This window comes from Chelonia mydas, chromosome 1 (genome assembly GCF_015237465.2).
Source record: "Chelonia mydas isolate rCheMyd1 chromosome 1, rCheMyd1.pri.v2, whole genome shotgun sequence".
In the NCBI taxonomy this organism is placed as follows: domain Eukaryota; kingdom Metazoa; phylum Chordata; order Testudines; family Cheloniidae; genus Chelonia; species Chelonia mydas.
Genome location: NC_057849.1, coordinates 166,385,239 through 166,457,327, shown reverse-complemented (window position 1 = coordinate 166,457,327; position 72,089 = coordinate 166,385,239). Strand labels below are relative to the sequence as shown.

The 72,089-nt window shown below is 42.2% G+C and overlaps 1 protein-coding gene and 1 long non-coding RNA gene across 3 annotated transcripts; both read right to left on the bottom strand.

Annotated features, from left to right (window-relative positions):
• Positions 1-18,857: 18,857 nt before the first annotated feature.
• Positions 18,858-22,245, bottom strand: LOC122464099. The gene is made up of 3 exons (XR_006287975.1): positions 21,442-22,245; positions 20,199-20,272; positions 18,858-19,438 (listed from the first exon to the last, which is right to left on the bottom strand). It is a non-coding gene; the product is annotated as an uncharacterized LOC122464099 (long non-coding RNA).
• A 20,616-nt stretch (positions 22,246-42,861) lies between these two features.
• Positions 42,862-71,656, bottom strand: MRPL39 (mitochondrial ribosomal protein L39). 2 transcript variants are annotated; one of them, XM_043538328.1, is made up of 11 exons: positions 71,649-71,656; positions 69,284-69,349; positions 66,755-66,961; positions 66,259-66,398; positions 63,957-64,056; positions 62,198-62,265; positions 60,009-60,121; positions 57,719-57,784; positions 53,464-53,617; positions 48,942-48,989; positions 42,862-42,977 (listed from the first exon to the last, which is right to left on the bottom strand). In XM_043538328.1, the coding sequence occupies exons 2-11, from the start codon at positions 69,327-69,329 to the stop codon at positions 42,912-42,914; spliced, it is 1,008 nt and encodes a 335-aa protein (XP_043394263.1). In that variant the 5' UTR covers positions 69,330-69,349; positions 71,649-71,656; the 3' UTR covers positions 42,862-42,911. The 2 variants fall into 2 exon arrangements, with proteins under 2 accessions (XP_043394263.1, XP_037761614.1); XM_037905686.2 differs by lacking the exon at positions 71,649-71,656 and having other exon boundaries at positions 69,284-69,550.
• Between the last annotated feature and the right edge of the window lie 433 nt (positions 71,657-72,089).

Below are 72,089 nucleotides of genomic sequence, written 5' to 3'. Positions count from 1 at the left end.
GACCTTTTTTCACCCTGTACTTTTACTGAGACTTGGATATAACCTGTAATTGTGTATTATCCATTGGCAGGGAGCCATATGTACATTTTGACAGAGAAGGATATTTGAAATATTTGAAAATAAAGTTGCATAACTCTTGAACCTATTTAATAGCTTTAAGATATATATTAAAAGATTTAAGATGTTTGCCATAAAGCAGATTTAAGATCTTAAATGAAGTCTTGATGTAGTGTTCAGATCCTTGTGACAGTAAATGTTAAACAGACATCTGTAATACCTCATTAAAGATAAACCAAGGAGAAAATTTGACACTACAGTTTTGTAAAATAATTACATACCTGAAATGCTTAAAGACAGCTTTACAATATTGTGCAATTGTGTTAGTGCATCTACGGAGGGACTCACTCCTCCACAGTCTGCACTGGGAAAGATGCAGTAGTGGTGAGCTTCAGCACATAATAACAGATGTGTCTGTCTCATCATTCTTTGACTTGACTTGTGAACTGTGGGTCCAATCACGCCCCTATTCAAGTCAAAACAGGGGAGAGGTTATAGTCACTTGAATTAGAGCAGGATCAATGGTGCCATTGAAAACAATAGAAAGACTCCAATAAGCATAGGATCAGGACCTTAATTAGTGGCACAATATGCAGAGGCACAGGATACACAAGTTTTTATGAAGTCTTTTTAGATCTCTATTTTGTGTATTTTTTTTAAATGTAAGATGCCCAAGGGTTAAAGTGCCAGGTACCATTTACAAAACTGTAAGTAAATAAACTGTTATACATATCCAGGAAGAAAATAAAGACTAAATCAAAAATAAGCCATGTAAACTTATGAACAACTGAACATACAGAAAACCAAGCGCACACAGATCTATCTTGCATTGTATGAATCATTCTTGACATATGATTATAACGGCAGCCTTCTTAAGAAAGGGGAACAATAAAAAGTTCTAAGAAACTGGACGGGAATGCTTCCTAACGTTCAGTGGTTTGGCGTTATTTGTTAACAAAAGTGAAGGAAGCATATACGCATTCAGTCATGTGAGGCAAATGAGTCCATTTAGAAATTTTCAGTTTTCTTTACAAAACTCATCACCCACTTGCAAAAGAAGGTCAAATATGAATGTGGTGGCATCAGAAAGTACCTTTCTTACTGGCATGCCTGGACTCTGTTCTATGCATAATCACCTTTAAAAAGGACCAAATTTTGAGAGGAGGCAACATTAGCCTTAAAGGTGTTAATTCTAATTCAGAGTGGAGGTACTTCCTCAGTCCCTAAAATTACAACTTTGTGCGTATATGCACACCACCCCCAAAGCCTATCTCTCCCCCTCCATCCCCCTCCCCGCAAAAGGAATAAGCTATTGAGTGATGTCCCTGTACAGAAGGTCCTCAAGGATGCTTGATCCTACTTACATCCAACTTACTTGTTTCAGGACACGCATCCTTCCGAGTTGTAAACCCTGCATAGGGTTTTTCAGATGTCATGCTGTCCCCATTCTCCCCTGTCATCTCATCAGCATAGTTCCCTCCAGCAAACTTTTCAGCTATCTGATTCCTCTGAAGCTACTAGTGCACTTTGACATGACATGGGCGAGCTGAAAGGATCCTTCATCACAGAAAGTAAGTTTACTGTTTCAGGATTCCCTAAGACAAGAAAGGAAATAATGCATTTTCCATTTCTCCTTCTTGGCTACTTCTCATTCCAGCAAGCTAGTTTCCCCAGTGCCCTAGTGAGGTAACTATTTCCAGAGTTTTTCCAGTTATGCTGTGTTGAAAAATTGACCATTTATTCACACTGCTTTGTTTCTTAGCATCAGTAAAACTTTAGAGGTAGGGGAGGGGAATATCTTCACCCCCACGCTTTCAGTCACCAACTGGTGCAGAGGGGAGTTTGAGGCTACTACTTAATGAAGTGTCCAGCACTCTCTTTCCTTCCCCCTGTCAGCCGCCAGTCAGCTGTTATATTGATCAGCTGGGTCGGTGTTAGCCAACTAGGATGAGGGCAGTCTAGCCTAGCGGCCAGGGGTAGAGCCATAGTCAGTCAACGGGAACCAAAGCCAAGAAGGCAGAAATTGGGTACCAGAGCCAAGGGTCTAGCTGGAGTCTGTAGTCAGGAGCCAGAGCCAAGGGTCAAAACTTGGGCTCAGGAACTGGAGCGAGCAGGGAATCAGGCAAGGAGGGATTCAAGACAGGGGCAGGACAGAGGCAAGTCAGGAGCAGCAGAAGCCAGGCAACACAGGAGCAGGCCCAGTAGCAGGCATGAGCGTTGAGAAGCCAGTGAGCTGCTGCTGCTGGCTTAAGAGCCAGCCTGCTAGCCCCTGCAGCTAATCAGGTGGAGTGGCTAATCAGGTAGCTGATGCAGGCCAGCTTTACTGATGAGGCTGCCTGGAGACTAGTTCTGCTGCAGGCCCTGATTCCTGACAGCAGGAAAGGCACAGCCACAGTTTCAACAGCCTGTCTTCAGGTGCTGCTTTGTCTCTTTTTGGGCAGGCAAGAGGGTGAGCTCCCAGGCTAGCTCAGCACCTACCCGCCACTACCCCAAACCAGCCGTTAGTGTAAGACAGGGAAAGTCCACCTGAGGAGGCAGGGGGCTGAACCAGCTGCAGCCAAAAGACTGAGACCATCCAGTGACATCACCTTGGGGTGAGAAGCAGAGTGACACAGCAGTGTTGCAGAGTGTCATGACATTTTAGTGTTTTTCTTAAAGTCCCAGACCCTGTAATTATGTAATAACAGAATCACAGCTATCATTTAAAAAGAGTGTCCAGACAACATGGCTGCCCAGAAGAGCTTGAAAATATGGTCCTAAGGGGTGTAACACCAATAAGCAAATTAAAAGAACCCGGATGCATTATTTTTAAACCAATAGGAGGATATTTTGAAGACTTGGGGGCTGGCAATACTGCTAGCTTCTCATCCACACATGAAGGCTGTGAAGTTGACCCTGACTAGCCAGCCCTGCAGTTGAAACTAGAAGCATTTCAGAGAAAACGCCAACAGAGGCCCTGGGCCCTAAAACTTCTAAATTTAGCTTCCAGGACCTCTCCCTCTTGTACATCCTTATGGGCATGATCCAACCACCATTGCAATCACTGAAAGCTTTGCCATTGACTCCAAGAGGAGCAGAAAAGGCCCTGTGTCCTTGCTATCAGTAATCACAAACTTGTGTTACTCTCTTTTGCTGCTGCTTCATTTCCAGGAAATCAATGTTTACTGTAAAAAAGAAAAAAGTCCCTATCATGATTTTGGTTGTTATCACAGAGTGCTCTACTCACCACTGGACAGCACCTCCTCCTGGCCACTCTGAGGATTAGCTCTGTGCAGCCAATGCTCTTTCCTGCAGTGGCACTCCATCTCTCTGCTTATATCTCTTGGTACACTCCACCTCTCTCACTCCAGGGGTTCCTGCTGCCTCTTCATGACTCAGCTCTCCAGCCAGGCCACTCAGCATGTTTCCCCCTTCAAGGGTATCAAAGGTTCCCCCTTCTAGGGTATCAAATCATCCCAGACAGTCAGCATTCCACTGCCTGGTCTGTGCTACTTCCTAATGGCTGGTAGGGGAACCTGGTTCCACCCTCTACTCCAGATTCCACCTCAGAGGCCCTCTCATCAGCAGCCAAGGTTTTCCCTGTCCCATAGCTTGCTGCTTTTCCCCTGAGCCTTTCCAGCTCTCCCCCTTCTCTGGATTTGCCAGCCCAAACTCCCTCCTTCCAGGGAATAATGTAAGCTACTCTCTATAGCCCCAAATGCTCCTCCCTTCTCCCAGGGAGTGACTATAGCCTACTTTCCTGCAGCCCCTTTCTGTTCTCAGCTCCTGGGCTTTATACAGCCCCCTCCCTTCCTGTCTAGCTGAGCCTCCTCTTTAAGTAAACTCTGTTCCCTGACTCCTCCTCCAGATGCAGCCTGGGTGGTTAATTGGCCTGTCTGGCCATTGTAACCCCTTCAGGTTTTGTGTCGGCTGGACACCCCATTGCAGATGAGAACAGAAAATCTACATTAGAATTGCTGAATATTTGTCAGACACAAGGAAATACTACGGCTTTGGAAGGATGCAATTTGTCAGAGGAATAACACTTATCATGGACATTTACTGAAGTACTTCATGCCCCATCCTACAAGCACTCCATATGTGAAAATCCCATTGACTGTTAGTCTTTGGAAAGTAAAGGTTTATTTTGCAATATGTTTGGTTGATATTTACTTATCTGCAAGGAGGGAGTATACAATTAGATTTATATCCAAATGCCTTATGTGGTTAGGCTTATTTTTTGTAAAGTTACAAACAGAACAAATCAAATTAAAAGCCTGATCTCTTTACAAAGATATGGTGACTGAGCCATGTTCTTTCCTGCAGCAGAAGAAGGGATGGCCACCTAAGCCCTGGTGTACATTACAGCCCCTAAGTGCCTACTAAGTCCATAGCCATGACAATGGTCTCCAAAGGACCATGAGATGGAGCTTACTCCCATCACCTGTCAGACAGTGGCTTCATAGCCAATTATTGCACCTGTGATTGATTGATTGCCTCCTGCCAGAGAGAGTGGAGGTAGGTAAGGATCATTACGCACATGGGCCCTATAAGGAACCAGAGGCATTTCAGTAGGGGTGAAATAGTAGTACAAACACGATTTGCCTGTGGAGAAACTTGCAAGGCATAGCTATTGAAAGGGAGGTGGCTTGAAATAGGGCTTAAACAGGCATGAAGCCAGGTAGGAGAATCCAAAGGGAGCAGGTTCGGTTCCTGTGAGGGGAGAAACTGAGCTAAGGTTAGAAAAAGCACTTCAGTGGAGCCTAAGAACAGCAAATGCTTATTAGTTAAGCATAGAAGGGAGATGCCAGAGGTCTGAAAACCAAAGGAAGGCAGGGTTAAGCATGGGGTGTGGAGAACCAGCAAAATGGGGCTTAGAAATAGGAAGTGGCCTAGGGAAACAGCAGCATGTCTGAACAAGGAAACCTAGCCGCTTAGTATATACTCCGTGGGCTGGGACTCAAAGTAGAGGATGGGCCTAGGTTCCCCTATAAGTCCCTGGGGAAGGGATATGCAAACCCAACATGAGGAGTATTGGGTGGGGTGTGACTGAGGGCTCTTTCTTGTTGAGATGATTTGTGAACTTCCAGTTGGAACTTATTAACCTGGCAGGAGACTGAACTTTATAACTTGGCCTGAGGGCCAAGCCCCGGAAGATGCAGTGAGAGGCAGATGGCATACAAGGAGCACTGGAGACAAGGACCACTTGCAGTATCACACCCTGACATAAGAGGGTGCTAAGTATACTACCTTACAGACCATCTCCAGCTAAGAATAGAAGGAGCATATTGGCCCTCTAACCACATCACTGCTTGTCCACAGAATCTCTCCTCCTTCCTAGCTTGGCGTAGGAGCTGCTTGTGCTAGCTTTAGTTACACTAAAGGTTACCTTCAAAATTTAGGTTGAAATACCACATGATATTCCCAAAACTATCATTCAGAAGCTAACACAGACACATCTACCAGATTGTCATACTATTAACCTAACTTTTACAAATATTGTTAGTTTGTCAATAGCACATTCAGTATTCCTTAGTGTTGTTTTAGTTTTCCAGTTCTGTACTGGGAAGTGATGGCCCAGATCCTGCAATCCTTAATCACGTGAATAAACCCATTTACTCCAATAGGACTATTTATGTGAGTAAGGGCATATGGTGTCCAGTGCTTGAATTGGTAAAGCTGTCATGCTCTTCTACTGAAAATAGAATATTTGTTAAGAATTAAAGAGAAAAAGCCAGTCATTTAACAGTGTTTAAAATATGCTTAGCAAATTTACGTTAAAAAAAATCCAGTTAATCTAAGTATTGACAAGTGTTGCAAGTGAGATTGCTTAAAGACATTCAAAGGTAAACTTTTTTGCATTAAAAATTACTTTGCCTAGCAAAGATACCAGTTTACATGGGAGTCTTTTTTTAAAAAGCCCAGACTTTTGCATTGACAAGGCCATCAATAAGTGGATTCTGGGAAGAAAAGACGCATCACACTGAAGAAAGTTTAAACCCCACGTGCTTTGCTAAAATAAAGATCATTGATGGGAGACTGACAGCCTGACTTATTCAGAAATTTCTGAAGTTGTGAGTAGTTTATAAAAACTCCCCACCCACATTGTTCTCTGTGAAACATGCTCTTATAGATCTTCTCCTTCCATTCCTTGCCATTAAATTATCTTCTGAATGCTTTGTGCTTTGCCAAATACAGACAGCCCAAGTTTTCTGTGTTACAGGGAATGTAACCTAAGTAGTTTTCCTGTCACTATAAATTTATCAGCTGAAGTGCATTAACCCTTTCTATATGTTATATATTTACATGCTAGTAACTGTTTAGTAATTACAACAGAAAAAATAGCATGAGATATTGCAAAGGTTCAGGTTTTTTCCTTTATTTAAATATCCCTTTTCTGTTACATTTGGCACAAATATTTGTGGATGTGCTAACGTGTTATCATGCTGTAGCTGAAAATGACAAGAAGGCTTTTCTATGCAAATCCCCTGTTTTCAGATGGGTGAAAAACTTCCACAAAATAATCCTTTTCAGGTTAAAGGTTGGCATGCTTGGCCGCAATCTGGGAAACAAAAACTTGTTTTACTCCCTCCCTTGCCCCTCCCCGACCCTTCCCCACATTCCCAGTCAAGAGCACACAAAATTGAAAGGTTTCGAATGGAGATGGTCCCGAGCCATGAGTTCGGATCCAGATCTGGATTTCTATTTCTAGCATTTTTAGGGGTGTTCTGGCTGATGTCCATTTCTAGACTTAGGTAGAGATGGACAAACTGCAAAGGTTTGGAGATTTGATTTGGATAAGCACTCACAAGTTCTTATCTGAATTTCCCAAGCTATCCAGACAAACTAAGTTTCCAAAGGCAGGCTGGAAATCTAATGAAGCCATGCTGTGATGTGGTATTCTTAATTTCTTATTTAACATTTGCAAAGTTCTTTGAAGATGTAAAACTCTGTGTACCTCGCACAATCAAAACTCCCACTCACTTCAGGAAATGCTGTCGTAATTCACGTGAATCATATATCTTTTCCATTTTACTGTGAACAAGAAAAAGCAGAGACTTTAGATATTTCTAACCATAATTAGAGAGGATGCTGAATCTGAAAACCCAATTCTAACTACCAAAAGTATATCCATTAGCTCCACCCCCAAAAGTCATCTCCACTACCTGCAAAGTTTGGATTCTTCCCCAAAGGGACGCTGAATCCTTTATCCTCCTGCTATTTCTGTAATAAGCAAAACCCAAACTTCCCCACAATCTAAGATCTGACATTTATAGCTCAGGCTCATGTTTAACACATGGTGAACACCGCTCAGTGCTTTTGTGCAGCCACAATATCCCTCCTTAGCTCTTTACTTACATTGCATTTGATGAAGTTGTAAAGCAATAAAACAAAATCCGTTAGCAGGTGTGTAAATGGAACTTGCAGCGAATGAAGTGTGGGAGCAGAGACTTTCCACAGCAGGATCCGTTACAGTTCAGTTCCGGGCTGAGGAAACTGAGTGAAATGGTTTTTCCCCTGGAATTGCTACAAGTTTGGAAAAACAAGTCATTCCACTAATACTCTCAGCTAATAGATATGCCTCTAACTCAGTAGATAAAACTTTTATTTTGTCATCCAAATCATTCCCACATGAAATATTATGAATTCCTCTCCTGTGAGGAACCATCACATTAAATTGACCCTTCATCTGATTTTTACCCACACAGGTACCTTCCTAAGTCCTGAACAGCAGACCCCCACCATTCTATACTTACTCACTTATACTTACTAGGGTGCACTTATGCCTCTGCAAAGTTTTATATATTTCCTTTACAAGCCTGAGCAGCTAATGATTATGGCTGTAGTCCAGTCTCCATTAGTTTGATCAAACAACAAAACTGTTCATCTTGGGAAAGATTATATATAGATAGATATAGATATGTACACACACACACACACACACACACACACATACGGGTCCTAGAAAATGACAGATGCTAGCCCTCAATAAGCTGGCTTAGCCAGAGGACGTCAGTTGCATCCCTCAGAAACAAAAGAAACCCTTCAGAAAATTAGTTCTGTGGACAAACAATTGGCTCCAGCCCAGGAGATAACAATCAAAACAAATTATCTCTCTGGTTCCCAAGATGCAATCCTTATTTTATAAGCGGAAAAGGGAATTTATAGACTTGGAATCTGGTCTGTCATTGGGGAAATACTTCTACTTTATGCAGTCTCTTTTGTAACCCATAAGAAAACCACCATGCCAAGATCTATGGGGCATATCCTGCCCTGTTTATTCAGCAGTAAGTCCCTGAGTGCCATGTGAAAATACCCTCTAGCCCAGAGATGACTTGGCCTGGGAAGGTTTCACAATGTCAGAAAGTTTTGCAGTTTTTTTCTGACATTTCTGATTTCTTTTCCCCATGTCTATGAAGCAGCGACTCTCAGAATTGGATAAAAGGGGAGGAAAATTTCTCTGTCTGTTGGAAGTCAGGAATTTCCTCAGCAGAATGGCTTTACATTGGATTCCCTGCAAGAGAGCCACTAAGAGCAGGTCTCATGTGAGGTCTTTCATCCTATCCCTACTTGGCCTGAAGGGGAAAAAGATAGAGAAATTTTTGCTGCATGGGCTACATATATCCCCTAGGCCAGTGATAGTCAGACCTCAGTGATTCAGGAGCCAAATTAGCAATCACATTACCCAAAAGAGCCACAGTAGTTTGAATTTGTTGTCTCATTTACTATAGTACTATTCATATTTAAACAGTATGACGGGGAAATATTTCGCTTACATATATTAGATATATAAAATTCTCACAGCAAATAAGTTAATAACTTAGTGCAAGTTGATAACTTAATTGGTTAATAACATAGTAAAAACATCCTGATTGGTTAATAATTAAATCACACAGTGTTTTAATATCATGTACTGCCAAGAGTCACATTAAAAAGCCGCTTGCAGCTTGCAAACTGTAATCTGAATATCACTGCTCTAGTCTGATCCTTTCTCTTCCTACAGTCCTAGCTCCCTAAACCAAACATACTTCTCAGTTGGTTTACCTCCTCTACAGACCCCACATACCCTCGTCTGCGACTGTAACTCTGAGAGATATTAAATAGCTCAACGGGAGCGCCCAAAGACAGAACTATTACATAGCTTCTTTATTACACAGCATGCCCCTGAAGGTGAACATATGGCTATAGAGAGTTACCAAATCCCTTACATAATGAGCAAAAAGAGCAAGACGACTGAAATCAAGGAGAGCTTTGCCGCTTCCATGAGAACAGGATCAGAATGTAGGAAGATAAAGAAAATGAGAATTGACCACATTAACGGCAGGGAAGAAGAGAAGAATTATTGTGGTTCAGAAATGGGGAAGTAATAAGGAATGATTAAAAATAATATTTTTCAAAAGTTAGGAATGGGATGATTATCTTAATATGAGGAACTGTAAACATTTTATAAAGGGAGCAAGTATTATGGGAGAACAAAGGAAAGGATCAGCAGTTATGCTGGAGTCAATAATAAAATAACCTGGCAGGATTTAGTTAGGAGTAATGCTGGCACTCAACTCATATTTTGAAGTTGAATAAAACTGCATGAAATTAAGCTTAAGAAAAGTGATAAACATGTACACAGCCAGGTGAGGAAGAAGCTTAAGCTGCCATGCCTTAAACATTTCCATTATCCATCCCAGTGAAGTTGTATGCTCCATTTAAAAGTGGGTGATGTCGCCAAGATTTTCAAGCAACAAGCTATACAGTGCCCTATTTGAGACTCTTTAAAGAGGCTTGTGAGACAGCCAAGGAGTGAGAGGGAGGTGAGGGAGCTGCCTGCAGGAGACATGAAGCGTGGAGCAGATTTGCTAAATGAGCTAACCAGAGACACCTGGTGCTGGGAAGGAACCGCAAGCAGCTGGTTCCTTAGAAGAGAGCTGAAACAGTTGTGTAGGGGAGCTGACTCTGAGATGTCTACAGGGGAGTCAGCTCTGAGCAGGACAGCTGCAAGCTGAACCCAGGAGGGTTACCCCAAAGAACTCATGAAAAGGAAAAGGACTAAATGAAGGAACTGTTTCACTCACCCAGGCTTTGAAGTAAGATCCATGCCTCAGGACAAATTTTTGTGACTCTGAGTTTTACTTTTGAGTTAATGTCTGAATAAACCCAGACCTTATAGGGATGGTGATTGGACAAGCAAGTGTGTGGAATCTCTATAAAAAAGAGACAAGAAGAAGAATTAAGGGCAAGGCAGAGCAGAGGCACTCTGGCCACAAGAGGGTGTATGGGCCTAGCCAAGTCTTCTACATCTCATGCCTGAACAGGGACTTGAACCTCCACTCCTCCAAGAGGGGCCATGGAGGAAATGTTACTAGTAATGATACAGCAGCAACAAGCTGAGGAGAAGTGAAACCATCAGTTCCAGGAGGCCTTACTAGCCACTCAGCAATGCATACAGGAGACCCAGCTGGCCGAACAGGAAAGGAATCAAAAGTTCCAAGCCAAGGTGGCCAGGCTGTTCATGCAAGGTCTGCAGAGCCCTCCCATGAAAGCGTTCCCTGCTGAGACTCTTCCAGGGCCCACCCTAACCAAACTGACTAGCTCTGAGGACCCCAAATCTCAGGTGTTACTGACAATATTCAAGTGGGGGCAGCCAGCACTGGCTGGGAGAGGAGCTTCTGGGCCAGGCAGCTCACCCCATGCCTAACAGGGAAGGCCCAAGCTGCTTACAGGGCCCTAAATGCAGAGGAAGCCCCATCCCAATCCGACCTGAAGGCTGCCATATGGGATCAGCTTGGATTCTCCACTGAGGCCTATCAGAGGAAGTTTAATGAGGAACCTTTCCCAAAAGGGGGCCGCCCACGGGCTGTAACCCAACAGCTCCATGATTTGGCCACTCACAGGCTGACTCCAGAAAACAAGACCATGGGTAACATCATGGACAGCACTGTTTTAGAACAATATTGGAAAAATTGTCCCAATAGAAGTACAAGCTTGGTCCATCAGTTCTGCCCAGCAACCATTGCAGAGGCTGTGGAGATTACAGAGCGGTTTTTGGAAGCAGACGCCTGAAGTGTTGGAATAGTGAAGTCACTTGAAGCTCATTGGAGCCGGGCCTGGTTTCGGGGCCCTCCCAACAAGGAGGTATCTGCACTGTTGGGCCTCCCTTGAGGGACAAAACCTCTACCTTGTGGGGATCTCAAGGACCCAGTGCTCCTAGGCTCCAGGCCCCAAGGGGGCCTTTGGTAACTGGTCAAGATGGCCCAATCAAATGTTATCATTGTGGGGAGTTGGGACACATGTGGTGAGAATGCCCCATGATGTGGTGTGACTATCTCACGTGTTACTTCATCCAGCAGAGTAAGACCTCAAACCCACTATAGAAGGGGGTCATAAGATGCTTAATGATTCCCATCATGATAGGGAACCAGGAAGAAGGGCTAATTGATTCTGGCTGTGGACAAATGCTACTTGATCCCACCCAAGGCCCTTGAACCTGATCAGACAGTTCAGATTTTCTGCATACATGGGGAAAGGCATACTTACTTAACTGCCTTGATTATTTTACAAGTAGCTGTTTTACAGTTGGGGTGTCTCAGGGTAGGGGTAGTGGAGCATCTTTGTTGGCCTGTAGTCCATGGTCATGATTGGAAGCACCGCCTTGTGCTCCTGAATAGAAACTCAGTGCCTCTTACCCCAGATAGCTCGCAAGAACCAAATCAGTCTTGGGCCTGTGCTGAGGGTGTCCTGACATAGTCTTAGTCTGGAGGAAGTCTGGCCCAAGAAGATCTCCCAAAGGGCCTCCAGCCACGAGAGAAATGGAGATCCTACCTGCTCTGTACTACCATCCTCTAGATGATACCTTTGATCTAACTGCTGCCCAGAATGAGGATCAGATCCTCTGAGAATGTTATAACCAGGTCACCATGATCAATGGGAAAGCCACTCTGGGACTTGAGATTAGCCCCCTCCATCACAATGGTTGGACATCTGGGTAAGGCAAAGATGCTTTAAAGACTACTGGCTTCGTTCTTTTGGCCAGGTATATTTTGGGAAGTTGCAGATTTAACCAAACCAGATCTACCAGGTAATTCTGCTAATGCCTGGAGAGCACAGGAAAACGTCTTCATCTAGTCAGAAGAAGGAGACAGGGACTTAGGACCCCAGCTCCTGAAACTGACAGATATAGGAGTTATGGGGTCGCACTTGAGGATGGGCTGTTCACTGGCTAGAGAAAGCAGTTAGAGACCATGATGTACTTGTACCTGGACATATTTTCACCATTTCCAGGACAAATCTCCTTAGTGACCAACCAGATTTGTATGAAATTGGGGATCTAGCCTAGTTGAAAGTTCTAACCCACCCTGGAGGGGTTGAAGTCCCAGTTCATACAAGAGGTCCAGGAGATGTTAAAAGTAGTTGTGATTGAGGAGTCAAGAAGTCCCTAGTGTAGTCCAGTCGTCTTTGTCCCTAAACTGGATGGGACCATTCAATTCTGCAAAGACTTCCATCAAATCAAAGGGAACTCTGACTTTGATGCTACCCAAAGTCTGCAGTTAATCACCTGCTCAATCAGCTTGGCCACACCTGATACATCTCAGAGTTCGACTTAACTAAGGGCTATTGGCAGATCCTACTCTGCCCGATTCCTGTGCCAAGACAGACTTTTCAACCACCTTAGGCCTTTTTCAGTTGTTAATATGCTCATGGTTTACACATCGCCCCAGCCACCTTACAAAGACTAATGGACCAGGTGTTGTGGTGCCACACCAACCCTAAACAGCAATCTACCTGGATGACATGGTAATCTGCAGTCAGGATTGGCCAAACCACCTCAGGATATAGCTACAATCCTTCAGGCCCTATGGGATGCTAATTTAACTGCAAATCCATTAGAGAAGCGGAAGACCACCTACTTAGGGTGTTTTAAAGTGGGGAATGGTAAAGTACAATCCTTGATCAGCAAAGTGAAAGCCTTAGACAACACAATTCCAAGAACAAAAAAAGCAAGTTTGGGCATTTCTTGGGCTAGCAGGGTATTTATAGCTGATTTGTGCCCAAGTCTGCCTCCCCAAGGGCTCCCCTTACTGATCTCTTTTTAAAAAATTTTAAAAAAACAACCCCTCATCAGGTCACTTGGTCTCCCCGTTGTGACCAGGCATTCCAAGCAATTAAGCGGATTCTCTGTAACAAACCCATACTGTGTAGCCCTGATTTTTCACAAGAATTAATTTTACTCATGGACACCTCACACAGAGCCCTGGGAGCAGTACTGCCCCAGATGTTCCAAGGTCAGGAACATCCTATTCTATATATGAGCAGGAAACTTCTGCACCGTGAAAGCTGCTATTCAGTCCTCAAGAAGAATCATCTAGAAATACACTGGACTGGGAAAGCTCTTGTGCTATTATTTGTTGGGGACCTTGTAACAAAGTGTTGGGCAACAGCACCTGAGCCAGCACTCTGGTCACTGCAGCACCAATTAAACACTGCATAACAGACCTGGTGAGGAAGAGGTGTGCCTAACTGGTGGGTGGGGGAGAGCTGGAAGGCTAATAAAGCCATTAGGCAGAGGATACAAAAAGTCATAGGAAGGGAGTGACGGGAGCAGACAGAGGGAGATTGCTCTTCCCTGCTTGCCTAGGAGCTGAGGCCTCCTACAACTGTAGGAGCGCAGCTGTATAGTGTACAAAGGTGGCGGGAACCAACATTGTAAATAAGCTGCAACCGGGTGTTTTACCAGCAAAAAGGTCTCTTAGCTGTTTGTGGATTTAAGCAGAGGCAGGGGTGAGTGGGTCTTGCCACAGACCCCCTTTCTTCTCATCAGTGATCATGGAGTACTCCAGTAGCTCCAGATAAAAGATTCAAATGGCTGAGTTAGCCACTGGAACCTCACCTTATGGCCCTTTTGTTTAGAGCATCATCCCAGCAAGAACCACCAGAATGCAGACTTTCTGTTCTGGACAGATGAAGGTGGCTAAGCCATGCAGTGACTGACACACCCATTCCAGGCAGAGGGTGGTATGTTAGATAGCAAAGGGACTGAGGGAGCTGCCTGAAGAAGATTTGAAGCCTGGAGCAGTCTTGCTAAATGAGCTAATCAGAGACACCTGGCACGGGGAAGGAACTGCAAGCAGATGGTTCCTTATAAGAGAGCCGAAGCAGTTGTTTCGGGGAGCTGACTCAGGGAAGTCTACAGGGGAGTCAGCTCTGAGCAGGACAGCTACAAGCCAAACCCAGCTGGGTCACCCCCTAAGAATTCATAAAACGGACTAGATGAAGGAACCCTTTCACTCACCCAGGCTCTGAGGAGAGCCATGCTTTGGGGACAGATTTTTGTGACTCAGAGTTTTACTTTTCAGTTATTATCTGAATAAACCCAGACCTTATAAGGGTGACGATTGGACAAGCAAGTGTGTGGAATCTCTGTAAAAAAGGCTTGGAAGAGGAAGAATAAAGGGCAGGGCAGGGCAGAGACACCCTGGCCACAAGAGGGCACACAGGGCCACCTACTTGTCTACAAGGCCTAATTTTCAGAAAATGGAAGCTCAGCACTTTCTGAAGATCAGGTCCCTTTAGGTGTGTCAGGGTGGGCCCCCTAAAATCATTAGTTACTTTTGAAAATCTTGCCCATATGTTGTTGAACTTAAAACACATAGTGGTTAATTTAGTTAAGCATTCTAGCTCCTCTGCTAAGGATTATCATACATGATGCCAATGCTTACTTTGTGCAAGGGCTGAGTCCTGGCACCTCTAGGCTTATCAGTTCATAGCCCCAGCACCTACAGGCTTGTTGCATCAGTTATTAATGTAAAAAAACATTGCTTGAACCCTGGCATCTAATTGCTTGAGCCCCGGCACCTCTTTCATTACAAATTAAACATTGCCTGGGGCACATGTCTATCACTAAATAAGAATGCAGGCCTTGGGTTAAGCAGATGCTCTATTCTGGTTACAGAGATTTTTTTTTAGACACACTTGACATAATTGAGGTCAGAGTCTCACTTTTATTTTACTAAATATTGGAGCTAGTCAAACCACTGGAGAACTCTTTTCATGAAAAAGATTCGTTAAAGTTTTGAAAATTCTAAAGATTTCAACCATCGAACTTTTTTTAAAAAGCACATTGAAACACCCAACAAGAGCAACTCTGGGTATAAAACAAAATATGTTGACTGTCTTCTGTGGAAGAAGTATGGCATTGTAAAACCTTGCAAGCATTTAATAAAATGTTTATTAAAATATAAATACAGAAATAAAGGCAGCATAGCTCCAGGACCTGGCAATGGGATACAGTGAATCACCTGTTTGAGTAGAAGAGGAACATTTACCAGAAGTTGTTACTTGATAGCTCTTTTATGGCCTTTGTGAAATGGGTTGATGATTCAACAAGGACTAGATGGAGATTAGTGCCCAAATCACAAAGCCACCGTAGGCAATCATGAAAGAGCACATTAATTGTATTGCTTATGGAAAGCAAATGATTACTCTTCTAGAATAGAACTCTGAGCTCTGCATAGATGTAGGCGTCCTCTCACACCACATGGTCCTTAGTGCAGGATTGGCTACATTTGGAGAATACTGATCAGCAGTGGGTTGAAATATATTGCCCGTGCTGTAAAAAAACCTCTGTCTTAGTAGAACTTTTGTATCAAATGCTCAGACTGACATTTTTCATAAGTACAAAGTTCACTTAACACACATGTTAAAAATGATTGTTGTTGGCACTAAATACCATTTAAAATATATCATTTGTTAGTCTGGCCTTATTTTACAGCACTTGCATACACTTTGGGTTTATTAAATTTTTGTATCACATCTTACCAGTTGTGTCTCTAAAAACAGGCTATTTGGGGGTCTTATTTAATTGCTGACATTTAATTTTTTACTCTAATGTATTTCTTAATATTTCTGAAGAACACAAGTTCTTCAATTAAAGTAATGGAGATTGGGAAGAGGGATATAACAGCCTATAGGAATTAAAGACAAGGATATTATACAATATAGCTGCCTCTCTAAAAATAGTTGTTATGTTTAACAATATATAGTGGGTGGGGTAGTGCCTATTCTGAGCCTGTCCTGTCTCCACTTCAAGTTGCTGAGATAGTGTCACAGAACTGGAAAAAGTTAATCATGTTGGGTGACTTGTGCAGTCTAACTTGGCTGTTGAAGTGTTAACTAACCATGTGTGTCAGCAAACAAGCCCACACTCCATCAAAATATTCCAGCTTCTAAAAATTTAAATTCTAATCCCTAGTCTATGTTAGCGAAGAACAACGATTCATCAGCAGTGTCATTTATGGGTAGGTAGGCCTGAAAATCAGGGTCATGCTTAGAGTATGCAGCCCTCCCCCATATGTGATTTTTTTTTTCTTGAGAGGGAGAGAGTAAAGTAGCTGCTCAAGATTTATAGAAGAATTTGCAAAATATATTTCTCTTAAGGCTTCAGCCCTTAGGAAGCTATGCAGAAAGTAAGAGCAAATTCAAGATGAGTTCTGTTACAAAAAATGACTTCACAACACACAGGATCCAGTTGTGTACCCCCAATCCATGTGTGGATTGAGCCTTCCTCTCTCCCTTTACACACAAAAGAGGAGTCCAGCTCCCTCTGGCACCATTCACCCTCTCACTAGGACCCCACAGAAGGCTCTTCACAGAACTGGGATCTGCACAAGGGGAAGTACTAGGCCAGTGAATGGGCAGCCCCAGATGGGGTGGGACTGGGGCCACCTACTGATCCTTCCCCTGAGCACTGTGGAGATTTCTGGAGCTGTATTATCTGGTCCTCAGTGCACCCTCAACAGGTACCCTCCAGGGGAGACCAGAATAATGCAGCTCATGGGAGCTAAACTGCCAGGGAACAAGGGAAATAGCTCCTCATTGGTGGCACGGGGCCTGTGCAGAAGTATGGACTTCTGTGTTGATGGCCCTGCCTTCCTGTGACTCTCCAATCATCATAGTTCCTCAGGTTCCTCCAGGTTACATGGAGGCAATGTCTGAAGCAAAGTGTAAGGGGAAATGACTATCATTCACATTCTTCCTCGTGTTTTTCCAGAGTAAGTTGGTCGGGGTTTGCAATAGGCCTCTCATTTCCTGCACCCCTTCGGATGCTCCATAGGTGTGGGATGTCTCTGTCCTGTGAAGTTCATTACCATAGAAGGAGTTCAGGTCCAGCAGAACTTAGTAGAGTGGTGGGCAACCCTTGGCCCATCAGGGCAATCTGCTGGTGGGCTGCCAGACAGTTTGTTTACATTTGCATGGCCTCCTGCACCTCCCAGTGGCCGCGGTTCACCATTCCTGGCCAATGGGAGCTGCAGGAAGCAGCGCGGGCCACAGGGAGGTGATGGCCGCCGCTTCCTGCAGCTCCCATTGGCCAAGAATGGCAAACCGTGGCCACTGGGAGCTGCGGGCAGCCATGCAAATGTAAACAAACTGTCTTGCTGCCTGCCAGTGGATTACCCTGACAGGCCGCATGCTGCAGGTTGCCCACCACTGACTTAGTAGCTCTACAGGCCAGGCACCTCCTCCTGTGGTTGAGAATGATGATGTCTAAACAGGGCAAGCTGGATAAGAAGAGAGGACAGAATTGTAAGCAGTCATGCTGGTGAGAGAAGATAGACATGTCAGGGAGGAAAGGAGCTATTAAGAAGATTTTTCTTTTTGGGTACTTAGGCAAGGCAATATTTTAGAGGCCTCAAAGGGAGATTTATGGACATAGTGAAATACAGGCAGAGAAATTTTAAATTCAGTTGGAAAAGGTCACCAATTATGCAATCATAGAACACAGTTTTAGCTCCCATCAACACAGTATCCGAGTGCTTCACAATTCAATTACATTTTATGGTGAAGTGCCTAATAGACTTCATGGAGTCTTCTGGCTTACCTGGAAATATGAGGTTTCTGTCCAGTTATGGTGAGAGAGCTTTCTCAAAGAGAGTGTTGTAATATGCTCTAAAAGAAGAGTAAACTCTAGGTCAGAGATCGGCAGCCTTTAGCAAGCAGCCTGCCAGGGAAAGCCCCCTGGCCGGGCCGGTTTGTTTACCTGCCGCGTTCACAGGTTTGGCCGATCGCAGCTCCCCCTGGCCATAGTTTGCTGCTCCAGGCCAATGGGGGCTGCAGGAAGCAGCACGGACCGAGGAATGTGCTGGCCGCTGCTTCCCGCAGCCCCCATTGGCCTGGAGCGGTGAACCGCAGCCAGTGGGAGCTGCAATCCGCCGAACCTGCGAACGCGGCGGGTAAACAAACCTGCCCGGCCCGCCAGGGGGTTTACCCTGGTGGGCTGCGTGCCAAAGGTTGCCTATCCCTACTTTAGGTTGTCTAAGTTCTCTGGAAGCTCATTCCATCCCCAGATCAGGAATGTTTTATCCCTGCATTTTGTGAGCTTTGCCCTGAGTTTTGTGAGTTTCAGTGTCCCAGAAGAGCATGAGTATCTTGGCAGGTCATAGATGGACTTGCAGTTGCAGATATAAGTGAGTCCTTATCAATTAATGGCTTTGAAGATCACAACCAAGGCCTTGAACGGGCACCAGAAGTAGACTAGGAGTCAGTGCAGAGAACAGAGGATTGGTGATATGTTCACAGCACCCCACTGCATTGAGGTGGCAGGTGGCTACATTTTGCTGGAATCTCTGCAGTGCTTCCCCATTCAGTGAACTACAGTAATCCAGTCTGGGGTAGATAAAGACATTGATTACTGTGGCCAAGATTTCATGGGAGAGATGACATTTCCAAGCAATCTGAAGGTGGAAGGATGCGGTTTTGCCACTGGTGGTACCTAATCATTTCAAGTTAATGAAGAGTCCCTGAAACTTCACACCACCATGATAAGCAGAGTGGGTTTGTGGGTAGATGCTTACTATGGAAGCAGAAGACTGTGTTCCAGTTAATTCCCTGAAGCATATTCCCCTTCCAACCAGCATCATGTGGGTTGTGTTTGAGCCACCTGTTTTTCATTCAGGGGCTGATCCCCTTCTAGGCAGGGTGACATCGTGGCATCCTTTTAATGGCACTAGTTGCTTCTGTGGAAGATGAAATATAGAGGTGGTGGGTGATGTTATGTTGGCAGCACAGCCCCTGTCATCTCAATATTTCTCTCTGTCATCTCAGATAGGTATTGAAGAGGAATGGGTACAGGATGGATCCCTGGGAGATTCCATGTGGGAGGGAAGGGGAGGGGGGCCTTGATGGAAGAGAAGTCTCTCCCTACTCTCTGGATGAGGGAAGATTGGAGCCATTGCAGTGCTGCGCTATTTAACTCCTGCTGTACCAGTAAGTGGCTCAGTATTGGCTGACTGTCCCAAAAGCTATGTAGCAAGAGAGTAGTATCCGCACTGAGATGTGGCCTCCATCCTTTGCCATGAGGTGGTCATCTTTTAGTGCTGCTAGGGCTGTGTCTGTCCTGTGACATGGTCCGAAGCATCTAGGAGAGGGGTGTCAAACACACATTCATTTATAGCTCCCCCAGGACCCTTTCCTGTGTCCTGCAGCTCCACAGCTGCTGCGCTTCAAAAGAGCCAGTCTGCGTGGGAGGAGGGAGCTCATGCCTAATCAGTCACAGGCGGCTGAGCCATTTTCTCCTTCCCCACACTCCCATGGCTCCTGACCAGTAACCACTGCCAGCAGGTCTCCGGCAGCCCTGGTTTAAAGGACTCCTTCCTAATTTCTCTTTTCCCCCTTCCAGCTGCCACCTCAATGGGCCATTTAGCAAAAGCATCTGTAAGGCAAAGGCCAATGTTGGATTAGAACAATCATATGATTTCATAGTTGTACTTTAAAAAAATTCAGATCAGCTAATTGTTGAATTTAAAATACCATACAAGTAGGTGTTTTTGTAAGTAGAATTTTGATTTCCCATGTTGTTATCTTGTCTGTAATCCTGGAAGTCTTTTAGATCTCTTTCAGTGGATCTTTTAAATCCACTTTATTGAGAAAACAAAGTTATATGGAGTTCTCGGCTAGTGGCTCAAATATTCTAAAATACCCTTTAAGGGAGATAGAATATGAAAGGCAAAGGGGATTCTTTGACAGCGAGACTGGGAAGTTGATGGGGGAAACCAAAGTAATACTTCTTTCTTTGACTTCATTATTTTAATCAATATACAAGCTATACAGTATTAATAGTAGTCACAAGCTATACAATTGTCACAAGCGATACAATATTAATAGTAGTAGTACAGTACCATAAGTCCCATTTGAGATCAGGGTCCCACTGGACATTTTCACGGACACTGCTGCCACGAAGAGATATCCTCAGCTATAAAATGAGACACAGATTAAGTGGCTTGCCCACGGCCACACAGGAAGTCTGTGGTAGAGCCAAGATCCCAGTTGTCCCTGAGTTCCACTCCAGTTCCTTAACCACAAGACCACACTTCATTTCTTCTGCAGCTTCAAACACTGGAAAACTAAATACTTGCTTAAGTCCATATTCTGATATTGCACTTCTGAGTAGCACTTTACTGCTTGAGTGGTCCACTGATTTCAGTAGGATTACCGGTGGAGTAAGGCACTATTCAGTTAGAGTAAATGAATCAGAAACTGCCCTTTCAATATTTTAAAGGACCCTAAATGTTATTAGTTATTGCCACAAACCAGAACACCAAAGAGAAGCCCACTTCAACCTAGGGATAGTACAGATCTGACTACTTTCTGAACATGGTGAGTTGGGGCCCAACTTCAGTTTGTTTAAACTTTACCATATAAAATGATGCATTTCTATACAGTATAGATGAGCTCTGCATTATAGCAAGCCTTCGGACTATTATCCTCCACTAAAAATCTATCTTTCTTTATTGTTTTCCATACAGTCCCTCAACTTGTAGCAACATTATTCCCACTGGTTTTCTGGACACTTTGAACTCTGGCATCAGGTTTTTACTAACATCAAAGCTACCGAAAAGGGATTCTAGCAAATCAAACTAATATTCAATTCATATTTTATTGAATTTCTCAATAGCAGTAAAGGAGAAAAATCATAGCCACTAAAGATAACAAAAAGCAAAAATGTAGCACACATTCTGCTAGCAAGTAGAATTACTCCATGTGGGGGAATAGGAACAATCAGTTCTCACCTAGCATTATATTAAAGAAGATATTCGGAAACTACTGGAACAGCTACCAGGATCTGAGACATCATAATAGGAAATATTTTTAGTGTCCAAATCCAAAAGATTTTAAAAAAAGTTTGGATGCAATGCAACAGGTTGAAAACTATGTCCAAAAGTAAATAAAAAATATTGTCTGAGTGTTTTTCAATCATGCCAACCCAGATTTAGCTAAGCTATAACAATAAACTGAGAGCCTATTCTCTGTGATAGATACTTGCTCCATCGCGGAACTGGGATTTTAACTCAGTTGCAGCATTTATTTTTGGGACACTCTGTTTAAATTAAAAACTGTGAGACGGTTACAGCAGTAGCTTACCTCTCCATTGTCAGACGTGGCCACTGCCGCAGCTTCACTCATCTTGGTAGGATAGTTTAATTTAGCCCTCCCGCTACACTAACAACTAAAATATTCACCCCTTGCAGAGTAAGAAAATATTTTGTTTGATTTTTGAGCGTACAAAATATCAGTCCACAAGGAATTATTGTATGAAAGGCACGGGTGTAATATTTTGGTACCATACAATATTTGTTTCGGTGGAGAAAATCTGTATGCATTAGCTACACCTACTTAATAAATTTTGATTAGGGCAAAATTCAGACAAAAGAAATTTTGCTGGGGATATTCTCAGCCCTAAAAAGAATGGCATCATAGCTGAAAATAAGCATTTCCCCCTACATAATCCCTGTATGTTCAGATCAACAGAACTATCAAAATCATCTGCAGTAGCGCCATCTGATGACATCCAATAATGTCACAAATGGGAAGGACAGAGTAAGGCTCAGAAAGGAACCTTACAACCTAAACAATGGAGTCAATACCAAAGTTACGCAATCCACTATTTTATTGTCTCACTCCAATCTGGTTATAACTTTTCCCAGCTGGTGCTGCCAGGTCTCTCGGTGCAGGTTTGCTGAGGGCTGGAGGAATTTTATCCATCTCAGTGAGGATCCATCTCTTTTTCCCACCAGATCCATGGGGTTTAATTCTAATAAGACAAATCCATGCAGCCCAGTTCTGGCTAATAAAGTAATATAAAGAAGAATAAGAAGCAGTTCCCAGCAATGTACTCTCTCTCCAGGTAGTCATGTTACAGACTTCTGCAGATGTGTGCATGTGTGGTGTGTTTCTCTCTCTCTCTCTCTCTCTCTCTCTCTCTTGCAATTTACCCCTTACTTGTTTAACATGTTACCATCACTACTAAGCAATCATTTGCATGTATTATTATTACTAGATTCAAAGGTGGAAGCCAAACGGTCCCTGTCCAAGCAAGGAAAGTACATGATGTTAAAAGAAAAATTATCACGTCAGTTGGAGTTTTCTGTTTTCCCTTTTTTTAAAAAAAAAAGCTCTTCTGGGAAAAAAAAAGTCAGGGGATTTACTGAAAGCCAAGTCGGTTGGTTATGAGTCACCTTCATGACTTATAAAGGGTCTCAAGTTGTTTGGAGCAGGCTTTCTTTACCTAACTTGTGCTGCAAGGATATCAAGGTGACCAGCCAGACCAACAGACCTGCCATGCAACTGCTGCTGCCTCAGTTGCTTCCCTCCCCCCTGTTTGTTTCATTTTCTCTCTCTCTCTCTCTTTAGAAGAAGAAAAAAAATCAACAAGCCCAGTGCTCTTGGTTAACAAGTGAGACAGAACAAAGGAAGTCTGTGGCCTCCTCACTGCATTGGTTTTACTTGCATCTTTCTGTAAAGAAATTGCCTCGTAGCAGGTAGGTTTTGTTGGTTTGTTTGGGGTTTTTTTTAATGAAAATATCATGTGTTACAGGAGACGTGGAGCTGTCCAAGGGAGGGGACCCATAGACCATAGGGTTCAGCGGAGCTCAAATAATCAGTGCAGGCTCAGTTTCAGAAGCGTGTGCACACATACATCCACACACAGAGATGCACACTCACAGGAGCACAGACACCGTGCCCTCACTACCTTTGTATCAGATTCACTTCTCTAGATTCATACACGTACATGTGACTGAAGTCACATCACACCTCGGGAAGACAGACACACGGTGGATTCTGTTGCTGCTTTTTAATTCCTTTCTGCCTTCCCCACCTATTTTCTAACTTGTTTTGAGATGCAGGTTAGAAGATCGTGTTATATAAAATGTCAGTTATAAACCCCTATTTTAAGAGGTTTCTGACTCCAACATAAGTATTCCCTCTGGTCCACAACTTGCCATAGAGACTGTCAGCTGGGAAAATAACCCGTTTTACAGATTTATTTTGACTTTTTAAATTTTAGGGACGCAAATTAAAATGGAGAGGTGGCCAGTTCCGGACCTCATTTTACAAATACACAACTGGAAAATACCTCCTTTAAAAGATCCAGATGTGCTTCTGTCACTTGGGTTAGGCTTTTTTCATTTTTTTTTAAATGTAAATGTTTGGTAAATCATACTCATACAAGACCTTGTTTGATATGCATATCCACATTAACAAAACTGCAGCGGTATGCTGAGCATTGATACCTTGCTTTGTAAAAATTCTGAAATTTACAACTCCCAATAAAAATTGACTGTGGACTAAAATTTGGCATTCAGTCTCAAAGCTCAGCCATGCTTTTATTTTATTTTTAATGTGGCTATTTTTAATGTATAAAAGTACAAAAAACATTTTATAAAAATATATGCTAAAGGATTTTAAAGATATGTATTCAATAATGTGAAGTAGATCTCTGGGGGGGGCAGTTTAATATTTAAGTGAACAACTTTTGAAAAATGTGCAAAAATTTTTCATACATCCTTCTTCAGAGTTCTTCCAGTGTCTTGAGTCAATATGTTTATTCAAAAGAATGGGACAGAGCTGTCAGATTAAATACCTTTCAAATAATTTCTAAAGAGTACGAATTTCTAACTCAGAAATTCCAGACATCCATGTACATATATAGAGAGGACATATTCTGTGCATACCCAACAATTGGTATGCAGGGGAATTACTGTACATGTCTAATGCCCACTTTTCAAAGTTTAATATCACTAGAATTTTTAAGTTCTCCTAAATATTTAGGACAATTAGAATATATGATAATGGAATTATTTGATCCCATCTGAAACTTGTACATTATGCACAACTGACGCCAAATAGTTCTGTGGGGGTTTTTTTGGAAATGCAGGGGAAAACACTCCCCAAAGAGACTCTTATACTGTACCAAGTTTTAGCCTTGATAAACTGCATAAAAAGTGGTGCCTTGGTTTATTTTCTTTTTATGGAAGACAGACTCTACCAACCTTATTGACACTGACTAGCATGGTACTACGCAGTGTAAGTAAGAATGGGAGAATCTGGCAGTGGATTTTTTTAAACCTGGTAATGAGAGGAAATGATTGGCAGCACCTGTTCGAGTGAGATATGGGACAGCAGGTCCTCTGTAAGCTTTTTCAGCCAGTCCATCTGCAAAAACACCTCAGTCCAGACTGCCAAACACACCTGTTTTTTCTCCCCCCAGTGTTGAGCCTCTGGTCACTGAGTATTGAGTAGATTGAGACTGTGCATGTGATCTGTGTCACATTTGAACTCAGGTATGCAGAGGTAAAAGACCAGCATACTAAGGACCTGTGCCAAAGCCCACTGAAGTCAATAGGAGTCTCTGCATTGATTTAATAGGCTTTGGATTAAGCCCTGACACATCCGAGCATTCAAACATGTTTGTAAGTAAAGCTACTTGTGCGTATTTCCAGAATTTGGGCTTTGGTGAGCTGTTTCTTCTCCCTTGCATTCCTCCACAAAGAGGAGGATTTGTATTGGGAGTGTTGGCACAACCTTCCCTGCAACATCACAAAGCTCAATGTTGTAATGATTTTCTGCAGCACACATTTCCTTTATCTTCCTTGAAATGACTCAGTGCTTTAGCAAGCTGGAAAATGAATTATGTCAGAGAATTAAAATAGAAATGTGTTCAGAGTTTCTCCAAGAAGTCTAAATTAGTAAATATTGGGGGGGGGGGGGGGTGTTAATTAGCAGCTTTCCCTCTTCTTCTGGATCTAGGGCAACTGATCTGATAAAATCATGGCCCCTTGAAGTCAATGGCAAAACTCCTATTGACTTAAAGAGTCCAGAATTTCACCATGGTGTTTAGGATTTCTTAGTTTCAGAGGGAAATGTGATCTAACCTACTTCGGTTGACTGTATTAATAGGTTTTTAGTTTGTTCTAAAGTACTGAAACATGCTGTACCAATCACAATCACAGCAGCATTCTAATAATCTCTGTTTTTACCTCATGCTACAGATGTGAGTGACAACCTGTAGCCACTGGGAGTTTTAGGCTCCTGTAGCCAATGGGAGTTTTACTATTATACTTCAATGGGGCTAGGATATCACCCTAAATTGGCAAATTAAGGTTTCTCCTCACATCATAAAAGGGCTTTGGGGAAAAGAAATATTGAAAATTACATTTGCTTTCAAATGAACAAATTATTGTCTCTGTTTCATTGTTCATTAATAATAATCTGCAACTCACAGCACTTGGTATCATCTAACCAACTTCAAACACTATAATTCGACAAAGCAAAGAGTAGGGCAGCCCTTATACAATGTAGAAAAGAAAATGTGGTATTTTTAAAAAGTGCTAAATGGTACCAAAGACCAATTAATTGTTTGCCTTTAGGGCAAAACAGGACAGGCAAACGGTCTGTTCAGAAAACAGCATGATAGGGGACAAGGTTAAATAGCTGCCAATATAAAATAATAGTGAAGAACAAAAATAGAGCTTAACTAAACTGGTTACAAAATGTTCAGGCTGGAAGCATTGTGCAGTTCTGCTCTTAAAGTGGGTTGAGGTAGTTAACTCCAAGTTTCTGGTCCTATTGATGTCTAAGGAGTTGGCTAAATGCAATGGCATGCAGTTTGTAAAGGGATGCAAAGCTATGATCTGACCTGCAAAAATATCACAGAAACCAGACTTAACACTGAGGGCCAAATTCATTCCTGGCATTCATCCCTCCATTGACTTCACCAGTTATCACAGACTTCAGGGAAGTTATGCTGGCGATGAATTTAGTTGCTTGCAAAACATGCACAGTTAAAACAGACTAGTTTTAAATACTCAGGTTCATACATTTTAATAAAGAAAAGCAGGCATATGAGATTAGGGAATAAAATCAAAAGTAAGGAATTAAGTATTTCAAAAGTACATAAAGTGCTTCATATTGCGCTAATAGGCAAATGTAAATTTAATGTGGGAAACATCAGACTAGTCGAAGCAATACATTGTGTATGTGTAATTTAAACAACAACAACATGAACCCTAGAATTGGCTTTCCAAGTCAGTGACAGAAAAAAAAAAAATACAATATAGAGTAGGGACTTGATCAGAACTCACTTGCATTAGTTTCACTCCATTGTAACTCCATTGAGTTCAGTGGTATGAGTCATACTTTACAACACTGCATGTGAGATCAGAATCAGTCCTAGGGCTTCCATGGGGTGCCGCTGTTAGATTGATTTCAGTCACAGAGGGACCTCTCCTGTAGCATGTACTCAGGCAGAGCTCCCATTGAAGTTGATGGGAATTTCAGTATGTATGACTGAGATGTAAATAAAGAGCCTTTCATTCAAAATTGTCAAAGGGATAACGTGAACCTCTCAGATTACACTACAATTAAAGAGTTAAAGGATTGAATCCTCTTCCGACTGAAGTCACTGGAAAAATTCCAGTTAAATTCAGTGGGACAAGAAGCAGGTCCAAAACTGACTGAAGCTATATTAGGAAAGCTAGTGTTGGGACAAGTCACTGGGACTTGTGCTCCTAAATCACTTTATGGGTTTCTGAAAATCTCACCCATAGTGTATATGGAAAGGACTGGACAAAATATTTAGACTACAGAGCAGTAGATTGATGAAGGTTTAAAGTCACTGGATTAATCTTCCCTTTTGGAATACATACCAGTTTATCTGTATTCTCCCTGAATTCAATTGGATCTGAGACAGATTCTGCCACCCTCACTAATTGTGAGTCGTGCCTTATTGCGTGAGAAGTGGCCCCTAAATCAAAATAGGTCGGAATAAGCACATGAAAGTGGACTGAACGGTTTATTTTTACACCACCTTAAAGTGGTTAAGGTAGGTGTGCTGTCTGCAGTGCACATGTTCATGTTTTGAACAGCAGCAAAACTAAAAGGCAGGTTGTGCTAGTCGTAGTGCATTATGCTATGTGGTCTGCAGAAACACTCAATCAATTCATAATTACATTACAATAGTGAGAGATGTGTAGGTATTGCGTGTTCCTAGGAGATTAAAGATAAATAATGATTCTATCTTAATTATTATTAGCTTTCCACTAATAATTTGGGCTTAGAAAAGCGGGGCTGTCTACTGAAATAGGAAGTTATAAGAAAGTTATGAGTGTGGTGAGTTGTCATATTCTGGAAGAGGCCTTCAGTGCAAAGTCAGTCATATGTATTATATTTGTATTATTATTATTTAATATATTTATATTTGTAGTTTTCCAGAGGCCTCAGTAAGGATCAGGAGCCTGTTGCATTAGGCACTGTACAGAAATAGAGGTGTACAGGACCCCTGCCCTGAAGAGTTTGTATTAGAGCAAATTCTATATTTTTATACTTATATGAAAGGTGGCATGAGAGGGAAACAATCTTTTATATTTTATAATTAAACGTTAGTGTATCCCAGCCGCCTCTCAGCCTAGCCAGCAGATTTCTTGTAGGTGTCATGATAGAAGTGGAACTTGAGGCCAGATTTGAAGTAAGAGAAGGGAGTAGTTTTTCAGATCTGCTCAGGAAATGAGTTCCATGCATAAGGGGTGGAATAGGAGAAAGCATGAGGAAGATTGTGCAAGGGGTGGATAAGTGCAGCAAGCGAGCAGTTGAGGCACACATCACTGGTGTGCAGGGACGACACAATATGAAGCAATTCCAGATAAGTCAGGAGGACAGAGCTGTGACCGACAATGAAGGTTACAGTAAAAATCTTGAAATTGATACAGTGGAAGCAGGGGCATCATTGAAGTGACTCAAAGGGAGGGGAGGCCAGAGCAATGAACAAAGAAAATGATCTTAGTAGCTGAATACATGGGGGGTAATGAAGATGTCAGGGAAGCCAAAGAGCAGGAGGCTGAAATAATTAAGGCAGGAGATGATGAGGGCATGGATAAGGATTGTAGCTGTCTGAGTCTCAGGTTATTTGTAGAGTTGTTGTAGCTGTCAGTCCCAGGCTATGAGAGAGACAAGGGAGGTGAGGTAATATCTTTTATTGGACCAAATTCTGTTGGTAGAAGGTACAAGTGTTTGAGTTACACAGAGTTCAAAAGCTTGTACCTTCCACCAACAAAAACTGATCCAATAAAAGATATTACCTAACCCACCTTGTCTTTCTCAGATCATTGACAGAAAATATGGTGATTTTTTTTAACAGTGACAGAGAATGGGGAGAGCAGAGAGGGTTTTCGAAGCAAGATGAGAAGTTCCAGTCTGTTCATATTAAGTCTACATTGATAGTGAGATACCCAGAAGGAGATGTCAGAGAGGATTAGATGGAGGGCTGCAGGTCAGGAGTGGCGAGATAGATCTGTGAGTCATTAGCAGATAGATAATACCATGTTAGTGGGGGTGATTGCCCAGAGAACGGATGTTAGAGACACCCAGGATGGAGCCCTATAGACTCCCACAAAGAACAGGAGAGGGAAAGACCTGCTGAAAGAGACACCAAAGAAAGGATCGGTGAGGCAGGAGGAGAGAATCACAGTAGCCAAGGGAGAACAAGATTTTAAGAAGGAGGGTGTGGCTGACAGGGTCAAAAGCATCAGATGGATCAAAGTGGAGGAGGAGTTAGCCTAAAAGAAATAGACAGAACTTGGTGAGAGCTGTTCAGTGGAACAAAGTTAGTGGAAACCATTTTGAGGGGATCCAGGTTGGAATTGGAGGTTAGGAAGTAAAGGCAAGGGTTGTAAATGGCATTTGAACTGGAGAACAAGCAAGATACTTTGGTGTCACTAGTAGGAGGAGGAGAGGGTGTTGGAAAGAGGAGGAGGGAGGTCACGCAAGATCTTGTCAATCTTTTCTATGAAAATTTGCATGGGGAGGTAGGAGGGGATTTTATTTTATTAAGCATGGGTGGAAGGATGGAACATCTTTTCCATTACCTAAAAAGCTAGTTTCTACAACCTGGAAAGAGAGCACCATCATATCCACAAACTTGCTAATGTAGTGGAAAGCAGACAGCTGTGCAAAAAGCTGTTACAGAGGTTCAGTGAGAGGAAATGTCATTTCTCACCACTTCCTGATAAAGTAAGACTCAGTTGTTGTTTTAGAACTTAGAAATAAAACATTTAACAGGATTCTGGAATTTACACAATGACTGAAGCATAATGGGATGCCCAATTCACCCACATACACAGGGCCCACACAAGGCCCTCTCACCACCTAAGTCTCACACTGATATTCCATGAGGCAGTGGGGACAGCAAAGCACCACTGACAGGGTCTTTGTGCTCACCAGAGCTGCCTCCCCTCCAGATTTTGGCTGATTGTCTGCACTAATCTCAGGCTGCAGCCTGCTGCTTCTAGCTTTTCTTGCAGCCAAACAATAATATGGGATGTGTGTGTATGTAGCTTTTCCTTCCAACCACCATTAGAGGCTATTGGCTTTTCTGACTGCCGGAGGGAACCATCTCAGCCATGCCCCTTTGTACTTCCTCTGCCTCAGCCTTTCTGCTGGAAGACTGTGCGCTAGGAAGCAGGTTGAAAAAGAAGAGTGCCTACCACAGCAAGTTGCTGATACATGCCAAAGACCCAACATTGTTTTGGTTAGTAAAACCTATGGGAGTCTGTGGGAAAACTCTAAATGGATTTAAATACATTGGGGATGTATGATGCAAATGATTCTTACTTGGGACACATTTCAGATAATGCAGCCTGATGAAAATGCAGTGCACTGCTCATATATGCTGATGGGATCTTCTGATGAAATCAGTGGCAGTGTTCCGTGTGATTTCAATGGGCTTTGGATCAGGCCCTTAATTGAGATGTATGCCCATTGGACAACAGCAGGGAAATAAGCAACAGGGAATGTAAATACATTAAAAATGGGAAACAATACAGAAATTGCATTACTGAAATATCTTCACATCTAAAGTACAACTAAGTTGGATGCTTTGTCCTTAAAAATGCAATGAAAGATTAACCTTGTATCCCCATACCACACTCACCTCACAGTAGTACTGAGGTAAGTATTACAAAAGCTTTAGAGACCTTTTACCTCATTTAAACATGCTGTATTACATTTGCATTTCTAGGTAACAGCTGAGTTCAGTGGGAGTTTTGCCTGAATAAGTAATGCAGACTATGGCCCTTAATCACTGTTTTAATCCTGGGTCTGGAAATTTCCAAACCACTGGTTTTTTAGCTCACTAAAAACTCTATTCACTGTGGAATTTTTGTTTGCCTCTTAGATATTTCACTTGAATCATGCACACATTTAAGTAGTTTCATTTTGAGTGGAGTAAAGCAGAAGGTAATTTCCCTAAAATCTCTAAATTAGACCACAGATTCATGACATTTTAACTTCCCCTTTGCACTTGTGTTGATAAATGTAAGAATGCTATAAAAATACACACAGGTCTCAGTCACTTATATACAAAGAAAGTGCCAAAAACATGTCTTTACAGAACAAGTTTTACAAACTTATTTATTGTGATTTGGGAATAAAATGGTTATTGGATGGATTAAAAGACAATACTTCCTTTTAAACAGTTGATAAATCATGCTATGATCAAAAGATGAGGCAGATTCGGCAGAAGTAACATTGAATGGTATATTGATTAGGCTGGAAAAAGATAGTTCTCAGTGGCTGAATCAACCATTCTTCTCCCAAACTTGACTAACTGAAATCTGTCTAAAGTTTGTGTAATATGTTAATGAAAGAAAATTCTGTCTCACCCCTCTTTCTTTAGTAGATTCATTTCCATGTGATCTTATATTTGAAGCATTATATATAGTATCTTATCTTATCTCTTACTCTTGCTTCCTTGTTGCAACATGATTACTCTAGCTTTCAGGACATGACTCACAGATGGGCAAGATCAGAAGACATAAACCTTAATAGTAAATACAATCCACTCAACATAAAGTTTTCTGTATTAGTCTATGATATTTATCCCCTTCTTCTATTATTAAGTATTCTCCATCAAAGCATCAGTGTCTTGTAGGTCTTAAGTGTTTATTAGACAGTGGGCTGTTTAATAAACAGAGGAAAAAACCTCAATTCTCTCTCTTCACCCTATTGGAAATTAGTATATACTTCTGAAGTATATTGGCTCCAGTCCTTCAGCTGGATCTATGCAGGGGGCTTTGCACCTACATGGTGCCCAATGATTCCAGAATCCAGCTGGAGGATCAGGCCCTTTATTCAACCAGCAGTAAATGCATATTGATGAGGCTACAATTGCTATAGTTGAATTTTCTATATTTTCTCAGAATACCTAGAGCCTGTGATAGACATCTTTATACATTTTAAGACAATATAAAATTAAAAGGTGCGCTTATTATAACCAATTATTGATCACATGCTAATTTTCAGGTGATTATTTAGTACATTTAAGTATCTTGATTATCTATTCCAAAGATTCAAAAATATCCAAGACACTGTAAGCAGCATAATAAATAAAACTTGTTCTCTCTCCCTACATCACTATCATTCTTCTTGTGCAATGCAATTTAGAAAAAAAAGGAAGATGAAACTGAAGTGATAGGAGAAATAAGTCAGTAAACCCAATGGGTTATTTATTCTTACTGATATTATAAAAATAACATTAAAATTATTATGCTATTCTGAATTTAATATAACTACAATCCTTTTTTTACACTATGGTGTATGTTGTCACTCTGTAACAATTTACTGGATGCATTTCTCTCTTTATATTACAGGTAAACCAATGGGAAAAACCAATTCAGTTCTTTGTGGCTCATACTCAGTTCTCTGGAGTTCTTCTGTAGGCTGTATGTTGTTAATGCTAATCGTGATAGGGGTTTTTACCTATGACTGACTCCTACATGTTAGCATTAACACTGTATGATGCCTTTTACCAGAACCCATATGGAACAAACTGCCACTGTGGGAGGAAGACAGAAAGCATGAATGAGTCACTACAGTGCTGGGAAAACCTCCATTCTGCATGTAAAAAGAAGGGCTGCTCTACATACAGGCATGTTTGTTAGAATGTATTGGTTTATGGTTGCTGGAAAAGGGGGAAAAAGCAGCTTCATATATCAAATGCCTCTTTAGCAAGATTTATAAATGGATGCATTTTGAGCTGACCAACTTATATTTTATTTTACCCTATTGCCTCTCAGATGTAGCGAGTTTTCTTCCCACACAAGTCACTCCTTTGCTTCATCATTCCTTTATTGCAGGGAGGGAGGGATGATTAATTAAACCTATGGCATGCCTAGCTGTGCACTGTAGTCATTTATAAGAAATATTTTTATACATAGGAAATTTGACTCACAGAAACTACTTTACCATGATTTTTAATGTTGAATATTTAGCAGTTTTTTTGAATGTTGCTTTTCTTAGGAAATTATGATTGTGTATACATCTTAGTCAAGGATTTCAAATGCTATGCAAACTTTCTGAAGCCTCACAACATGCCTGTGAAACAAACAAGCTATATCCATTTTGCAGGTGGAAAACCTGAGGCACAAAGCTGTGAAATGCTCACACTCACAGAGCAAGCGAGTGACAAAGCCAGCCTGGCTGCCAGTCTCTCGTCCTCATTACACCTACTTTATTAACTCAACAATTTAGTTATGACACTTGAGATTGACAAGAAAGAAACTCAGTGGCGAACGTGAGATATAATGGGATTCATATTTAGGCACCTGCAAAAAATATAAGTTTAAACTTTCACAGGTCCTAACCGTATGGTGAACCCCCAACTATTGTAATATATAGTTTGTACAGAGTTAATTATATAGGGCACAGATCCTGCACACACTTGTGAATGTAACTTTACATGTGTGAATAGTCCCGCTGAGTTTAACGTTTCTGTTCATTTGTAATTACTTACAGCTGTAAAAGTGTTTTCAGGCTCAGGCTCTTAGTCTGGTGCATCCTGTGTGGGAATATACACAATGCTGACCGGGGACAGGAGCTCAGCTTCATTCCTCCACAACAGAACAGATTCTGAATTTTTTGAAGTTAACATTTCCATGTATGTCATTGGATATTTTAGTGGTGTTATTGGGGGAAGGGAAGGTTGCTAGGAATATCAAGATTTTTTACGTTTAGGTTTGGGGAAAATTGTGTAAAATATCCCAATGTTAAAGGATGAAGAGAAATTTGTGACTAGGAAATAATAGATTATAAGCAGAACCTGGAGGACAGCGTTAAGGATACACAGCATTTCCATTCTAAGACCCTGATTTTCCAATAAGCACTACATGGGCAGACCTCTGCAGCCCTAGGATCAGAATTTACAGGTTCCTTTTCAGTTGCTTATAGCTATAAAAAAAATTGCATTCTTAACTCAGAGTTGAAATTTAATTTTTGTGTGTATTTAAGTTAGAGTAACAATGCCTCAGCCACTTTTATAGGGGAAACTCTACTTTCAACATTAGCAGATTTGAGACAAACTTGCCTGTTAGCAGTTTCAGTGATCTGATAAAAAGTGACTTGTTTCTGGTCCCCTTTGGCAAGCCAGAACAGGATTTCATACTCTCTCTCTCTCTCTGATCACTCTCTGTTGCTTCTGTCATGTGGGGACCTGCTGGCTTGGTGAAGGTTGACAGGAAGCAGCCTATGTGAGGTGACTGGGTCAGTGCCGCAGTATTTCCAGGCTGCCGTAGGTGATGTTGTGGAGCAGACACAGCTGATATAGCGTCTACATTCCACACACAAAAAAAGCCACATTGTAAGGCTAAGTTTGCAGTGAAACACTCAAAAGTCAGAAAATGACACGAAGGCGGTCTCTACAACCTTAACGCTTCCCCGCAAGTGTATGGATTACAATACAGTTTTATGTAATCACATGTTATTATGTCAAAGATGGTGGTCATTACTGAAGGAGGCAACTATTCAGTATTTTAATTCTCATTGATCTGGGCGTGGCCTGGTCTAGTTTACTGCACATCACCCAAAGCTGCAATGAGGAGTTATCTTTCTTTGAAGCTTTTTATCAACATCACATTTGAGCTTCTCACAATCTTTGATCTATGTATTCTGACACCACCCGGGTGAACTATTCAGTATTTGGTAGGCTGATTAACAGGTATTGTGCCCCGCCACTAAGGGCTCCTTTAGCCAGGGAATTATTCCAAAATAGCTATTCCTGCTTAACTCCATGTGTGAATGCTCCTATTCCATAACAAAAGTGCCTTATCTTGAATTAGCTTAATCTAAATAAAAAGGAGTACTTGTGGCACCTTAGAGACTAACAAATTTATCTGAGCATAAGCTTTCGTGAGCTACAGCTCACTTCATCGAATGCATGCATCCGATGAAGTGAGCTGTAGCTCACGAAAGCTTATGCTCAAATAAATTTGTTAGTCTCTAAAGGTGCAAAAAGTACTCCTTTTCTTTTTGCGAATACAGACTAACACAGCTGTTACTCTGAAACCTTAATCTAATGTATTTATTTTATACATGAGTAATCTTATTTAATCCAACTGCATTAAGATAACTGAGAATAAGGAACTGCTATTCTGGAATAAGAACGTACACAGGTTGTTAATCAATAAGTATAGTTAATACACTTTAAATTCACACCCTACCTTATTCTGGTTTAATGTTCATGTGTAGGACAAGCCGTTAAATCTACCACTCCTGCTTTCACAAATGGTATTGCCACATTAGTCGTTTTATTTATCATTAGATTCATTACTTCTAACATTATGCCAATAGATATTTACTAACAAGGGGGGAGATGGTCTTGCCATTCACTGTTCTGATTCTTAACTGTATTGTGTTCAAATTATACTTATGTTCTTCCATGTTCTCTCCCTAAAATACACAGTAGGTATGAACTGCAAACATAGGAATTATCTACCAGATATAAATGAGCATCACACCACTTACACATATCCCTTTCTCTACAAATCTGATTCCTCAGAAGAGGCATGTTAGGTTTTTGCCATCACATTTGTGAGAATTTTTTAAATAGCTTTTCTTTTTACTCTGAAAAATGTTAATGCTGTCCATGACTGGGGTTTCAATCTCATGAAAGACCACAGCATGATAGCATTACCATTTTCAGATGGTTGGTATTCTTCAAGAATTTTCCATTGTCTGCTCTTCCAATAAAATGCCTCTTAAAAGTTTGGTGAATTATGGACTTCCTGTACCTGGATTTCTAATAAAATTCAATAAAGTAAAATATACCTATATCAGCAAGTTCCTTGACTTCAGGTGAAACCATATTGCATTTAGCAGAGTTGTATGGCATTGGGGCAATTACTGAATATCAGTAAGGAACTACTGGTGGTTAAAGTTGATCAGAATAGAATGGGAAGCTCACCTTTTCTCATGGTTGTCATGACAGGACTTGAAGTCTAGTGATGATCCTGCAGTTTCATCATTGTTTGCTAGTGGGATGCACAATGATGAAGAAAGCATTCACTTCCTCAGGGAAGAGTTTCACTTACCTAGTAGGGATAACTTCTTCCACTGAGTGAAATTCTATGGCCTGTGGTTGTACAGCAGGGTGGACTAGTTCCTTCTGACTTTAAAGTTCATGAGAACATGAACAAAGAAAAGATTCTGAAAGGAGTTCCTGTTCCTGAGGAGAGCCCTAGCTTGCCATAAGGATGTGTTTAAAGTAGGGCTGTAAATTAATCACAGTTAACTCAGCGATTAACTCAAAACAAATTAATCACGATTAATCACAATTTTGATCACACAATTACCTTTTCTTGAATATTCAATTCTTTTGCAACATCCAAGAAATGCTTTACACACATTTCGGCATAATGTCTCTCTTCAGTATGTGTTACTGTTGAAGCAAACAACTGCAGTTTCCATGCAGCATCAATCTGTTATGCTGTGACTCCAAGACAGCTGTGATTGCTCAAGAATGTCCAGTGATCACTAGTCAAAGCAACAGCTAGTGCATTTTGCAGAAGCTTCAACTTTGTAGTCTTTTCATTGTGATATAGGTCATGTATTCATGATGCAATAGTTCTTTGACAGGGAAAGGTATATGACTGATTGGAAGTAGAATTTGAATAACACCTCTTGGCCCTCTGTCGCTTGCAATGTTGAGTGGTCTGTAGTCCATAGCTATCCGCTTTCCAAATAGCATTGGTTAAGCTATTGTACTTTGTTTGAATCATGGGCTTGTAAAGATCTTGAAACTCTGTAAGCATACTCTGTCATGGATGGCAGGATTCATTTTTCGGTTGATGTGTTATCTGTAGCACAGGAATTGGAGGTGAAAGCATGTTTAGCATGTAGGTGGTACTGCAGACTTGAAGTAATTCGATGGTATTGGAACTTAGCCTTGCAATAGCTACATTTAACTGTCTTTTTATCCAGTGTGATCAAAATTGTGATTAATCGCGACGAATTTTTTTAATCCCTTGAGAGCCCTACTTATCAAGCTCAGTCTGGGAACAAATTAGGCTATGTGCAGACTACAGGGTTTTGTTGACAAAACTTTAACTAAACTGCTGTTGTATGTCCACACTATGCTTCTTGCGTTGGCAGAGCGCATCCACACTAGCAGCTCTTGCATCGACACAGTGATCAGTGCATTGTGGGTAGCTATCCCACTATGCAACTGACTGCAGGGTGCTTTGGGAAAGGTTTGCAATGCCTCATGGGGCAGGTACAACATCACACAATGCAGGTTTCTTAATCCCATCGTTCCATGGGCATCCTATTAGATTGCCAGCCGCTTTTTCAACTGAAGTGGGTGGCGGGGAGGAGAGTGTGTGACAGGGAGTGGGTGGGGGGGAATGAGATAAAGTATATGTTGGGGGAGTGTGTAAGAATGGGGGTAGAATGTGTATGTGAGAGTATGTGTTGGAGGAGAGTGAGCATGTCAGCATGCAGTCTCTAAATTCGGACAGCCGCAGAAAGCAACCTATCCTGAGCTGGGGTATGGGGAACAACCCTGACATCAGCCCCCGCCTCTCGCCCTGGCTCAGCACAGCACAGCAGTCTCTCTCTCTCTCTCTCTCTCTCACACACACACACACACATCCACCCCTTCCTGCCCGCCTCTGTGTAAAAGAGAGCAACATTCCACTTAGTGATTTGCTCTTTGCTGCCAGAGTTGAGTTGCACACTCAGCTGTCAGACCTTCCTGGAGCTTTGCAAGGGGAGGGGCACATGCCTGTGCAGCAGAAATGCAGGGTAGCGGAGTTCAAAACAGTGAGCAGAGCAGTATTGGCAGGCATTGTGGGATACTGAAGGAGGCCAGTTCTGGCAACATAATGAATGGCAGCATCTATGCTGTTGCTCTGTAGCTTTAAGTTTGCCACAAAAAGCTTTATCCCTCTTGTCAACATGGTTTTATTTTGTCGCCACACCAGGGCAGTTTTGTGACCAAAAGTGGCACTGCAGTGTGCACACCTCCACTGTTTTGCCGCCAAAAGCTGCCAGTTGCCGACAAAACTCTGTAGTGTACACAGGGCCTTAGTTTTTTTGCCCCCACTACTCCCCTTGGAAGGCTGTTCCAGAACTTCACTTCTCAGATAGAAGTTTCTAACCATCAAACTTCAAACCTAAACTTGTTGATGGCCATTTTATATCCATTTGTTCATGTCGTGCCACTGGCCCTTAACTTAAATAGCTCCTCTCTCTCCCTGATGTTTATGCCTGAGATGTACTTATTGAGAGCAATCATACCATCCCTCAGCCTTCGGTTTGTTAGGCTACACAAGCCAAGATCCTTACCTCCTTTTGTAAGGCAGTTTCTCCCTTCCTCTGATCATTCTAGCAGCCCTTCTCTGAACCTGTTCCAGTTTGAATTCATCCTTGTTAAACCTGGAAGATCATTATTGCACCCAGTATTACAGATGAGGTCTCACCAGTACCTTGTACAATAGTAATAACACTTCCTTGTCTATCGGAAATACCTCGCCTGAAACATCCTAGGATTGAATTACCTTTTTTCACAGCTGCATCCCATTGGCAGCTCATAGTCGTCAACCAATCCACCCAGGTAGGGTTGCCAACTTTGGTTGGATGAATTTCTGGAGGTTTCATGACATGACATTATCTTTAATTCCTGGAGACTCCAGGATAATCCTGAAGGGTTGGCAACCCTACACTCAGGTCTTACTCCTCCATCACTTCCAACTGATAAGTCCCCATGACCTTTCACTTTGCACTAGGGCTGTCAATTAAGGATTAATTCACAGCACAATTAACACATTAATTATTTTAATGCATTAATTGCACTCCAGAGGCAGCAGGGGGCTGGAGCCCCAGCTCCAGAGGCTGCAGTGGGGGCTGAAACCTGCAGCCCCATGGGGGGCTGAAGGCCAGAACTCCACACCCTGAGGGGGGCTGAAGGCCGGAGCCCTGCAGGGCTGAAGATAGGGGAATGACGTTTTTTTTTTAAGTCCAAATGGGGTCACCAGCACAAAAAGTTTGAGAAACACTCTAAAATTTTACATTGTTTTATTTTTGAGTGCAGTTATGTTTAAAAGAAAAAAGAAAAAAAACCAACCCAAAACCAAAAAAAAAAAAAAGACAACCAAATTTGTAAGTTGCACTTTCACGATAAAGAGATTGCACTACAATACTTATGAGGTGAACTGAAATACTTTTTTGATTATGTTTTTAATAGTGCAAATATTTGTAATAATATAAAGTGAGCACTGTACACTTGGTATTCTGTATTGTAATCAATATATTTGAAAATGTAAAAAACATCCAAAATATTTAAATAAATGGTATTCTGTTATTAACAGAGCAATTAAAACTGCAGTTAATCCCAATTAGTTTTTTTAATTGCTTGACAGCCCTAATTTGAAGCTGGGGTTGATAGGAGGCACATCCCTGATGCTCCCAACCATCACTCCTATAAATGGCGGGATTTAGATTTGACCAGGATGAGAATCTGCATTGATGTAAACACCACTAATAAAATGGAAGGTCTGAGGACCCTTCCCACAGGAAAATGGTGAAATCCCTGATGCAATCTCCTACACTTTTGAAGAACTCAAAATAGTTCAGAATATTTTATGAAAACCAAACAAATTTAATATTTGACCAACTTGTCAGAGGCATGTTAGGTCCTATTAACATATTGACCCCAAACCAGGAAGCCTGCATAATAAAAACAATGTGCTTTCTATCCATAAGAATACTCATGTTTTCCTAAATACACCTAAAATGAGGTCTCTCAAGCATCAACATTCGATCCAAACATGGACCCTGACCTCTGGAGCAAACATTAATGGGAATTCTATTGCAATATTTTGGCACCACACTTTTATATAAAACCAAAAATTATCTTACTAGGGGTCAAGCGTTCAGCTCTTCCCTTCATTTCCTTCAGTTTCCTCCACCTTTTTCTCTTTATTCTGCAATTCTTTTCCCACTCACCATCACTTCCCTTAGAATCAGATTTTCAATCTCACTGTTTAACTGTTTCAATCCCACCTTTCATTCACCTAACTAACCCCCCCCACCTCCACCACTCTCTAAATTTGCCTGTCACCCCTTTCCATTCCCATTCTTCCATCCCTCACTACTCTCATCTGACCCTGCATTCACTTCCCCACTCCCTCCACCCACAATGGAGTGTCATGGAGGAGAGAGAGCTGACAAGGTTGGTTGTCCCGGGCTTTCTTCCCACTGGAGTCTAGAGGAGATGGTGAGGGGCAGTGGCTATAGGGAAATACGGATGTCTTCTCTCCTGTCCCTTGTTCCTGCTTTGCAGCCTTCACAATGAGGTCTTCTTCCTCTCTCCCCTTGAGAGGAGGAGGAGCAGGTGACAGGACACATTCATGAAACTGATTGGGGTGGGGAAGCCTCTTCTCCCAAAGATGCTGCTAATACTCTACCTAGTAGGTAGGAGATCTGAAAGCCCCAATAAACTTGTGAGCCAGTTCCCACCCCACATTCTCCTGCCTGAGAAGTGCTCACTCCATGAGACAGGCAGAATATGCAGAGAGGGAGCCCTGGATGAACAATGATCATCCAAGCCAGGAAAAAGCAAAGGAGAAGGAACTCTCCCTCTGCTTATAGCTGCATTCCCCCTATCTTTAACCTCATATAGTTATCAGACCGAGGGGACAAGACCAATGCATTAGCTGACTAGTGTATCACCTCTAGGAACTTACTTTCATATCAACAGTTGATCCAAATTTCAGAGCCATGAAAACAACCTTTGCCAACTGACAAAGTTCATATTCACTTTCCCAGATCTAAGCCTTCATCTGCAGTTTTGGTTCCAGGTTGAATTTAAATCCCAAGCACATTTGAGCTTGTGATTCAGATGTAGTTGAAATCTCACAAGGACAGATTCTGGCATGATTTTGGCTCAGATGATGGAAATCACACAAGGACAGCCGAGGTCCCAAGCAGAGCTAGTAACAACAAAAAAGTTACAAGATTTTTCAGGAATTTTTTTTTTTTTAAATGTGGACCAAACTTTTTGAACATCAGTTCTAAAACTTGTAAAATTGGGGGGGGGAGGGATTTATTTTACTCAAAAATGGAATTTGATTATAAATCTAATTGAAAACTCAAAATTCAGTCACAAGATCTCCATTCATGGTGGAAGTCTCAGAATATTTCAGTGCCATTGAATCCAAACCCACTCCTAATTCTGTCTAACACCCAAATCTGAATATTACCAATAGTCCAGAACCAAATAGAACCACCATCTTGTCAACCCATCTCTATTCAAATCAGGTTCGTTCAGGAATCAAGTTATTTTAGTGATCTCCCCATAATGTTTAACCACTGCATTTAGAACACTTGGGAAAAAAATAATCACACTTTCATAGGTTTTGTGAAAATTAAGAGCCAATTCTGACATGTTCGGCTATTTTATACAGAAAACAAAACCTAGTTACCCAGGCAAAGAAAATACAGCACTGCAGTTTACTTCAGAGGCCATATTTATCAAAAGATATTCTTCCAAGCCAGAACTTCACTAGCTAAAAAATGGTAATATGCAATTTACTGAGAGCTGTATTTTATCATTGTACAAGCCTATGGAATGTAGAACATGCCCTATGCCTAATTTGGTAGACAGAGTCTATGATTCTAAAGTTATGAATAAATATAAAAAAAATTTAAATATACAAGGTCAAAGTCCCTTTAAGTGAACCAGGAATATTCCCACACTAGAATTATACAGTACAACCTTGCTTAACCAAACCTTAATTATCTGAAACTATCAAAACAGGATTATAGAGAATTTATGGAGTGGGAAAGTCCCAGAGCTCAGTCTCCATGCCCGAAAGTCTATACAGCAATGAAACAGCCAGGCAGCAAGTGCCCCGCAAGCCTGAGTTGGCTGGCACGGGCTAACTTCTTTGCGGTGTAGACATATCCTAAGTATACTGACATGATTATAATTAATGGTCCCACTAATTAGAAGAGATATTTCTAGTTAAATATATTTTATTGCATGTTTGTTCTTTTGCTAATCTGTGACATCAGTTTGTTAAGAAAGCAAGTTAAATTTCAAAAGTATACCTAATGGTAAAGGAGTCAGTGGGACAGAATTTAAAGAATGCATTTGCTAAATAAAATGTTACAGTAAGTATGACTCAAATTCTTTTCTGGCCAAGAAAAAAGCTTCTGAGCCAAAGGAAAATGAAATTTTGACACTCTCTTTTCAGCAGAATCTCTTGAGGATTTGTATAGTCAACCACATAAACAATCTAAAAAAAATAAAGACTCTTATTACATGGAGGGCTGGGAGTTCCAACATACCTCCCTGCTAGTTAAGGGAAATGGTTTTTACATAAGACATTAACTGCTTTTGTTTTAGCAGCTGAATACTAACAATGCCTCAAAGAACACAGAGGACATGGAGAGATTCAGAGATTATGCATCTAAAAATGCTGACAGGTAATTGATAACAATTGGACACTATTCTAGAGCTCCCTTTCTGGGGAAGGAGAGGTCTTAAAAAGAATTACAAGCAGTTTGATGACAAAAGAACTTACTTCCATTTTTAAGTGATTTAGGTTTATTACCTATTGCTATTAATGTACAAGACACCAGAGATCAGAAGCAGCAAAGATTTTTGTGACACTTGTGTGCTTTTGCAAATGGAAGAAAAAAATAATTTTCTTTGACTTGTTATTGTAGGAGATGTACATTTTGTGACATTCCACTGGGGAATAATTTTGGTAAGAAATTGAACTAGCATTTCAGTGGATACAAAGTTGTTTTTTTTTTCATGGCAGATGAAACAAATACTAAGCAAAAATTGTTTTGCATGTTACTGAATGAAAAGAAAATACATCAAATTTGTACAGATGGACTAGCTCACTTATTTTCTGTGTTAGTGGTTCACTTATTTTCTGTGTACCAAGCTGGGATATTTATGGAATAGAATACTCACAGAATAAAGGTTTATCAGAATCTTGGATCATGAAAATGCCATGGATGAGCTGAGTGTTACCAGACACGAAACATTCGTGTCTCACTCTTTTCAAACTTTAGTTCAGATCTAATTATAGTTTTAACAGATGTGGAAAATCAAGTAAGTCAATTGAGATATTAGCCTTAAATTTATCCCTGATTTAACTTTGTTCAACTGAGTTAACAATCAGGATTGAACTTGGCATTTTATCTTTATACATAACACACAAGACATGTCCAAAACATTTTTATTTGATTAATTTACACATGAAAATTAAGAATTATGTTGATACAGTTTTTGCTTCCAGACTTCCATCTTTTGCTTCCAGACTGCCATCTTCAATAACCTGCAAAACATCAGTGTTGGGGGGGGGGGGGAGGGTTGGGTTAAGTATAGTTTCATTCTCTCACCACACCCTGTACATTCTCCCCTTCCGCTGTACTATACTTGAGCAAGGATAGTGTACAGCAAGAAGTACTACTGTCTTTAAAATTAAACAATATGAATTGAAAACACTTTCAAACTGGTTTATAAGAACCAGCAGAACCCTGTTTATCCTATCTAACTGGGACTGGGCAGGGGCGGCGAGTTATATGGGCCCATGGTGCCCGGACTCCAGCAATATTCAGGACCTGGAGCCCAACTCCACCAATGCTTGGGGTCAGGTCTATCCCCCATCCCCGCTTGCCGCCCATGTGCGCCTCCCCCCTTGCTGTCCCCGTGCGCCTCCCGAGGGCCCTGGAGCATCCCTGCCTCAAGCAGGTGGCTGCCCCCCTGCAGCTCCCCTCTACGCTCTGATCTGCTGGCTCCCAGCATCAACTGCTGCCGCAGGGTCCTAGTACCCCCCATTCACTAGTGCCACGACAGACTGACCCTGACCCTGCCCTTTCGCCTCGGACACTTCCCTTTTCCGGCAGGACCCTCCACCAGCACAGGGGCCCCCCTGCTCGCAGCCACCACTCCTGCCCCATACTGGGCAAGGGGCAGCCCCAACCCCCACCGCCAGTGAGGCTACAGTGAGGGGCAGCAGCAGGGGAGGAGGAGGACATGTGATGGCAGCCTCCCCCCCACAGTCACCCACCACAGGGGAGGCGAGGGGGATTCCTGGACCTGAGAGGGGCCCTAGGAGCATGTGCAGTGACATTGGGGCGAGGTAAGCGTGCGGCCGGGAGGGAAGAGGGGGGCCCCAGGACAGCCTGCCTGCACCCCAAACTCCTTAGCCCTGGCCCTGCCCCACCCCAGAGCCCATACCCCCAGCCAGAGCCCTCACTCCCCTGCACCCCAATCCTCAGCCCTAGCCCTGAGCCCCTCCCACCCCTCAAACGCCTCATCCTCAGCCCCAGCCAAAGCCCTCATCCCCCCACACCCTAACCCTCTGCCCCAGCCCTGAGCCCCCTCCTGCACTGTGAACCCCTCATCACCAGCACCACCCCAGACCTCTCACATTTTTATATTATTTTTAAAAATATATATCGGCTTACAAGGCAGGTGTGGGGGGGTGGGACTTGGAGCTGTTCTGGGCACCACCAAAAATTATACAAACTTGCTGCCCCTGGGACTGGGGCCAGATCAGATAATCAAAAATCAAGATAAACCAGAGAATGGAAAAGTGCAGTGCTTCAGCGGCATCTAGCGGCCACAGGAGAGCGTGCACTGGTTGTCCGGTTAATATGGATAATGGAGGGTCAGATAAATGGATTCTCTATTGTACCATATGTTAGCCTTGAGCATGCTTCTTAATTAGCGGACTGCGGAACAGATGTGATATGCTTTTTCTCTACTGCTATTCAAACAGCAAGCAGAATATTGGCTTTGGAGTTTTAAGAGTCTGAAAATTTTACTATTTAATCTTAACTAAACTTGGGGGAAATTTGGTAATATCTAGATGTTACAAGTAGGGTTCCACTTCCTTTATTCCATGAACATGGTTTTTGTATTTATTCAGCCACTGTAAATGCTTCCTTCGACTGGCTTCACTATTACTTTCCAGTCCTCTCTTCCAGATTGAATGTTAACAGGAAACTTCCTTTCCTTACACCAGGCACATTTTACTTTTTAGAACTCTTTCCGGTTATCCTCACATTTAAATTAATGCAATCATTTCCCCTTTTGGCTTCCATTAGCTTCTATATAGGCTCACCCCTAGTATCAGCCTTCTTCCTTGGACGCGAGTGAAAAAATTGACTCATTTGTCTTGTTATACATGAGGCACACAGCTCCTGTATTTATTTTTAACTCAGATGTCTGTGTACAGTTAGAACACTAAATTGCTTTTTTTCAGTATTACTTGTATTTCAAGTTCATGCTAAATCTTCATTTCAGATTCCACATATAACCTTAAACATGTAGAAAAAATAAAAATACAAAGATGCTAACATTCTATTTTCCTCATCTTTTAGAAATTTTGAAAAATGTCAATTCTTTAAAGTTACTTAATAGGAGCTTACAAAGAGACTATTCACGTGAGGGAAGGGAGCCGAAGGAGACTCCGCCAGTTGGAAGGCATAAGATGCACTGTCCTAGGGTTGGGGGTTCCACGATCACCACTCCCAAGAGAAGGAGACGGGTGATGGTGGTCGGGGACTCTCTCCTCAGGGGGACTGAGTCATCTATCTGCTGCCCCAATTGGGAAAACCGAGAAGTCTGCTGCTTGTCAGGAGCTAAGATTCGCGATGTGACGGAGAGACTGCCGAGACTCATCAAGCCCTTGGATCGCTACCCCTTCCTGCTTCTCCACGTGGGCACCGATGATACTGCCAAGAATGACCTTGAGCGGATCACTGCAGACTACGTGGCTCTGGGAAGAAGGATAAAGGAGTTTGAGGCGCAAGGTGTTCTCGTCCATCCTCCCCGTGGAAGGAAAAGGCCTGGGTAGAGACCGTCGTGGAAGTCAACGAATGGCTACACAGGTGGTGTCGGAGAGAAGGCTTTGGATTCTTTGACCATGGGATGGTGTTCCAAGAAGGAGGAGAGCTAGGCCGAGACGGGCTCCACCTAACGAAGAGAGGGAAAAGCATCTTCGCGAGCAGGCTGGCTAACCTAGTGAGGAGGGCTTTAAACTAGGTTCACCGCGAGAAGGAGACTAAAGCACTGAGGTAAGTGGGATACCGGGAGGAAGCACAAGCAGGAGCATGTGAGAGGGGAGGGCTCCTGCCTCATACTGAGAAAGAGGGGCGATCAGTGGTTTATCTCAAGTGCCTATGCACAAAGCCTGGGAAACAAGCCGGGAGAACTGAAAGTCCTGGCAAAGTCAAGGAATTATGATGTGACTGGAATAACAGAGACTTGGTGGGATAACTCCCATGACTGGAGTACTATCATGAACGGATATAAGCTGTTCAGGAAGGACAGGCAGGGGAGAAAAGGTGGGGGAGTTGCATTGTATGTAAGAAAGCAGTATGACTGCTCAGAGCTCTGGTATGAAACTGCAGAAAAACCTGAGAGTCTCTGGATTAAGTTTAGAAGTGTGAGCACCAAGAGTGATGTTGTGGTGGGAGTCTGCTATAGACCACCGGACCAGGGGGATGAGGTGGACGAGGCTTTCTTCCGGCAACTCGCAGAAGCTACTAGATTGCATGCCCTGGTTCTCATGGGAGACTTCAATCACCCTGATATCTGCTGGGAGAGCAAGACAGCGGTGCACAGACAATCCAGGAAGTTTTTGGAAAGCGTAGGGGACAATCTCCTGGTGCAAGCGCTGGAGGAACCAACTAGGGACAGAGCTCTTCTTGACCTGCTGCTCACAAACCAGGAAGATTTAGTAGGGGAAGCAAAAGTGGATGGGAACCTGGGAGGCAGTGACCATGAGATGGTCGAGTTCAGGATCCTGACACAGGGAAGAAAGGAAAGAAGCAGAATACAAACCCTGGACTTCAGAAAAGCAGACTGACTCCCTCAGGGAACTGATGGGCAAGATCACCTGGGAGAATAACATGAGGGGGAAAGGAGTCCAGGAGAGCTGGCTGTATTTTAAAGAATCCTTATTGAGGTTAGAGGGACAAACCATCCCGATGTGTAGAAAGAATAGTAAATAGGGCAGGCAGCCAGCTTGGCTTAACAGTGGAATCCTTGCTGATCTTAAACACAAAAAAGAAGCTTACAAGAAGTGGAAGATTGGACAAATGACCAGGGATGAGTATAAAAATATTGCTCGAGCATGCAGGAGTGAAATCAGGAAGGCCAAATCACACCTGGAGTTGCAAGCTAGCAAGAGATGTTAAGAGTAACAAGAAGGGTTTCTTCAGGTATGTTGGCAACAAGAAGAAAGTCAAGGGAAGTGTGAGCCCCTTACTGAATGAGGGAGGGAACCTAGTGACAGAGGATGTGGAAAAAGCTAATATACTCAATGCTTGTTTTTGCCTCTGTCTTCACGAACAAGGTCAGCTCCCAGACTACTGCACTGGGCAGCACAGCATGGGGAGGAGGTGACCAGCCCTCTGTGGAGAAAGAAGTGGTTCGGGACTATTTAGAAAAGCTGGACGTGCACAAATCCATGGGGCCAGAAGCACTGCATCCGAGAGTGCTAAAGGAGTTGGCGGATGTGATTGCAGAGCCATTGGCAATTATCTTTGAAAACTCATGGCGATCTGGGCAAGTCCCGGACGACTGGAAAAAGGCTAATGTAGTGCCCATCTTTAAAAAAGGGAAGAAGGAGGATCCTGGGAACTACAGGCCAGTCAGCCTCACCTCAGTCCCTGGAAAAATCATGGAGCAGGTCCTCAAGGAATCAATTCTGAAGCACTTAGAGGAGAGGAAAGTGATCAGGAAGAGTCACCATGGATTCACCAAAGGCAAGTCATGCCTGACTAATCTAATTGCCTTCTATGACGACATAACTGGTTCTGTGGATGAAGGGAAAGCAGTCGATGTGGTGTTCCTTGACTTTAGCAAAGCTTTTGACACTGTCTCCCATAGTATTCTTATCAGCAAGTTAAAGAAGGTGGGTAGAAAATTGGCTAGATTGTCGGGCTCAACGGGTAGTGATCAATGGCTCCATGTTTAGTTGGCAGCCAGTATCAAGCAGAGTGCCTCAAGGGTCGGTCCTGGGGCTGGTTTTGTTTAATATCTTCAGTAATGATCTGGAGGATGGTGTGGATTGCACCCTCAGCAAGTTTGCAGACGACAATAAATTGGGAGGAGTGGTAGATACGCTGGAGGGTAGGGATAGGATACAGAGGGACCTAGACAAATTGGAGGATTGGGCCAAAAGAAATCTGATGAGGTTCAACAAGGACAAGTGCAAAGTCCTGCACTTAGGATGGAAGAATCCAATGCACCGCTACAGACTAGGGACCGAATGGCTCAGCAGCAGTTCTGCAGAAAAGGACCTAGGGGTTACAGTGGACGAGAAGATGGATATGAGTCAACAGTGTGCCCTTGTTGCCAAGAAGGCCAATGGCATTTTGGGATGTATAAGTAGGGGCATTGCCAGCAGATAGAGGGACGTGATCGTTCCCCTCCATTCGACATTGGTGAGGCCTCATCTGGAGTACTGTGTCCAGTTTTGGGCCCCACACTACAAGGAGGATGTGGAAAGATTGGAGAGAGTCCAGCGGAGGGCAACAAAAATGATTAGGGGTCTGGAACACATGACTTACGAGGAGAGGCTGAGGGAACTGGGATTGTTTAGTCTACAGAAGAGAAGAATGAGGGGAGATTTGATAGCTGCTTTCAACTACTTGAAAGGTGGTTCCAAAGAGGATGGATCTAGACTATTCTCAGTGGTAGCAGAAGACAGAACAAGGAGTAATGGTCTCAAGTTGCAGTGGGGGAGATTTAGGTTGGATATTAGGAAAAACTTTTTCACTAGGAAGGTGGTGAAACACTGGAATGCGTTAGCTAGGGAGGTGGTGGAATCTCCTTCCTTAGAAGTTTTTAAGGTCAGGTTTGACAAAGCCCTGGCTGGGATGATTTAATTGGGGATTGGTCCTGCTTTGAGCAGGGGGTTGGACTAGATGACCTCCTGAGGTCCCTTCCAACCCTGATATTCTATGATTCTACCAAAAATTCCATACTGACAAAATCTGCAATCACATACACATATCATCCAAGTTCCATGATCTGTAGTACCCCAGAGAAATATTTTTAATGCAACTCAGGCTTCCACAAAGTTCAAATGTTTTCCTTCTTACAAAAACAATTAGATTATTTATTTATACTCTAATGCAGCATTCAATTTTTCTTAAGATTTGGCCTGGATTCCTTCCTTTAAATAAATATGTTCTTGTATGTATCCTCCAATTATGATTATCTTTTACTTTAAGAAAAAGAAGTCATTAAAGCTGTGTATTTAGCTGCTACTTCAACTTACCAGTCTCCGAGACCTTTCCAGCAATCTTCGCCATACTGTGTGATGAGCCTGGAAAAAAGTGAATTAGTGCAGTGAATTACTTATAATTAAACTGAAATCAGGTCCTGTGGCAAATGTGAGGTAATATCTTTTATTCAATTTGTGAGAGAGACAAGCTTCTTCTAGTCTGGGAAAGGTATGACTACACCAACACTGTAAACAAAACTAAAAATACAGGCAGTTTGATTGCTCATGTTGAAATTAGTTAATTTTTATTACCTGTCCAGTTGGAAACGTATCTCTCTCTTGCACACTTGGATATTATCATGCAAACACACATATGAATAGTCCCACTGAAGTCAATGGGCCTATTCACATGAATATATTTAAGCAAATATAGAAATGTTGACAGGATTGGGGCCTTCTTTATATCTTTTCTGGTGTAAAATGTATAAATGTCAAATGTGTCTTGAATATTCTGTTAACAGTCATAAGCTCTCTCCCTGCCCCTTTAAGCATAAAACACTCACTATTTCCTTAGCAAGAATACAAAACTAGGTTACAAGTTGCACATCTTTATTTGCTCAGCATAAAAGACCAACAATCCTCATTTTACAGAAACATTGTCAAAAGAATCTTTATTACATCAGGAATAGGCAACACTTAAACAACATCTACAAACTATTGTTAGTCATTACGCAAAAGAAGATGGAACTTCTCTCTCTCCGCCACCCCCCTCAACTATAAAGAATCTACCAAAGGCTGACAAACAAGGGTAGCATCCTGATTGCCTATGCACATGGCCCATTAATTTCTAGAAATTAATCAAGTTTTAGAGAGGAGTATAAAAAAATGTAGATTTAAACGAGCTAGGAACAGTGGGTGAACCAAAAGGTGCAAGTTTCAGAGGCCAAACTTTTCTGATACCCCAACAAGTTCAATATATAAAATCTTCCTTAAATTAGATTCTGTATATTTGTCTTCTTTATAAACCAGATATATTTCTTTTTTAGTAAATAATTTGTCCTGTTTCTTCAAGACAATTCTCTTGTTCTGTATTAGGTATTCTATACAATTAAAATAATGTACTGATTATGTTCCCCAAATTCACAGGAAATATAAAGGATTTTGTTTTCTGTATAAATGATTGATGCAGTCTAAATATGGCATAAGAAGGGAAATATTGAAAGCTATGAGCACTTAACCTATGCAAAGCTTGGAAATAATAATAGAAATTGCTTAATAAGGGAAGAGGAATTCCAAATAATAGTCCAGAGAATTCAGAAATACCTTCAAATTAATCAAACATAAAAAGACTCCAACAAAAAAGGATCAAAATTTGTTCTGAAGTTGAGCAAATAATTGATTTCTCAGTTCATTCACCCTGAAATGATTTTTTTTCCTTTCATATTGGGTTGTTTTCACATGCTTTTCACCGTTTCCATTTTTTAAAAAAAGTTAACTAAATTTCTAATCTAAACGTCATTTCAAAATGAAATGTTGAAACTGAACTTTCAAAGTGGTCAAAACCAACTGTTTTGATTTTCAAAATCTTTTCCTCTTTTTTTTTTTAAATATACAAAGAAATTATTTACCAAACAACTGAAATTTGTGACCAGTTTCAGTGCCCCAAAAATACATTTTTCAATTAACTTACTATTCATCAAAATGATGTTGCCTTGCTCTAATTATACACCATTGCCATCTACTGGACACCAACTGAAGTAGCAGAGAAACTATAAATTGAAAGCTGAGAGCAACTTTTGGCCAGGGTCCAATAAAAAAATAAGACTGCCCTCCTCCAGCGAACCCTGAAACAGGATATATAAATTGAGATCACCATATGGGACCCTAGAGCTCGCGGAATCCATGTGGGCTGCCTCTTTCCTTCTCCAGGGTTACAGCACTAAGAAGAAGAGTTGACCAAAACCACAGAGACACTGAAGAATCCAGAAGTGCTACAGATACCCAGAGTAGCCATGTGAAAGACTCTCAGAATGTAACACTTGATATGCCACACCTCCAAAACATTTCCCAAGCTATTGTTTTTACTAAGCATGACAATTTAAATGTGTGAAGTGGAAGACCTTTCAGACCACACAAGATCAACTTTTCTGGCTGTTGCACGATAGGCCCCCGAAGGGAAAAGAAGAACACCCCGCATCCAAGGGTTAACAGGACTAAGCAGCAGTGAGATTTCGTTTCAGAGATTGTATTTCTCTTTCTGTTCTTTAACATTAACAGCGTTATCTGATTGAATCTACACTCTTTCAAGTGAGATCTTAAGTAACCATATTTTGGATTTAAATGAACGGCTCGTCTACATTTACAGGACTGTAGCTGCATTGCTTTAGCACTTAGTGAAGACACTACCTACGCCAATGGAAGAAGCTCTCCTGTCAGCATAGATACTCAATCTCCCCGAGAAGCGATAGCTACGTCAATAGTAGAAGCCCTTCCATTAACACAGCGCGGTCTACATGGGCAGGTTAGGTCAGTTGGTTGTGTAGACCAAGCCTAAGTAATGCAATATACATTCTCCTTTATAAGCCCAAGCAAAGTGGACTGACAGAGAAACACAGTAACTTGAAGCAGTTACTTTTGACATTTTAAACATTCCCCTTTCATACCAAAACAATTCCAATAGTAGGGACCACATTCACAAAAATGCCTTAAGACAAGTGCATCCTTAATCCTTGGTGAATTATTTGAAGTGTGACAAATGTATTAAAGGCACTAAAGAACTGATAACTGAATATTATGATGTAATAAGAAATCTTGACAATTTGTTTTGTTCTTGGTGTAAGTGATTGACCTCAACAGTAGTCTTTATTAATTGCTTAGAAGACTGTGTATCTTGTGTTTAGCACACACCTAGAACATTTGCTGTATCTAAACTGGATTTATGAACTGTTGACTATATAGTGAGATTCTCGGTGAATTAATAAACTGTGGATTGATTAAGAATAATTAAAGTGTGCTGATCTGAGAAATGCTCCAAGGTAAAACTTGACCTGAAAAGAACCTAACGCTCATTAGCAAGCTAGCGTTCCCTAGACTCAATAAAAAGTGGTTTCCCTAATTAAATTCTATGTCAATATTGGCCTCAACACTTCTCAAACTGGCAAATCTAGTTTGTTCAATTTCAGCTTTAAAAATCTAACTGGCACCTCTGCAAATTCATAAAATTGACCTCTCATTCACACTTACAACAGCAGTGTCAGCAGAGGGAAGTTGTGGTGAATTATAGAGGAGACAGAGAAGTACCCTTCCCAGCAATTAAGTGTCAGCCAGTGTTAGGGTTTATACACGTTAACAGACCTCTGTGGGGGAAAAAAAAAAAATCACACTGCCCATTAACCACACCACACATTCTGTGACTGAAAGGCTTGAGGTATCCACTGCTGTTAAGTATTTTGATAATTTAAAAACCCCTTTTAAGCAAGACATTTTCTAAGTTATAGCTTCTGCAATAAACTGCTCTCAGCAAAAAAATGAAGGCCACGAGGCCACTAGGTTGAGACCCCCCAGATGATCTTGCATACATTAAAGGATTAGCCCATGGACAGCTGATCTGGCTCTCAATAGGGGCAAAAGCTCCTACCCTGCTCTGCTGGCAACTGAGGCAGAGAAATTTGGGCTAATATAAGACTAACGGTAGCCCCCAAAACATAAGTAAACAATTTAGGAAGGTGTGCGTATGTGTGAGAGGAAGAGTGTGAGAAAAGAAGAGACAGGTGCTAAAACTGGAACTTGGCACTCCCCGTATAGATAGGGCCATGATGCAGAACATAAGCCAGAAGTTAACTAATGGAGGTTAGAAAGAACTTTACTCTATGGGCAAGATATTCCATAACTGTCACTACAGAGTTTTTTGCACCTGTTTCTGAATCATCTGGTATAGATGATTATAGACAGAACACTGAACTAGAGGAACCAGAGGTCTGATTCTGAATGGCAATTCTTATTTTCCACTTTGGAATGATGTGCAGCGAAATTTCACTCATTTAAAAGAGTTAATAGACAGTCTGCCATTTCCCTTGGAGGAAACATTCTCAGTAACCACATGAACAAGAAAAATGTGATGGACAATTATAGAACCTTTCCAGAAATGACATGACTAAAATAACTGTACTGGAAGACAAGTATATTTTAAAAAAAACAAACTAATGCCACAGAGCCTGGTCTGTATTAAAGAGTTTTGACTAAATATCTAAAATAGTGCCCAGGAAACCAGAGCCTTGACACTCCTAAAGTAATCACTCTCTGGGCCTTCCACTCATCTACTTCTCACCTAGGGTGACCAGATAGCAAGTGTAAAAAATCGGGACGGGGGTGGGGCGTAATAGTTGCCTATATAAGAAAAAGCCCCCAAAATCAGGACTGTCCCTATAAAATCGGGACATCTGGTCACCCTATTCTCAACACAACTATGACAAGATATTGGCACTGCATATGCTAAGGATTTGAAGACATGTAAAAAGATTTCTTCCACTCCTTCCTGCCCTAAGCAAAGAATATTTGTACTGAATGCATTACTTACCTTTAAGTGAACTGGCAGAGACACACCCTGAAACCTTCGTATAGACTCAGACTGGCTGGTTTGGACATTATGGGCTGCTGTCACTTCATACTGGAAGCAAAAACTTGTCCTCGGAATGTGAAGGCCTTCACTAATATCTACAAAGTCACCAAACCTAATTGGAGCACAATAAAACTCACAGTGAACGTACGTGTATAGTGGCATTACAAACATGGCTATTTCTTTCTATCATCACTTAGAAAATGCCTATCTACAGAAAATTATAGTGAACCTCTGTCTAAACCAAAAGAGAAACCCCACTCAAATCCCAAACCAAACATCCCACTACAGTTCAGCATTCTTGGGGAAGGAGTATATCCAGCATATCTGGGGAAGGAGTGCCCTTGAAAACTTCAGGTTCAGCATGTTTTCCTAACCTGAATAAGTAATTTAAAACTAGAGTCCAAAAGGCAGATCTTCAGCTGATGTAAACTGCCATAACTACAATGATTTTAATGGAATTATGACAATATGCAGGATCTACTCCCAAAAGCACACACTAAATGTCCACTAGAACTCCCTCGCCTACGGTGAATGAACGCGACACCGAGAATGTAAGTAACCCGGGGGCGCCGGCTGGGCTTTCTGGGGTGGGGGCGAGTGGGCGCTGGGGTGGCCGGACCTGCCTGTCACCCAGGGAACGGGTGGGCTGAAGTGCCTTGGGGGCTGTGTCGCTTGTGTGGCTGAATGTGACTGCTCTACACAAAGGACGGCCTGCGTAGAGAGGGGTGGTTGTATTGTGTCCAGACACACAAATGTCTCAGAAGAAAAACTGCTAGAGAGAAATGTGCATTTGTTTCAGCAGTTGTTGGCCCTCTCTGTGCCAATATAAACTCATAGGTGTAATTTGAATGAAAGACCCTGTACAGAATCAAACTGTGTAATTTAAAATCCCCAGAGTGGAGCCTGGCATTGTGGGTATATATTATGTTCCTACTGTTGTGACACTGGTTCAAGGCACTGTCCTGGCAGCTGGATGCTGTTAAACATCCGATGAAGTGAGCTGTAGCTCATGAAAGCTTATGCTCAAATGAATTTGTTAGTCTCCTTTTCTTTTTGTGGATACAGACTAACACGGCTGCTACTCTGAAACCTGTTAAACAGATGTTTCACAGGTGTGTGAAGAGTATTGTTATTGTGAGTGCTGTCATTGAGGTCCAATGCCTGCTTATTAAATTACTTAAATTACGGTTTAACTTAGTGTTTTTCAAGAGCTTGGTTTACTAGTGGTGGTTAAAAAAAAAAAAGACAAACCCTGTAATGTTTTAATGATGTATCTTATATGGTGCAAATTCAGTACTGTCTCGTATATTAGTGATGCAGAATTTGAGAAAAATAATCTATCTGCTCTGATGTTTGTAAGCTGAAGTGTAAAATAATTGCTAAAACAAGCCAATAAAGCACTAGTAAACAGGGTGCAGAGAACAGTCCTGTACTGGCAGGGGAGGACTCGGTGACCTAGATAATAAGTCTTTCCATCTCTAATTTGCATGATTATTAATGACTAGACTAATAGCTTTATTGTCACTTGTTCAGATGATATTGGAAGGTCCTCTTTTCTGAATTAGCAGCAAAGTCAGAAAGTCCTTCCTCTGTTAAAAGGTAGCATTTGGCAGTGAACGCTAACATATTCTAAATAAAACTGCATGTTTTTAATGAGCTCAAACGAACAGTAATATTGTTAGCATTTTATCTGAAATATTTTTAATACGTAAATAAACTGTATGTAGAAACTTAATATAATCAAAAATCAAACTCAGTGAGACAAACCCTCTCTAAGTAGGAACCTTATTTGCTTAAAGTTGAGACAAAACTTATTTGACCTCAGAATAATCATTCTAAAAGGAAAAATTATTAGGAAAAAAACTGGTCTTTTTGTGTGAGAAGGTATGCAGATGAGTTGTAGTTTATACTGCTCTGAAGCACAAATTAGCAAAATCAGTGAGCATTATTTATATTTCTTTCATTATGAATATAACCCAGTGTCCTTTAGAAACCATATGCTGGGTCTGAGTGAAAGTGATTGGGGAGAGAGATACCTGTTTTGGACTGAAATAAGGAAAAAGAAGATTTAGGCTGAATATTAAGAAAAACTGCTAGATTTGTTAGAGAGCAAGTAGTCTTCTAAGGGAATTGGTGGAAGCCCTATTGCTTGAGACATTTTAAAACAAGACCAGACAAAGCATTAGAAAACATGCTGCATAAAAGAGTCACTGCATTGGCAGGATTTGGATTTTATTGACATAATACTCATTTCTCACTTCTATGATCTTTATTTGTTTTAGCCTTTGGTACAACCTGCCGGCTAAGGGCTGTATTGAGCAAAAAGTCAGTGAAGCATATTTTGTTGCAGAATCTCAATGGGCTTCAGCCCAAGGGCCAAAGCTGCCCTGTGGAAGAAAAGCATTAAAAATGAATTGTAGTGGCCTTTTGTATTCAGCTGAACTTCCAAATGGCTAAAACAGATTCCCCTGTAATGTTTTGCCCAGTCATTGTCCTCCTAGCTGCATTGGATCAAAGTTTTTAAACTCCATTTTGGCCTCATCCTGATCAACCAGTCAACAGTGCCCTTGTTGCCAAGAAGGCCAATGGCATTTTGGGATGTATAAGTAGGGGCACTGCCAGCAGATCGAGGGACGTGATCCTTCCCCTCTATTCTTCTCCCCTAAACTAATCCTAATCTGGAGTACTGTTTTGGGCCCCACACTACAAGAAGGATGTGGAAAAATTGGAAAGAGTCCAGCGGAGGGCAACAAAAATGATTAGAGGACTGGAACACATGATTTATGAGGAGAGGCTGAGGGAACTGGGATTGTTTAGTCTGCGGAAGAGAAGAATGGGGGGAGGGGGGGATTTGATAGCTGCTTTCAGCTACCTGAAAGGGGGTTCCAAAGAGGATGGATCTTCTAGACTGTTCTCAGTGGTAGCAGATGACAGAACAAGGAGTAATGGTGTCAAGTTGCAGTGGGGGAGATTTAGGTTGGATATTAGGAAAAACTTTTTCACTAGGAGGGTGGTGAAGCACTGGAATGGATTACCTAGGAAGGTGGTGGAATCTTCTTCCTTTTGAAGTTTTTAAGGTCAGGCTTGCCAAAGCCTTGGCTGGGATGATTTAGTTGGGGATTGGTCCTGCTTTGAGCAGGGGGTTGGACTAGATGACCTCCTGAGGTCCCTTCCAACCTTGATATTCTATGATTCTATTATTCTATTTATTGCTTTAAGGAGGATTTCCCCCATCATATATCTGAAAACTCCAATGCTTAAAAATAAATAAATAATAATAATAAAAATGAACGAAGATACCAACTCAGGAAAATATACAAAATGCAGGAGAATTAAAAAAAAAAAAAAAAAAATACCCTTCACATCACACACTTCCTTCAAAGATCAGCCAACCCCTCTTCCCTTCTGTCCTCAGTCCCCACTCTGTGCTCTGCAAATATAGATTTCCCCAGGAAAAACACTATTTCAAAACTAGCCATCTCTGCAAAGCCTACTTTTCCGTAGGGAGTTTCCAAACCACAACCACCACTCATGGTAACACACAAACATCAAGTGGTCTGAATAGCATGCATGAGGTTAAACCAAAAATGGATCCTTTTACAATTCATGGACTGACAAACATTTCTTCCCCTCTCAAGCAATTTCTCCTTTCACCAATCAGATTCCTACAACTTTTTTCTGCATTTCTTTCCTTTAACACCTGAAGCCAGTTCCAATCTGACTCCAGTGTAAACATAAGTGTAAGAAATGCAATGCTGACAGGACTACGGTTTGCCAAAACTGGAAAAGGAATGAGATTTTGGCATAAAAAGATTACCAGGAACATTTCAGTTTTTGTTTTAAAGTATTTTTCTTCTAATACATTAAAATTGCTAAAACTAGTTTTTAATTTAGAACCTTAATATAAAGCTTTTAAAGTGATGGGTTTTTTTCAGTGTTTACCATCAGTAAGAGATGGGAGGCAGCGGGGGAAGGAAGCCCACTATCTTAAAAGCTTTCTGAAAAGTTTAATGAGCCCCCATCAAGAGTTAAATATAACAATAATGGTGCTGTGGAAGAACCGATATAGATCAGAATACAGCTAACCCAGAAATCAAAGTTTAATTAAAAATACATCACAAGTCACTTATCTTTTTTTCAGGTGCATATAATTTTGCAAAGTAACTGGACCTTATTATGAATCATTACAGAATAAAATTCAAGTTTTACTCACCGATGTAACTTTACTATACCTTCAGGATTTTGCGATGCTTTCTGTTCTATTGAATCCATTTTGTACCTTGAAAAAAAAAAAAAAAACCAGCACACTTCACAAATTTGTCAGATATAAAGTTACATATATGAAGAAGCAAAAACAATCAAGTTGCTTCATATTATTTTTGTAATCTATAAGGGTCTGATGCAGAAGCCCCTTGAAGTCAATAGTAGCCTTTCAGAACCTAATCCTTAACTCTACTATTAAGTTAATACGGGAAAAATAATGAGAAAAATCTTTGATCTATGCATCAAAGAAGCCTTTTTAATAATTGTGCTCAATATTCATAAGATTAGAAACAATTTTAAACCCTTACCGTTCATATTTTAAGGCCTTTTTGACATATCTCAAGAAAAGTATGTATGTCATGAATGAGCCAGTCCAGCTCAAAGCAGTTACATTCATTTTATTTTGTGGAAAGAACATTTCAATAAAAATAAGCCTTTCTAGATACAAAGATGTTAATGCCAGAGGGACCATCTGATCGGACCTCCTGTGCAACAAAGGCCACAGAATTACACCCAGCTACCTTGTAATAAGTCCACTAACTTGTGTTTAGCTAAAGCATAATTTCCAGAAAGGCATCTAGCCTTGATCTGAAGACATCAAATGATAAAGAATCCACCACTTCCTTCAGTAGTTTGTTACAATGATTAAACACCCTCACTGCAGAAATGTCTGCCTAGTTTCTAATTTGAATTTGTCCAGCTTTAACTTCCAGCCACCGGGTGGTATGCCTTTCTTCACTTGATTAAAAAGAGTCCATTAGTATCCATTATTTTTGTCCCACAACTATGGGGTGCGGAAAGAAAGGCACAGAGAGGTAAAGCAACTTGCCTGAGATCACAAAGTAGATCACGGCCAAGCCAGGGATAAATCCCAGGCCCTGGTCAGTACCCCATTTATAGGGCACTTCGTTTTGGGTTTTATTTTATTTTATTTTTCACAGGAATTGATCAGTGTTTATCACAACAACAACAACAGAAACAGGTGAAGATCGGTGGAAAAAACTAGTAAAAAAGTATTCAGTAGATTAATGCTTTGATTAATGAAATTCAGCGTGGTTTGCTGCAGAACTAAAACAGAACTCAAAACACCAGGCCATCTCTGAGTTTAAGAAAACAATACCTCTCCAATCCCCAAATAAAACTTTTCATTTGAACAAACAGTTTACCGTTGTAGACTTAGAACTAATAGCCTATAAATATTTACATTTAATAACTGGGCCACACCATTTGAGGGTATACACTCAGCTTCATCCTTTTCTCCTGGTTTTTGTTTGTTTTTTTTAAACTTTAATACGCCTTGTTTTCTGAAATGTATTCTGACACATTTTTGTTTTCCTCCCATTTTTGGGTGTCAGCTCTTTAAACAGCATCTGCTAACAGCCTGAAATGCGTACGAAGTGGATGTGAGATTCATCAGTACATTCAGATGCACACACACTTCAGAGCTTGTGTGCATGCCTGTTTGTTTATTGTGTGTATCTTCTAATCTAATACATAGCCTTACTTCAACAGACAGCTTTGCATATACACACACAGACTAATGTATTATCATAATACATATATCTCATGCAATGTATTGTATTTTCCTAATAAAACAAGTTATTTTTATATATTTGAATGATACAAAAGTAAGGTGAAAGTCGGAAAAAACAAATAATCCTTTTTGTAAAATCTGCGATTTCTCTGGTAAAAATCGGTTTAAACTGAAAATGAAGGGGCTTACCTATCTATTAGATCACACTGCCTCCCAGGTAGTTGGGTGGAGTGCCAAGCACAGCCAGTCACCTGTTAACCAAGGCTGATGGTAAAATGTAATGGTTTTTAGAGGATAACTTCCTGGATTCACATATTGCATTTGAATCTCTCAAAACAGAGATGTGCTGTATAGACCAAAACTTAAAAGAATAAGCATGTGAGGAATCTAATCACGAATAATATGGTGAAAGAACTTTAAGAATGTCAAGATTTCACTAGTTTGATACTAAATACAAAATCTCATAACTGTTCCAAGTTCTTAAACACCTCTCAGTTATACACTGTAGTGCCACCTAGTGTATGCATTTAACAGGAAAACTTAGTGTACATTAGTTTAGCTCTACTGAAGTCAGTGGAGCTACACTAATTTACACTGAGGATCTAACCCTCCATACTTCAATTGTCACATTTTTAAAGGTTATATTTCCTTTAGCAATCCAATTTGGTCTTTACTATTTTTGTTTAAATCTGAAATAAACACTGACCTGTTATGCTGAAACATTTCTAATGCCACTTTTGCTTCAACGTGCAATGTTTCAAATGGCAGATCTTTGTGAATTAGATTGTATGCTTCTTTTGTAAGAGAACGGAAGTTGTCCTTAAAACAAAAAAGTAGACTATGTTACCCCTGTTCTTGAGCTGCTCTTTAATACACATTGTATGTATAAAAAACATTGTAACAAGCAGTAAAAATGGTAAACAACAAACTTTTAAGGATACTCATAGTAGATCTATAAATTCCTACAAATATATCTATCAGCAATAGGCATGGTAATGATTACTGTTGGTAGGACATTACAGTCATTTTAAATGGGAGTGGCCCCTGCCACTGAAATCAATGGGTGTGTTTTCATTGACTTCAATCGATATTGCATCAGGCCCAAAGAAAATGGGAATTCCTTATTACCCATGCCCTCCCATTTCCAAATTTTTAGTGAGACTTCTAATTCATTGGAAGAGTTTCCACAAGCTCCTCCAAACATACTATATGCATAGACATTATCCTGCCACTGCTGAACACTAATCCGGCTAATCCCTGGCTAGTTTTCCAGCGATCAATCAAAATCCCACCTGGAAGTACCCTCTTTACTAACAAATTCAAAAGAGTGGACGTTACTGATACATCAATAAATACAGAACTGATTGCCCACTCCAAAAATCAAACTTCAGTACTCAGAAGACATTTGCAACAATCAAAATATTTACTGGATTGAGAACCTGAAGATGACTCACAACTACCTTAGAAAGTTTTTCAAAGTGGGCAAGTTAAACTACAGCTTGCACTGAAGTGAAATTCTGTATTTTGTTAACATTGCCCCCTTAGCCATACATCTTTTTTTCCCCTCTTCTGGTGAGCATGCATTATAAGAAGAAACACCTGCCCAGTGAAATATATTTGTTTTCACTTAACCTCACAAGAAGTCATGAGGCTTGATTAAAGGTCTAAACAGCTTTGAGCCCTCTGTCCTCAATAGTCTGCATTTATATGGCATGTTTAAGCAATTACAGTTTAATATTTAGTACACTCATAATATTTTTAAGTAAGCATATATCACCTTCTCCATACTTGGAGAAAAAAAACTGTGCTAGCTACAGCCATCTTTAATTTAATGGGGCTCCACATGGGGGCAGAGGTTTGCCTGGGGTAGTCAGGTAATAGGGGTCTCTAAACTGTTGCCACAGTAAAGCAAGACTGTTCCCATTTTAAAAAAAGGAGGTCACCGAAACAAAGGAGGAGTAAACTATAATACACCTCTACCCCGATATAACGCAGTCCTCGGGAGACAAAAAATCTCACCATGTTATAGGTGAGACCATGTTATAACGAACTTGCTTTGCCCCCCTCCCCATTCCTTGTTTCCTGATCACCCCCTCCAGAGACCCCCATCCCTAATCACCCCCAGGACCCCACCCCCTCCCCATCCCCCTGCTCCCTGTTCCCTGACTACTCTGACCCCTATCCACACCCCCCACCCCAACAGGCACTCAGCAGCAGCGGCGGGAAGCAGAGCAATGCGGCCCCAGCCCGCTCCACTCCACCAACTCCCAGCGGCGGCACTCCGCTTCCCACCGCTGGTAAGCGCGGGGAGGTTGGGGAAAAGGATCCCCCCTGCACTCACTGGCAGCAGGAAGCGGAGCAATGCAGCCCCAGCCCGCTCTGCTTTCCTTGCCCCTGGCCCCAGCCATGTTGCTGTGTGTGTGGGGACCGGGAGGGGAGGTCCCGCACTCACTTGCGGAGGAAAGCGGAGCACCGCAGCTGGGAGCTGGCAGAGTAGAGAGGGCTGGAGCCGGGCTCCTCCACAGCTGGTGAGTGCAAGGGGGATCCCTTCCCCCAAACCCCCTCCCCCGAGCGACACGGCCGGGGCCAGGGCGAGGGAAGCGGAGCGGGCTGCTCCTGGCCCCCCGCTAATCCCCCGGGCCATTCTTGGACTGCGGGTCCCCCAAAAGTGCCCCCCCACAGCACCTGCCTCCCAGACCCTTCGGGGGGGGGGGGGGGGGGACGCCTCTGACCGCCCTTGAGACCCTCTGCCCCTTTTCCAACCCCTCAGGTCTGGCCCGGCACCCTTAATACGCAGCTCAGAGCAGCATGTCAGAGCTTTACCGTGTTGTATGCGAACCCGCATTATATCGGGGTAGAGGTGTAATGACTTTTCAGAAGACAAATTGTACTTACTTCTGTTGGTTTCCAGTCATCAAGCCTGCTGTCCAAAACAACATCATAACAGAAAGCTCCAGAGATCACTGCAGAGCCAGAGAAAACGCTGTTATTTGTAACAAAGTATACATTTTGTTTCACGGCCTCAACATTTTTACAAAAACATTACTAGTCTGAATAAATAAGGGCCAAAACAAGGCTGTTTCTGTTATAGAAATATAGCAAGGATCACAAACTGAAATCTGTGGATTATAATCACAGCTGGACAGTTTGGATTTTATAAAACCCAAATGACAGATTCTGTTTGTCTCTTAAATATTCACCCCAAAAATATGTTCCGGGTATTTACAGTTTTTATAAGAGCATGGCAGTCTGTACCCACTCATCAAAACAGTTTTTTTCTGGATAAGTATGACATAAATTCAGGCCCTCCTCCTCTCTGAAGTATTTCTGCACTTTTCATTTGTACAGAGGATTGTATTTCTCAAAGGTGCCAGACAGACAGAATATAATATTGAAGTCATTTATTTATCCACAGAGGAGGTAACACAGGCAGCAGCAACACCATTTCAAACTCTGACAACATACTGAGGTAGGAGGAGACAGCATGGTCTCCATGCACATTCATTCAGTCCTTGGCCTTTCTGCCTAAAAGCCATTTGGAGTTATGGTATGTTATGTCAAACCTGACAGTCAGCCTACCAGCTTCACACGTATCAAACACCTAGGGCTTGTCTACATGAAGACTTTATGCGCAACAAGCCAAGGTGTAACTGTACTGCACACTAATCTGCCACACACAGAGTCACGGTGAGGACCCTGCTATGGCACACTAAAAGTTTCATAGTGCACTTTGACATACTGTCAGATAGCCAACCAATTTCAGGATTCGCTTAAGTAGCCCAAGGATGAAATGCTCTCTTCCCAGCAGTCTGAATATATATTCTTAACAATAAATATGAAAACCTTTTGCTTATGTCAATTTAAAATTGTAAAAAAATTCAGACTACAGATTAGCAGAAATTCTCAAGGCTCTTTGCTATTATGTTTAACTATTACAATAGTCCCGCAATATAACTTAATATTTCATATGAGTAAACGTTAAAGGAAATTTCACACAAACATCAGTTCCTCATATCCGACACTGGTTGCTTTAGCTTATCATAAAAGGTATAATTTAAGGTCCTGTTCCTCATCTTAAAAGCCCTAAATGGGCTTGGAGCCAGTTATGTCAGAGACCACCTCTATTTCTGCACTGTGACAAAGCAGCTGTGATAAGCAAAGACACTTCCAACTGAAAGAGGCGAGACTACACCTCAGACCGGTCTGGGTCACTGTATCCTTAATGGAGGGTCCAAAACTTGCTGCCAGCAGAAATTAGGCTGTGTCAGTCTTGCCACTTTCAGGACACGGTGCAAGACCACTTCTTCATGCAGGCATTCTGGGTGGGATTTCAAGTGTTCAGATAAGCAATTCTGAAATCCCAATTATTACAAGCACATTAGTGATGTCACTCCAACACCACTAGATGTTGATGTCTGACCCTTGAAATGATGAGGGAGAGGGGAAGAGAGAAGGTACAACTGGGCTGTACTCCCAGAGTACATTCCTTGGACATGAAATGAATGTCTAGAGCACCCAGACATTACAGTGACACATTTTAGAAATGCAGGAATAATAAATCTCTCTCATCAGTAGGAAAGAGAGCCCCTAAACGTGCTGGAATGCACCTGAACTGGGTCTAGGCAAGCTTATCAACAAAAAAAAATTATATCACCTGGCACTTCTGGAGCTCTGATCAGACTGACTGAGTATTCATCTTTGAATGCCTGCTTTAACACACATGCCATGATCATGGCACAGGAACGCCAATAGGCCTGTAATAAAGAGCATTTCAAACAAAATTTACTATACTGAAGTTGCCAATTCATGACAGACTAGTTCAGCTATTGATTCAAATAGTGACTCTTCCTTTAAAACTGAATTCCTCATAAGTTTGCTAGTTTCCATTGTGCATTAGTATTTTAATAAAACATACATATTTTATCATTTATACAGTGCTACAAACATAAGCTTTACAAAATAGAACTCCACGTTCACCCTTTCGGAAAAAGCTTTGAATCAACAGTCCTGATCTTTCAATAGTCCACCCATGTGGATCTAACTGCAGGATCAGGTTCTACGAGACAGGTCAACTCAAAGAAAAAGGTAAAGGTAAAGAAAGGTGAGAAAACAAGGTATAAAAGATTTCCGGAAAAAAAGTATTTCAAGGGAGGGATCTGAAAGAGGATGAAGAGAATATCTTGCAGACTGTTCAAGTTGCAGGAGGCAGCATGAAAGAGAATGGAGAGAGCATGAGGAGGAGATAAAGGGAGAAGCAAGGAGGGAGGGATGCAAGCAGTAGATCAAGAGAGAGGAGAAGCGAGGTGAGATTATAGAGGACCTTGAAGGTGAGGATAGGAAGTACTAGTTACTATGTATCTATATCTTCAGGCCTAGAGTAAGTTCTAAAGTTTACAATATTTCAAGGAAGGGGTTGAACTGGAACAGTACACAGTGATTTTGCAAGCTAGTGCTTTGCCCCAGTTACTGCATTTTGTGGTCTAAATTTTCACTGAGAAATAATTAAGATACTAACATCCTTATGGATGTGAAGATAAACTTCAAAATGTGAACCAGATGTAAACTAATGTAGTGTCTACTAATCAAGTGTTTACTGGAGTCTTTAGACAACCTGAAACAATAACTCTGATGCCTGAACTGACAGTTTAAACATCAACATTACCACCTATATTATTCATGCCCACGGAATTCAAGGAAACAGATGGATGTGGAACTTGAGTTGTAGGGTGGAGTTTAGGCGACTACCACTTATTTCTTCCAGTGCGACCCTGGTTTTAAAGCAGAGGGAACACTAACCCAGCTTATGCACTCTTCCGCCAAAATGATTCTTTACTGAAGTTAACATCACTGACTAAAAATGTAAAGTATTATCATTTTTAGTATGCAATATAAGTAATATTCCTCACATCATCTTTGAAAGGTATGTAGCAAGTACAATTTGACCCTTTTACATATGGGTTAATGGAAAGACAGAGTTTAAGTGACTTGCAAAAGACCACACAGTCAGGAACAGAACCGGGCAATTCTGACTCCCAGTCCTTTGTCTACTACAATATTCTTCTGTATCTGTGTGTGGTCTCATGTTCTACACTTAGATTATAAGCAATTTGGGGAAGAGACTCTTTTTATTCTGTATTTGTACAGTGCCTAGCACAGAGGAGTTCTGATCAATGACTGGGTTCCCAGGTGCTCCCAAAATATAAATATAATAATGTAACAAAAAACATTCCTACATTGCAAACTAGGATTTTACCTGAATTCTTAGAACTGATGGATCAACTACATAAATAAATATATTTGGTGAAAGCAATAGATACTTACATGGAGTGACAAATCAACTCTTCTACCATATTTGAGCCAGTATTAATGCACTAAAGACATATTACAAACACAACTACTTCTGCTCCTCCTCTCCCTGTCTGGAACTGTTCATAGACCCTCTTTCCCTCTATATAATGTAGAATCTTTAGCGTAGCGTTATTAGTAGGCTATAAATTTTTAGTTACAGAAATTTAGACTAAACTTATTTTATGCATCCTACTATACTTTCAGTAAAGTTTTTCAACATGGTTATTCCCAGCTACTGCAGTGTCAATCTTGTTCATATGCAGCTTGAAGGAAAAGGTTTCTTAATATCTTAATTTTCAGGCTTTAATACAACTCTTGTTTTCTCTAGAGTGCAGACTAAGATTTTGCTTTCCTATACAGGTGCAAAAATTGGTGGAGATAGTAGACTGTCCAAACAGCAGCAGAGATGAAGCCAACAAAAAATGTGCGATTTTAACAACTTGCATTTTCTCATGTAACAAAAAGAGCTAGAATTTCATTCATTTCATTTAAACTAAGGCCTTAACCTACTCATTGAAGTCAATAGGAAAAACTTCAATGACTTCCTTGGACGTTGAATCAGGGATAAGACAGGAAAAACTGCATAAAGAAATAAGACGCTGACTTACCTTGTTCACTTCCTCTGGATTTTCGTCTTTGAAAGTAAGAAACTGAATTTCACATGATTTGGTCAAAGGCCGATACATGTCCCAAAGCTCTCCATCCACAAGTGCCAATACTGATTTCTTACAATGCCATTCACTTAAGTCTAAAAAAGAAGTGAAAGAATACAAGGCAGTGATCAACATCCCTCTAATATAGCTAAAATTTGCAATTTAGAGTTCTAAACTTATTATACCAAAATGCAAGAGTCATTGCTGGAAAAACCTTTGTGCGGGAATACTATCAGAATCCATGGAAATTAACTTTTTCCTTAAATCCCACTATCTGTATTTTATACATGCCAAACTGAAATACTGTGATTGTATGTATTATTACCTGGACCACTACGTTTGTCTTTACAATGACGACAATAATAGTATGTGCCAGTTTGGATGGTAAATACATTTATCAGCAAAGTGATTTTGATACACAATGGAACAGTTTGTGATTCCATTTACTTACGCATGGCACAATTGTATGGAGTAGACAAAGCTTTGTTCATAACAAATGAAGTGCCAGGATGAGATTTGCCAACATATTTTACTTCAATCTTCTCAATTCGTGGATAGAGAGACAACTGTCTCTCTTTCTCCTTAGTGAAGAGTTCATTACGCATCTGAACAATCTCAGCTGTTGACAGTCGAGAAGCAGGAGCTGTTGAAATAAACCCTGGAAAAAGAAGTGACTTAACTAAGCAACATGCAGCTTCTCAAAATATTTCACAAAAATAAATAGACTAATTAGCATAGTCAATGAGTAGAAAAACATGAGCCACTAACTCAACAAACCTTTAATTGTAATACAACTGTATCCATATTGCAATGCAACTAACTTCCAGTTCACACCTAACATTTGTAATAATCACTCATTATGCAAAAACCAGACCCTAAATATTCAAAAGTTAAACATAGAAAGGCTAGCCTTTAAATAGAAAGGCTCAACACAAACCTAAAATCTTACTTGTAATCTTTCAGACTCTGTATTTGAGTCTATTACAAGCCATGATTGCATCTGTATCTCTCTTTACTTTCTCCTCATGAATACATAAGAGGAATTGTGGGATAATTTTTTCTCAAAAGAACTTGTGTTCTGATCCTGTATGGAAAATCCTTGCTGCATCATATCCTGTAAACCGCCCCCAACTGCGGGAGAATAACCTGATGTTTTAAAAGAACACAAAAATCCAGGCATAATTAGTTTAACTATGCAATGGTGCCCATGAGGAAACATTCCTTTCAGACTCCTACAACAATTGTCTTACATCATGAAATCTGAGATTTGATTACCCACACCTTAGCATGAATAACTACAAAAATTATTGTCCATATTTATCCAGAACCATTTTTAACTCAATGATTATAAATAAGAAGCACCTCAGATCACTAAATTAATACATTAGCTAAGTTCAAGCCTTGCAAAGTTATAAAAATTTACCATCTGACATCTCAGCCTTTACCATAATAATTTTCTTGCCTGTTTAAACAAATTTACTTGTCCCACATAACTGAATTTTGCAAGCTTTTGTTTTTAGTAACGAACATCTCATTTTATTTTAAAATGTGAATTTTATTATTTATACAAGTGATTCTGCATGCACACACACACCACATGATTTCCAAAACATTTCACATTCTGTAGTCCCCGAGGAAATGATCCATGGATCACGGGTGATCCACAACCAAACAAAACATTTTGGAAATCAGGCACGGGGGGGTTGGGAGAATATTACTCTTACAAAAAAACCTGCACTATACAAGAGCTGCTTCCAAACTCCTAAGTTAAAACATTGTGCCTAGACAGGTAAGCCACGGAGTTATAACCGAGGCCAGCACCACACTAGGAATTTACCTCGATATACCTACATCTCTTGGGGGTGTGAAAAATCCACACCTGTGAGACATGTAACTATACCAACCTAACCCCCAGTGTAGACTGTGCTAGGTCAGCACAAGAATTCTTTGGTCAAACTAGCTACTGCTTCTCGGGGAGGTAGATTAACTACAGCAACAAGAGACGGGAGGGTGGGAGAGGGAGAGAGGGAAGCCAGGCTCCCGGCAGGGAGACTCATGCCTGGTGTCTGCTCAGCTGCTCCGTTCCTGGCAGCAAGCGGGGAGCCGAGAAGCCTGGCTAGGGAGCCAGGAGCTGGCTTTCTTGTCCATTTCACAGCTCCAGCATAGGTAGCGTCTATGGTCACTACACTACAGACCTGTATAAGCATGTCACTCAGGCTACGTCTACACTACCCGCCGGATCCATCCAGCGGGGATCAATTTATCGTGTCTAGTCTAGATGTGATAAATCGACCCCCGAGCTGTCTCCTGTCAATTCCTGCACTCCACCGCTGTGAGAGGTGCAGGAGGAGTCGGTGGGGTGGGGGTGGGGGTGGGAGCGGCACCAGTCAACTCACCGCAGTGACAACACCACGGTAAACTGATCTAAGTACATCGACTTCACGGAGCTGAAGATGCATAACTTAGATTGATCCCCCCCAGTGTAGACCAGGGCTCAGTGGTGTGAAAAAATCTATATGCCTGAGCAATGTAGTCATACCAACCTAACCCCGCCCCCCCCACACACATACACACAAGTGCACTATGTCAGTGGGAGAGGTGAGCTACAACCTCTCAGGGAGGTGGATTAACTATGCCAGGGAAGAGCTCTCTCCTGTTGGTGTACAGCATCTTCATTAAAGTGCTGCATCATTTCAACTGTAGCCTTGCCCTATGCCGAAGTGCTACAGAGGCACAGCTGTCGCATTTTAAGTGGAGACAAAGCCTCAGGTCAGCAGAGGGAAGGAACGTGGTGTTCCCACCTACCACACTGCTGAAGCTATGCAAATAACACATAGCTACGCCCAGCCCCCAATAGTCAGTGTAGGGCCGGGGGAGGAGGGGAGGTCACTGCCCTACTCCCTCCCCCCAAAGTGCAGGGCCCGGGGGGGGGGGGGTGGCGGCACTGCCCCTACTCCCGCGCAGGGTCGGGGTCACTCACGGGCGTGTTGGCTCCGCAGGCAGCGGGTCGCCCAGCGCGCGGCCATGGCCCAGCTGCTGCTGCTCCCTGCGGCCTCCCCCGAGCGCGCGCACCCGCCGCAGGCTCCCCCGGAAACACGGGCCGCGGCGCAGGGATCCGCCAGCCTCGGCCGCTGGGGGCGGGTTCCGAACGAGTCCTCGGGTTACCCGCCAGCGCTTCGCCGCGCGGCCCTGAACCGTATCCTTCCGCGGGGAGCGGCTCCCCCGCCTGCACGCGCGCACAGTCGCCGCGCTGCGCCGGAAACCCATTCCGGGCGAGAGGGGCGCCCCTGGTGTAACGGGGTTCCCGCAGGCAATCCCATTGCATAAGCAGGTTGCTGCGTTCTGCACGCGCTGCAATCTTTAAGTTGTGCCATGGCGTAGATGCCTTGTAGTGTCCCGTTTCAAGCGCAGAGAGATAAAGTATAACCACTCAGGTCCCAGTCATCAGGAATCACCTCTCTACTATATCCCGGCTTTAAAGTACATTCACTGAGGCTGAGGAAACCTTGGGATTAAAAATGTTCCACCACAAACTGCCCAATAATTTTCCTCCCACAAAAGAAGATTTGAGTCAGGTTCAGGCTGATACCTAGACGCTGTCAACATAAGAAGATGATTTCGTCAACAAAGTAAACCTCTTAAATTGCTTAGACAAGTCTGTTACAATTTTGCTGTGTTCACTCATGGCAGTGATTCAGCCAGATCACAACAGGACAAAGATATGACAGACACTGAGCATGTGAGTAACAGACAATTGTTTTGACAACATTAACTCCTCTGGAAGTTAAAACGTAAGAAATTAAAAATTTCTTATACCTAAATTCACAATTTAAAAATGAATTTAGAAAACACTGACAGAGTTGCAATGAATCTGCATTCAGTTAAAGAGTTTTCCATCTTCAGAAGAAGTATGAACCAGGACTTCTGGGGTATATACTTGGCTCTATCGCTGACTAAGGCCTGGGCTACACTACAGCATTAGATGTCAGTGTACACACTATAGCCTTGTCCCGCCAATGAAGTGCCCTATTACACTGACATCATAACTCCACTTCCACTAGAGGCATAGCGCTTATGTTGGTGTAGTTAGGGCGAGTCAGTTCGCGTAGACAATGCCTTACTTATGTCTGCTGTTGGCTGTCTTGCCAATTTCAGGGCTGCATGCTCAGTACCTGGTTTACATGGAGCAAAGCCCATGCTCAGAAGGGGCCCCAGCCTGCTCTGCTTGCACTGTGCCCTGAGAGCCCGCCAGCCCACTAGCTCCCCGCTTCCCCCGGCCCACAACTTGCTCCTCTTGGCCTTTTCGCCGGCCGGCCAAGGGCTCTTCTCCACCCTCTGGCCCCACCCGCCAGCTTCTCTCTGCCTCCTGTTTTGACCTCAGTGCACCTCCGGCTCCCCGCTGTCTCTGCTTCCCACCACCTGTGGGGCCCCATCTGTCTCCCTGGAGCTGAGCCTCCTGGGACTAGTGCAAAAGTCTGGCGAGTCTCGGACAGTGTGTGTGGGGGCTAGCTGGGCCCCTCCAGGCAAGTAGGTCCTGAGGGAGCCCGGCTGGGGCAGGCCATGGCCTGGCTGATAGTGCCACTCCCGAAGGGCCGGAGTGATTCCCCACCCTGGGACCAGCCTTGGCTGCACTGGTGGCTCAGCCCGGCAGACAAAGTCACCTCCCAGCAGAGCTGGTTAGTGCGGCCAGGAGGCAGGGCATGGGGGAGTGGGTATCTGGAGCACCTGGGCTGGGGAGGTGCTGGGCTGTGACAGGGCAGGGAAGATCTCTGTGTGTTGGGGCACTAGGGAGTGGGGTCTGTGTGGGGTGCTGGGCAGTTGTGGTAGAGCTGTGGGCTGGGGGGCACAGAGCAGGGGTGGTGCTGTGTGGGGTGCTGTGCATCTGTGGCAGGGTGCTGGGCATAGCGGGTCCGGGGAGGCTCTGGCCATAGGGAATCGGGGGGAGGTGGGGGGGGCTGTGTGGCATGGCATGGGCCCACCCCCAAGAGGAAGGGGCATGCTGGCAGTACAGGGCCGGGCGGGCCATTGTGTGTCTGGCAACTGCTGGTTTGTAAATAGTGCCCTCGCACTGGGCTGGGCAGAGTGGGACCGCCCCTGCCATGCCATGCCCCTGGCCGGCCCCTTGCTCCGGGGACCAACTCTCCTGCATCATGCTCCATTGCCCCCATGAGGGCCCACAACTGTGTTTGGCATCGGGCCCACAAAAGGTTAATCCAGCCCTGTCCATGCTGGAGCTGTGAAACTGACAAGAAAGCAGCAGCCAGATCCCAGCTGCCTCTCGCTCCCCGCTGGGCTGAACCCAACTGGCTCCCCACTCCCTGCTTAGGGAGCTGAGAAGCCCAGACTGCTGCCCCCTGCTCCTGGCAGGGAGGCAAGAAGCCTGTCTCAGCTTCCCACCAGGACAGGAGCACAGCAGCTGATCAGACTCTGGGTGCGGATCTCCCTACCAGGAGCCCGGCTGTCCCCCCAGGCTCTCTGCTCCTTGCCAGGAACGGGGCAGCCACATTCAGCTTCTTACCTCCCTGGTCCCCTCTGGGAACAGGGCAGTCAACCAGACAACAGATGTGAATCTCCCTTAGAGGTTTTTAAGGTCAGGCTTGACAAAGCCCTGGCTGGGATGATTTAGTTGGGGATTGGTCCTGCTTTGAGCAGGGGGTTGGACTACATGACCTGAGGTCCCTTCCAACCTCGATATTCTATGATTCTCCCTGCCGGGAGCCAGGCTTCCCCCCAACCCGAGCTCTCGGTTCCCCCACTCCCCACTGGGAGCATGGCTGTACCTGGCG

What these genes read in the sequence shown, in the direction of transcription:
- MRPL39 (XM_043538328.1), bottom strand. Translation starts at nt 69,329, where the DNA reads ATGGCCGCGCGCTGGGCGACCCGCTGCCTGCGGAGCCAACACGCCC. An exon ending in CAGAGCTCCAGAAGTGCCAG is followed by an intron (nt 62,266 to 63,956) that starts GTGATATAATTT and finishes CTGGCTCTGCAG; the next exon opens with TGATCTCTGGAGCTTTCTGT. An exon ending in TGGAAAGGTCTCGGAGACTG is followed by an intron (nt 42,978 to 48,941) that starts GTAAGTTGAAGT and finishes GATGTTTTGCAG; the next exon opens with GTTATTGAAGATGGCAGTCT.